Source organism: Sinohyriopsis cumingii, chromosome 18 (assembly GCF_028554795.1).
Source record: "Sinohyriopsis cumingii isolate HCF-2022 chromosome 18, ASM2855479v2, whole genome shotgun sequence".
Taxonomy (NCBI): domain Eukaryota; kingdom Metazoa; phylum Mollusca; class Bivalvia; order Unionida; family Unionidae; genus Sinohyriopsis; species Sinohyriopsis cumingii.
The window spans coordinates 33,357,733-33,429,821 of NC_142978.1; the positions used below are offsets into that span (position 1 = coordinate 33,357,733).

The following is a 72,089-nucleotide window of genomic DNA, read 5'->3' on the forward strand; positions in this document are numbered from 1 at the left end:
CTAGTCAAATGTTATAAATTTTACTTCAGGTTTTCGGTCTTTAGAGAATGTCAATGGAGCTAAACGTCTTCTCCCTATTAAGTTTTCACTTGTCTTTAGACCAAGCATTTTTGAAAAATAAATTCTGACAATGTGTAGTTATATTCATTATTAAACTTTTCATACGCTTTCTACTCAAAAACATATGTATATCACTGATCATTTATCTGACAAACACAAACCTTGAATACGGATTTGTTTCTCTCGACGTCTTGTTAAATGCATAGGTAAACTGTTAAGTTAACTATTAGTTTAGTTCAATATTTTAAATTTCTTTATGTCGCATTTAATTTCCTCACACGTTTTAATTGATATTCGTGCAACATCGGGGTCTTCATGATTGCAGCAAACATTTCTTAAATGATTTTCTCTGGGATTATTTACGAGGCTTGAAAAGATCCCTGATACACTCACTTTTGTTAAATTGACTTTTAACTAGCCAGCATAACAATATAGTGTTTCAGCATGCCTTTAAAACGTATGCTTGGTTTAATATTTTATTAATTTACCATATTTACAACTGAATCTGCAACTACACTTTACATAATGAGTAACCATGTGTTGTTCTATGAATGTTCAATAATTTGAAGAATACCAGTACTTCTGTCATGAATGTTAATGTTGTGTTAACCCTATATGTGATTTAAAGAGGCACACGTGGCTGGTCTTGCAACTGCATGCGTAAATTAGACAACAAGTAGCCTTTTGTCATTATTTATACTTCGTGTACAAATAGGCAACTTACAAGCGACATTGCTGCTGTGATACTAGTCTGCATCACCAAAAAGTCTGCATCACCGACAAAGCTAGTTGCACTGAACATGCATCGCCGTAGGTGGCTCATTCCATCTAGATAACGCAATTGAGTTGCGTAAGAGCTATAGATCATGTTTAAGGGTTTATTGTAATGTTTTATAGTGGCATTCATAAGTTGATTTTTGCATAAATAATCATAATCTCCATCATTTTCAATTGGCTTTGTAACTTTATTGGAGTCGTATCCCAAGAAATGTCGATACCACTTTATAAATTTAGTCATTTTGTCATTCTAGATCAGTTGGTGTGTATTAACATTAATACCCGCTTTAATGGGCATGTAAATAATACTTGTGTAATTATATCAACCGATCACTCAGCGGGTCATCGACTAGACAGCATTTTACTTTTTCTAGCTATATCGAAAAATTAATACAATTTATGCTGCATTCGTTAAAAGTAGACCAATGTTTCACTGTATAAATTCGCCAGAAAAAAATGATTCCAACATTCTTTTCAGATACTTTGTCTCGAAGAAAGATATGTATGTGTGTGTGTGTGTGTGTGTGTGTGTGTGTTTCTGTGTGTGGAGAGAGCATATGTAACGATGTTTGAATTTACTGCTGTTTTGTATGTTGTGCACAGGTTCCAATTATATATATATATATATATATATATATATATATATATATATATATATATATATATATATATATATATATATATATCGCTGGACAGACTTGAACCCTCAAGGTCAGTCTTTACTTCCCACTCATGCGTTACCATCATTGCACACACCTGACTGTGTAGGGGTCCTGTGAGCGTTTAAATTACGAATGGTAGTAATATCTCATATGGGATATTTTCTATTAATATATTTCATAATTCGCAAGCAGAGGGCATGGTTGAAAGGATTGGTGTTTGAATAAAGGTTCAAAAGATCAAAATATTTATCTAACTAGAGATAATTGCTTATGGTCTACCCCGCTATGACCTAGTTTACATATTGCGGCTGTTTTCCAAACTAAATTTGTCAAGGCTAATTTCCTATAACACTGAATGCTATGAAATTTGTTCTCTCCGAACAACATGTGGAAAATTATGCTTGGACAGAGTCTGGAGGATGGTCCAAAACAGATCAGCTCTGAATGTCGTGGCCTTGAGCTTAAATACAAGTAATATGATTTAATTTGTTTTGTGTTGTTTTCCCAATGTCTTTATTAACAGTCAGTTTGAAGAGGAAACTTAAGTTTTTATATCTGAAAGGCTATATCAACGATGATTTAATTTCATATCTGACCATAAACAACTTATGCCGAGGGGCACGTTAAGTGAAAGACAGAGGTCACTATTGTGTGATGAACACAAATTTAAACGTATCTCTAGCTCTCTCCATAAGGCGCCCAAGAAAACGGGTTCGTTTTGCTCAGAGGTGATGGGACCTTAGTAACGGACCATGTTACCAGCACCTGTTATCACTGCATATTCTGTGCAGTCTATTTGCAATATGCATTAATTAGATCGAAGACACAGCATTCTCCAAAGTATTAAACTCTACATTAATTATTAATTGTAACATACGTAAACTAAAATGAGATGATGGCCTGATAAATCAACGATACATGATAACGAGATAATCATGAGAAATCTCATTAGTTTATCAACGCATATAATATTTAAGGGGAAATCACAAATGCAGACGCAGAGGTAGTAAACAAAATAGTCAACACGTTAAATAACTATTTATTTATTTAGAGAGTGAAAAGAATTAAACTGGAACTTCTCCCGGAAAAGTTAAATTGAAACAAAAAGATATAGTGATTAAGTTTGGATAGAATCAATAAAGAAATCAAATAACTAGGCATTGGATATATTCAAGATGTGTTATTCTGTTTCATATACATGGTACCAATGGACCGACTGCCAGGGAAATAAACCTTCCGTTGTTTTGTACAACCCTAAAATGCAATTCAATCAAGTTATGACAATAAAGAAAGTATTGACTTTTCCTGATTGAATCATAATTTTAAAAACAAATTTAGTTTCTTTAAGTAACATTTATTATTGGTATTCAATACAAAGAGATATGTTCCTTAATCAACATCAGGTACCTATGTGGATTTTTCCAAACACAAATTTTGTATATGGTTGATATAATTGAACACGATCAGCCAGATAGGTAGTATGTAATATTTTCAAATCATTTAATATATAATAATTTTGGTAAAATGTATGATCACATTAACAAAACATATTTATTTTAAGAAATTGCATAAGTTCGACACATGGACAAATATTCATCAGACTACTACTGACTGTACCACTGATGCACCAAGGCAATGACAATTCTCAGTACAATTTAAATTGTTACAAATACCAACATCAGTGCAGCAGCTGTGATATTTCTCACTTTTCTTGTAACACATTAAATTAATTTCAAGCATAATCATGTAGATAAGAGCCAAAGGATCAAATATTAACACTAACGTTGGTAATAACCCATTCTTTAATATGGGGTTACTGTCCTTTGCCTTGCAGTCGTTGTTATGTAATACCTCAATGACAATTACAATAACATTGCAAATAGCAAAACCTGACCTGGCTATAAACTGTAGGATACTTCTGTGCTTGGATTTCTCGCATACTATCATTTTTTGATATTCGATGCATGAGTAAATGAGACGTAAAGATATCACTTGTAGATATAAGGTAAGTGCCACAGATTTAGAGGGTATTATCCAGTCTGGAATCTCTGGAATGTTTCCGTTACGGTTGTCGTTTATTCCAGTAATAACGTACACTAAATCTGGGATGATACATAGTACTCCAAACAAGAACTGAATAAGCAATGGAAACAGTCCACAGCATTTGTTGCAGCAATCGGCCCAGTCATCAACCGTTTCACTTAGAGTGTTTTCGGTACAGCAACCACATAAACATGGTACAAAGTCACGACAACATTTTATACTATCACAACTGTAGAGCTGGACAGGAGAGATGCCACATATGCGGAAAAGTTTTCGCTGACACTTCTTGCTGCATATGAGGAACAGTTCAAACATGATAATGTACAAGAGAGAAGTGACTGTTGTTGCAAGAACAATGTACTTGTATTTGTTATGATCTGAATCTGAGATAGTCTTATTTTCCATGAGTTTGTTATTATGACTAAAACAGTATATTATTTCAGAGAACATAATTGCAACAAAAATAAACCTACCGAATATTATCAGAAATTGTCTACATAAACAAGTCTTGCATCGCGTTCCTTTTTGAAACTTGAATAAGAAACAAAGGAACGGCACAGTTATAATATATAAATAAAAACAAAGTGATATACATTCAAGGATTAAGACCCATCCAGGGGTATGTCCTTTCAGCTTCGTATCACCCGAATCACTGTTGACAATGATATTGTCAGGCAAACTTGCACTCAAAATTAAAACGAGATGAATGATCTTCGTTACCACAGACGGAGTGGAGATGCAGCACCTTACTGCATAATTCACCTGTATGCTTGACTTTTCACCCATTACACACAACCTGCAAAAATGCTCGCAATTGGAGCGCAATAAATCGTATTTGGCTGGTTTTTTGAGTGCCTTATAAGCATTTGTAACAACTTCGTAACCATGATATTTTGGACGATTATATTCAACTTTGTACCAATCCTTCTCCTGGAAGTTGACTGAATTCTCCACTTGTCTAAAGCAGCCATCTTTATTGCAGTGAATTAAATTCAAATTCACCGTGCCATCACCGTTCTTTTCAACACTCTCGACTATCGCATGATGCGAGGGGATGGTTGTTTTAAATTTACATTTTGCGGACACATCCCTCGTGATGTGGTCTCCTGGCGTGAGTGTATCGTTGGTCTGTATCAGAATTTCCTTGTGACACGAACAGCTTCGTTTACGTTCTGTGCGTGCTTTGAACATAATATATATATATATATATATATATATATATATATATATATATATATATATATATATATATATATATATAACAACACACACGCTTATATATTTAAACGGATGACGTCTTTATATTTGAAAAATAATTAAGTAATTACGTCATTGACATTACGTCCTAATTAATTTTCAATTTCATATTAGTAACTGGATCAGAAACGTACACTAGTCTCTAGGGAAAACTGGCTCAGTGAAATTATAATACACACACACACATACTGAGAGAGAGAGAGAGATGCAAGAGACAAGGTTGTTTATTGCATACATTTTTATTAAAATCTCATTAGTTTACCATATACTGTTAACTTTCACTTTAAAATGAGCATACAAATGCAATATTTCTGTTTACTTTTGTTCCCATTAGCAGTCCTCCCAATCATCATAGGTTGTATGAAAGAGCTAAAATCTTCTGTTTTCTGATCATCCTTACATGAGACTACCGTCCGTAATTCGGTACGAAAGAGTACTGGTTACAGGCAAGACTGAATATTACTTATCAAACTATTTCATTTTCCCACTGATCCTCACTTTTGACAAGATTTGGAGGCTCTTCGCAGCAAAACATATCAAAATTAATAGGTACGCTACGAATATTACACTTACTGAATCAAAAGTAGTTTAGAAAACCATGTTTGGTGGCTATGTGTTCTTTCGCATCCAAGAAAATGCTGAGGCGTTTTTGACAAAATGGTACTAGCATGTCAAAGTGGATATCCTTGATAATTATTTTGTTTGACATCTTGCTGTTAAAGAAGAAAAGTTCTACAAAATACTGTGTCTTTGATCTGATGCCATTTCTGTTTCTGAAGGCGTTCTACGTTTATGCCATCAATAAATACAAATGTACGATATCAAAGGATATTACTATGTGCCTAGGTTCTTTATGATTTTAAACATGTAATAGTTAATTTCTCCAACATCTTTGTATACAAGTTTACTGATCAGTGGTGTGCCCAGTGATAATATTTCTTTTTAACTCTTTCTTATCTCAGCTTGTTTTGTGGAATAATATTAAATGATATGTTAGAGTGATTGTGTATTTCCGTTCCTACTTATCAGTATTATATAGGTTATGGATATATTCTTCTCCAAATTATAGCAATTAATATTGCAGAGATATTGCAAGGTAAGATATTGTGTTGAAAGGTTTCTGGTGGGATATATCATAAGGTAGAACTTAGGAGAGGCAAGATTCGAAAAACTTATTCATTGCGAACCTGTATATTGCACTTGATTGTTGCGTGTTTTATATGCAATATTAATGATTTTGATACTGTCAACAACCTTTGTTCTTCGCAGATGTCATAGTCAAACATGCTATTTCATTGGAAATGTTAAAAATTGCAAACACTATTTAAGCAGATATCTGTAAACAACTATTGCACTATAGTAACTGTAAGAATAACGGCAATATAATCTTTGTATTGTTCAAATGTTTCTCAGAGTAACCCTGAACAGACTTGAACCATCGGGGTTGATTAATACATCACACACATATTTAACCAACACCGCACACATCTAACTGCGTATAACTCCTGTGATGATGGCGCATAGATCTTAATCACGACTGATATTACTATCGTATAATGGATATTTTCTATTAACATATTTTATAATTCGTAAGCATGAGGCGTGGTTGAAAGAACCTTTTTTCGAATAAAGTTTCATAACATCGAAGTATTTTATCTGATTTGGGACATTAGACTATGTCTTATAAAGATAGGGCATAGTACTACATTTTGTTTGTTATCCAAACTAAATGTGTCAGGAAGACATTTTTATAACACATGATAGTACCCAAAAAACATTCTTGCCGAATAACATGGGCAAAATTATATTTGAACTGAGTCTGGAGGTTTTGACAGAACTGATCAATACTGAAACCAGTGTTTTTGTTTAAACACATATAGCAGACATTTATTTGCTTTGTGCTGTTTCACAAGGCATTGTTCTACAATTAGTCAAAAAGGAAGTTTGAATTCATAAACTCGAACGGCCGCAACTATGTAAAGATATCTTATCTTTCTATCTGACCCTAAACGACATCCGATGGCGATTGTCTTGTGTAGCATACGAGAATCAAAAGATGGCACAATTTCTACACCCTTTCATGCTAAGATAAGGAAACGGATAAAGGATTTAATGCTCGCTTGAGTTGGACAATGGCCATGGAAGCTTAAATCATCGAGTCTACAAGGTAATTGTTAAACTGGATAACGCGAAGAAAAGAAACTTGGCCAAAATATCATAAACAGTTTTCCTAGACTCCGTTCTGTACACCAAAGATATAAAGTATAACTTGTAGAGTTAAAGAGTGAAATAGCGTCGACATAGACAGAACTTCACAACTGCTGTCCACGCCAACTCAGCAGTAGTACACACACACACACACACAGACATTGAAAACATTTGGGTAATGCCATAGGTTCGAGACACAAGCAAAATATACAAAATGTGATGAAACTATTTTCACTCTGTGCTGTCCTTGAGCTGCATATGGAAAAAAAAATAATAATAATAATAATAATAATAATAATAATAATAATAATAATGAGGACTTTGTGTAGCGCCTAATCTTTAGAAGCTCTAAGCACTTAACAACATTAGACAACACCTATAAGATAAAAAAAATATTATTATTATTACACAGACAAACACCACGAAGTTAGAAAAACATTAAAAAATAAAAAAACATGCTGAGAATATTTCAGGAAGGAAACATTATTAGGTCTTTAAGTTTGTTCTTGTATTCGAAATAAGTGAATTTTTAGAGCCCTCTTCAATGTAATCACTATTTCTTTGTCTCTAAGTTCAGTGGGCAATTCATTCCACGTTGCTGGGCTCTGGTATGCAAAAGAACGCTGTCCATATGACTTTGTTTTTATAGTGGGAATAATGAATATACGATTGTCAGAAGAGCGTAAGTATCTTGCTGATGTGTACACATGGGTGAGGTCAGATAGTATGCTAGACTAGAGTCCGACAGTGAAAAATGACGGGAATTCCCCAGATGAGAGAGAGGTATTAATAACATCAGTTAGTGAAGGCAATACTGAATCTAAGCACTCAAGCAGCAGTGATGTTGGAATAGGATCAAGTTCACATGACTTTTGAGCACTCTTCGTCACGATTGTACGTACGAAATCCAATGAGACAGGTTCAAATGTTGCTAATGGTTGCCGCTCAAATTCTGTATCCCAACTGTATGGTGACGACGAGTCAATTGAAATTGTGATGTCAAGCTTATCTCTAATGGTTTGTACTTTGTCACGGAAGAAATTTGCAAACATGTCCGGAAGGTCGAATGGAGAGAAGGTAGTTGGAAGTGGTGTTGATTTGTTCCTTGACATTAGCTTGTTAGTAATCTCGAAGAGCTCTTTGCAACTGGAACTTTCCATGATCTTAGTAGTGTAGTGGGCTGATTTCGCTGCATGGACTATATTTGTGACATTCTTCTTAGCGGCTTCATAGATTTGCTTATGAATAGTGAGTCTGGTGGAAAGCCAGAGACTCTCAGCTTTACGGCAGTCTCTTTTAGCAGTACACGTTTGAATTGATACTCTGCAATTGGTAGCTGTTGCATGTTTGTCAAGTAATGAACGCAGACGGTTATCGAGTTGTTCTGCGGTAGGAGGTAAGCATGTTGTTAGGTTAGCTTGGATGTCATACATTAGTTTGGTTATATTTATCATACGGAGGTTTCTCTTAGTAGCAGATTAAGGTGGAGAGTTAGGGACTGATACATCAAGATGACATATAATGCAGAGGTGATCTGATGCAAGGTCATGGAATACCAGGGAGGTCCGTAGAATGTTATCATCAGGTCTATGAAGAATCCAGTCTAAAATGTGACCATGTTTAGGGGTGGGCTGGTTAACTGACTGTTTGAGGTTGAAAACATTAATGGAATCTATGAGTTTTGATGTATTTGAGCTTCCGGGACAAAGTGAAAGTTGAAATCTCCAAGAATAATCAGGTTGCCACCTATCGAATTTCAATAGTCCAGGAGATTCGGAAACTTCTCCAAAAAGAGAGAGCTAGCCTGCTTCTTTTTTCTACTTGGAGGAGGGCGGTATAGGCAGAAAAAACGGACTGACTTTTGGTCCAGTGTGAGTGTTGTTTGGACTAGTTCAAACCATGTGTGGTCGAAATTGAATGTTGTGGTGTAGTTAAGATGTTTTATCATGTGGTTCTTTGTGATGACAGCAATTCCATCTGGCCGAGAATCACGGGGGAACGACTTGATGGAGTAACCAGTGGGTGTTAGATCCGCACACTTGGGCTCATCGCCTGATGATTTTAGCCATGTGTCTGTCAAGATAAATTTGTCAACAGTCTGGTCGTTGATACAATTAACTATTTCTGTACGCTTTTCCGGTGGTGATACTGATTGCGCATTGAATAATGCAATGCGCAGAGGTATTTCTTGGATAGTTGACACAAAAGTTGACGAATTAATTGCGATTTGAATTAGGTTATCTAAGCTAACGGTCGAAATTTTTTTTAATGGTTGTGCCGAAATAAGGGAGATAACTGGAATTCTTCTTCCTGTTCTACGCCGGGGAGCTTTGAAACAACGTTTCTTTTTTCGCTTCGGTTTACATTTAGGCAATGATGAATGTTGTCCCAGTTCGTTTACTCTAGAGCACAGTGCAGAGCCAAGGAGTGATCATTTAAAGCTATTAATGAGGGACCACCGTAGCATAAACGGGTTGACTGGCGAGTGTTACGTGATGGCAGTTTGTTCAAAAACAGTGGAGCAAGACAGCTGAGAAAAAGTCTAATTATTCTCGTTTCCAAAACAAGGAGATGAAGAAACACATACGAATTTAACAGCCAATAAATAATGAACACAATAACGAAGATGAAAACAGGCAACAAGCACAAATATCATGAAAACGGAACTAAAAAACGGAACATCTACTTCAAGCCGGTTAAGCGATTGCGGCCATCTTGTAATTTTGTTCAAAAAATGGTGATGATATTTGATATTACTCTGATACGTTTCAGGAAATTTGATAATTGAACATCTATATATATATATATATATATATATATATATATATATATATATATATATATATATATATATATATATATATATATATATAATAGGTTTACAATACAAGGTTTACAATATATACCTTGTGTTCTTATATAATATAAGTAATGTCAATGATGAGAAAAACTCAAAACTGCAGTCAGCATCATTAATATCAAACACACACAAACACATCCACGCACGCTCCACTCCAACATACGTTGACATGATGTAGAAATTGCATTTGGGACATAGGCTCTAATTAAAAGAAAAATATCATATACCTGATGAAACTCTTTCTTGATTCTCATGAACTGCAACATAGCAGATATATATATATATATATATATATATATATATATATATATATATATATATATATATATATATATATATATATATATATCTGCTATGTTGCAGTTCATGAGAATCAACGAATTAACCAAATAGCGAATTACAGTATTATATATATATATATATATATATATATATATATATATATATATATATATATATATATATATATATATATCTGCTATGTTGCAGTTCATGAGAATCAACGAATTAACCAAATAGCGAATTACAGTATTAATTCTTTACATAAACATTGATTATATCTAACTTGAAGATATTTCCCTTGTGTACTAGCAAAGGTAAATAAGTTTGATGAAAAGAATTCCTTACTTTAGTCATGACCATTAAAATCAAACACACATATCATATATAAATATATCTGATATGTGTGCATAATGCTATAGGTTCTAAGGGTTTGTGACAGTCCCTTGACGTGAGTATAATTTGTGGGAATTCAATAATGAATCATTCACTGCAGTTGATGGTCTCTAAATGCAGAGATAAATATTATATACCTTCTGAAACTATTTCTGGATTCTCCTCGACATGATCAGAATCTGAAAAAACGATATATATATATATATATATATATATATATATATATATATATATATATATATATATATATATATATATGCCTGGTAAATGTTTAGATCTCGCTACATATATCTGGGTACCACACAACAAACTAAAGACCAAACTTGAAGATATTTCCCTTGTGTACTAGCAAAGGTAAATAAGTTTGATGAAAAGAATTCCTTACTTTAGTCATGACCATTAAAATCAAACACACATATCATGTATAAATATATCTGATATGTGTGCATAATGCTATAGGTTCTAAGGGTTTGTGACAGTCCCTTGACGTGAGTATAAGTTGTGCAGTAAGTACACTTCATTACTAGAATCATTAGTACGTAGAATTACTATTTGTAGGATTTTATTCATTTGTAGTGTTTGATCTACATGCATATTTTGAGATATAATCAATGTTTATGTAAAGAATTAATACTGTAATTCGCTATTTGGTTAATTCGTAGTAACCTCGTGCATTTATTCATGTACTATTCTAGATTTGCAAATGTTGAATTGAATTATAACTTTGTATAATGGTTGCAGTGTGCAACATTAGTTAATAGGGGTATTTGACTATTTGTGTATACTTTGTAGAAGTGTAATGTGTAGAAATGTGTCTGATTATGTGATAATTTTCTGTATAAAAAAATTGAGAATCTATATACACCGATGTGATGAAATCTATTGATATATGCATGATAAGCAGTTGATACGGTGTATACCATACCAAAAAGTATGTGTATTTCGATGTGCACGAATGCGTGACCAAAGAAGGTAATGGCTTCTCTGATGATAGATTGTTGTTTAGTGTCAGACTAGATAGCTAGAGGAATATACTAATGTCCTTGTGTGTGTTCGGACAGGAATCTTTTAGGGACCTGAGGAGCTGTAGGAGACAGAGAAAGGAAATTCCCTGGTACAGTTAGTCCCGAGTCTCTGGGAGACAAGAGAAGGAGAGAACGGAAGTGGAGTAAGTGGAAGGGCAAAGAACGTGGTTGTTGGACTGAAGGGGTACTGGGTACCAGTCAAGAAATACTACAGATAAGTAGAAACACAGGACAGGAGGAAATCTATCACACTAAGTCAGATGATGAAATAGGCCGTCACATGGTCGAGTGAAAGACGAGTGATAGGGGTTTGAATATTGAATTGCGTTTGAGGAAGGACTATCTGTAATAGAATGGTATTAAATTTGTTGTTTAATTGAATTTCACCTTTTGTGTATTCAGTAATTTAACTGTCGGCATCGCTGACTGGGGGCTCGCAGCGTTGCATCTCTGTCACTACTTGACTTTCTAACAAACACGAGACAGGGTCGGTCTTCTGTAATAATTAGTCTACGGGATCTTTACAGCGTAAATGATATCAATGATGAGAGTAATTCACAGCTGCAGTATGTATCATCAATAACAAACACAAACTGATATATATATATATATATATATATATATATATATATATATATATATATATATATATATATATATATATATATATATAACCCTTGTTTATGTATTGCCCTAACTTCTAAGATTTTGTTACGATATCCAGACATGAGCATAAATTATCGGAAATTCAGACAGTAAATCTTGATGTGAACAGTTGTGAAGCAGTATGTTAGCCTGTACACAATGGACTAAAAATGAATGGGTATTTCATTTCCTAGCTCTAGCCTATGTCATATTAATGTTCATCGTGTGCACTGTCGTGAAATAGGTAAACCCAACCCGAATGTCAGAACTTGAAAACAGGAGTGAGGCTTTGAGTTTGTCAGTTACGACGGGAACATCATTTATAATACCAACTCTAAGTGCCTATGCTGTACTTCCAGAAATGCCATGGTCTCACAGATCTCTGCATACAAAATTCGCACAAATTGTCTCATTTTCACTAACTCGTTGTTTTCACCATAGCTAGGTATTTCACTAAAGTTCCGAATTCTCTTTGTGATCAAACAAATCAAACTAACCCCAAAAACTGGAGTGATATTTCTTGTTTATATTTAACAATGTTAAAATGCAGCTTAGGGATTAAATACTAAAAGTCCTCTTTCCAAGCGAAAAAGAATAGATATGAAATTAAGTCACGCAATTGAGGATTTACCTGAATGTAATTATGGAATCCAATACATTATTTTCTCTTATCGTCTGATAGACAGTGATTGGTCCTAATGATATTCCTGTGAATTCGATCAAAATCAGAAGAACCTTATTTCATTTTTGCAGTGTTTAGTATGATATCTTTCCTGAATGCACGAAATTTAGTATAACGAACTTTAACAAGAAAGAAAGATAGAAGCGAATATAGGTACTTAATTCAGTGAAGATATCTGCTGTTATATGCATATTCCCTGTATTTATCAGGTGATATACCTGGCGAAATCAGAATGAAATATATGTTTAGATCAATAAAATCTACAAATCAAACTTGTTTATGTGAGACAGGGATTTGTTTGCCCAGGAGAGGAGGTAATTTTCATTCGCATGGCATCTGTGCTTTTGTATGCTCTTTTTCGCTGTACAGTATTAAAATATCAACATACATTTTTTAAATACAGATTAAAACTAGTATATATCGTTCAGCAGCGTCAAACAATCAAAGAAACAAATATGTTGTCGAACATATACATGAGGGGTTGGAATATTAATAGTTATACAATATATCTGAATTTCAATACTAAGTTTAATTAGTATGACGAAAAGGTTTCTTTGATGCCGACCTGGAATACTTACCTCCTGAATTATTGTCAGTCATGTTTCAAATACTGACGTATATGTAAAAATTGTATTTCTTCCTGATATTTAGATTTCTGAAAATGAAAAAAAAGTTTGGAAACACAAATATTAGAAAATGATATCGACTTGAAGAGACATTCGAGTATAACTGCTAAGAAACTGATGATGGTGAAATCAGTCATTCTTCCTGCATCATCTCGTTTTTGCACTCCCCAAAGTCATCCTCAAGAAGTACTTCCTGCAAGAACTTATTATTTTAATTATCCTTTATTTTAGTGTATTATATGTTAATACGTTATTCCGTGAATTGTAATTTCTGTACAAACTGACAGGCAAGAAAACATCACTATTGTTTTCAGTTTCATATGAACACAATTTGGGTTGCCTTTGATGAAAAATTAAACGTGTGCTTTTTCTAAGGAAAAAGAAAATATTCTCAGATATGGAAAATTAATATTAATTAAATGCGTGATGCGAGAAATGTTAACCGAGTACCACAAGATATCAATTCTTGACCATTTGATTGTAATTATTGAAAGCCTTTCGGTTTTGTTTTACATTTTCAACTCTTAGACTTCTAGCAAGTTATAATAATTTGAAAAGCACGAGCAAGGCTGACAACGAAGATATAAATTGAAGCTGAAAATCAGAGATCAGCAATTGCATGGCAGTATAAGTTTAAATTTGTCTTTATGTGGGTTTAAGAGCTAGGTTTCAATATAAATTCAATGCATCATTTCACCAAACGAAAATTGAACAAAAGCAATAATTAAAGGTACAAGACTTGATGGATGGTGGATAATGTATATCATGCATGGTAAGTTTCCTTTGTTGTTTTAATTTTAATGGTCTACTTCATATCGATACAGATGCTGACTGTACATTCATTAACGCAATGGCTACAATCATTTGCAACGTTTTCTTTCTTTCATGTCCTATTATGCGCTCAAAGGTGTATATTGGGACCTATACGCTGTCCCGTGAGTCTTAAAGGTGTATTAATGGAGGCAACGCCTTTACCCTGCGATAATCTCTTGACGATAATCGAACTGTGAACGTCTTTGGGTATTATATAGCTTAAGGAGCGCGGTTTAAATAAAACTTGACCGTTAAGGATTTTACCATATGTTTCTCTGGTCTTTATATAGTATCGCTTTTTGTGAAAAATACATTTTATCAGCACTTAAAACCAGGTTTGTGTTAATGTGCTTTTTAATACATACATACATACATACATACATACATACATACATACATACATACATACATACCACGTCTTCATTGCCTAATTATCCACTTCTTAAACACATAACTGATACAACCCTCACTGTACATTTTCAACAAAAATATAGGAAAATGGCGACGTCCCATTATCGCCGAGAGAAGAAACAGAAATACCAAAACTTGGGAAAAACTTTTCCAACAATCGTCCCATACCTCTAACACGTAAAAGTGAACAAATGATAAATATCAGACTCCACCGGCGTCTTGAGCTCACAAATTACTATCGCACTTTGAATGTGGTTTCTGTTACCAAAATAATACAACGGACCACCTAGGCAGACTTGAAGCATTTCTGAGAGAATTCTTTTTAAAAGAAAAACATACAACAACCATTTATTTGTCTTCGAGAATGCTTATGGAAGAACGGCATAATAATGGCATATTCTACTTAGGTCTAAAAGGGCTGCCTACCGATCATTCTATCCAATGTTTCCAAAAATACAAATTTCAGGGTGAATATAGGTATCAAAATACAATCAATTAGAGATTAGCTACGTTATAGAATAATGACACAAAATTACGATCTGTCGATCTTATGGCAAGCATGTGTGATCAAGAGATTTTCTATGTTCATCCGAAATATAATGGATAAGCTGGACATATGTTCAGTCCTGTAATAAACCTAAAAACCGGTGCCTCGTTTGGTGTTAAAACTTCCGCGGGATATAAGATAAAAGTAAAATAAGAAAATGATACCGAATGCACGGAAATGTTTGTAAACGATTTCATTTATACTTGATTTTGTGAAGATATTCCAGAAGGAATGCGTGTCTACCACGTTAATGGTGAAGTTACCGACAATACCGTCGCAAATTTGAGTTCTAAAAACCAATTTCAAAGACATCTTGTATATGATTTTGTATGAGGCATCTGACAGAGGTATGATCATATAAATCTTAAAAAGAAAAGAAAAATTGGTGGTACTATTAATACTGGCTACTTACTTCTAAATATTTCGAGGAAATAGTAATAATCAAGTTAAGTGTCTCTCACACAGGGTGTTATTTGAGATATTTCATGGTCTTTATTCAGAAGGTTTAGTAGTAGATCTTTTGAATGTTATTCGAACCGACAATAGAATCTTGATCTTATCACTTCAAAAGAGAATTGTCTAACGTGGTAATGCTGGTAAACCTAAACACTTGAAAAATCGCAGACGTGTAGTATCATTTAACGCTGAATCTGGTGAAGATATATAATATAAATCGACCTCATATGCAGCAAAATATTTTGATATTTCCTCATAATCCGGTAATGATGTTGCTAATGGTAAAAGTTAATCAGCTTTATCAAAGAGGTATAACGTCAGAATTAACTTCAGATGTAGTTAAAATATATTGTTTTCCCAATATTCTACCTAATTCCTGCACATTTATAAGGGAATGACTCCAGAGCATGATAGCATCTCTATCGTAATTGAACCAAAGTGTTCTTGTAGTAATTTTCTTTCTTCTACCGTTAGCGGTTGTTTGTCATTATTTCCTTGCTGAAGAATTACATTAAAACAACTGGATTAGTAACTTCCGTTGTAAAACATTGTCTGACAGCATCTTTCAGCTCATCCAAATTTAAAATATTTGCTCTCGCGTGATATCTGATAATATCCATTTTATTACTCATTTTAGACAAAAGTTAGTTGTATATGTTATCTCTTGCAAAAAGATTGACTGATCTTTACAGCGAATTTGATACGCTGTTCCATATCATTCTGCAATAGCACACAAAATTAGAGCCAAATATCTCCAATCTTTAAACATATCCTTTATTTGCATCAGAAGCAGAACAGGAAGAAGTTGAAGTTGTTGATATCATTGAAACAACTGTCTCTGATAGATAAAGTTACAGTATATCAACATCTAGTAGATATAATGTTAAATGCGAAAAACTATAAAACATTTGATTTTACTGTTTCCTAATATCAAATCTTTTGGAGTATGTTAAGACCTTTCATGAATATCAAGATACCCGACAGACAAATAAATATAAAATTTAATTTTATATTCACTAAAAGTTTGAATTTGAACAAAAACCAACATCTGTTTTCGCTATCGAAACTTATCAAATATAAATTTGTTTTAATAAAACATGAAAATATTTATTCTAATCTAATCGGTTAATACTACTAGTTTAAATCCAACTAATAAACTATCTCTGTAACCGCGCCAGCTAACTAAACTTATATTTTGTTGCTATCACTTTCTCCATTACAAATGTATCTTGCTCGGTCTTTTGCATTTCTTGTTCGTAAAAGATACCAATAACATCTTCTCGTGCTAAATCTCTCAGCTGATATATCACAATCATTGTTGTCAATCCTTTGTCAGCAACGAATACTTCTTCCGACCAATTCGGAGTGAGACTTTCCCAAACAAGTTTTTGTATTAGTGAAATTCTAACTCGATCTCCTACGCTAAGCCTATATCTACGGTACATATTTCCATTTGAATGTGATGCATGTTTAATAGTTTCGCTGAGCAACATTTCTAAAGTTTTGTCTTTTGTGTTATTGTAATCTAATACAAACATTGGCAGATCATCAACGTATCTATTTGTATTTTAAGTTGTGGAGTGCTTGTAGATCTTTTCTTTTATCGTACGATATTCGACAATAACATTTTTACCTCCGTTTCCAGTCATATACGTATTTGTATTTCTTTGCTCTAGAAATATCTCGAATTGTTTATTAAAAAATTCCGATCCGTGCTCAGTCCAGATTTTATTAGATTTCCTTGGTGTATCTCCAGAACGCGAGCTGTCAGCAATGATATCTCTTTGCGCATGTGTTACAGTTGTTCCAGTTTTATCTGCGACAGGTACACTATTTACAAAAATATAAATTACGTTCATAAGCTATATTGTGCAACGTATGACATATCAGCAAAATCTATAGCCCAAATGTCATCATCTGCGTTGGCAAAAACCTTTCGTCGAAGAAACGTTTTCTTAGGTTTGTGATTCATGTGCCAATGTGTCGAAAAAGTATGTTTTCGACGCGTCCCAACTTATACTTTGCACCTAAAAGACCCTGAACAAATTCACGATCAATTCGCTCTCGTATTCCGTTCGGTCGCATGTCTCTCAACGCGTCAAGCATAACACGATCGCAGCCTGGAGATTGTTTTCATATATCATGTCGCATTGCGATTGCGTCAACCTGATTATAAAGTTATTTTCCTCTCAGTGATCAACTGGATTATAAGGTCTAGTGCGCTTATGACCTGAAAGTGCCCAACCACCGCCGAGTTTCGGTAATTTACCAATTAACTTGTGAATATCTAAGCCGGACCCGATTACAGCTCGTTGATAACAACACTGAGAGTAAGTTGCTATGCTCTTCTGCTCTAGACAGAGATCGTGATCTGTGCCGCATTTACAGCTCATTTTATTACTAGTATTCGACTTAAATAGCCTTGGGAATGTCTTGGATACCATGATTCCAGGTAGTGGAATCATATTGCAACCACTGGTAACTCCATCGACCGTGACGGATTCACACAGATTAGCTTTTATAAACTATTTTTTCTGCCACAAACAGCACAAATACCTTTCAGTATTAGTCTGTTGTTTTGGGGTGTTTTCGTTGTCTCGTTTGTATTTTCCGTTTTAAATCTGCACTTGAGGTAACACGTACTGCTATGTTAGATACAATTTGTTTTGCAGCGGTAACAGCTTTATTATCGTTTTCTGCCCTAGATCGTTGGGTAAATTGTAACTTAAATTTGAGAAAATCACCGTTTGTTGTGGACATTTGTTTGATAAACATTACGAAATAATATGCACAAGCTGCAGTGCCAACAGGCTGAAGTTAATTAAATGAGTAATGTTATGTTTGTTAACATCACTTGGGTGAATACCTAACGAAACAAAATAGTTGTCTTTTATATGCCGGCTCCACCGTTAAAAGTCCTCAACATTTATTACACAACTTTGATCAATTGTCGGCGGTTGAGGTGCAAGTTCATCTTTAGAAAATCGTCCGGCAAAATTTCTGACATCTTTCAGTTTATCTGGTATCCCAAAGTCGCTTAACAGCGCATCTCTGGTAGCATCCGGCCCTTTACTCTAATTTGTTTTGTTTTTGATTCCCTCGTCATATCCCAAACAGATATGGAAGTAGACTTCCTGTTATTTCCGCTTGCACCAGACCTATAATTCCTTTTTGTACCCCTCTGCATCTTGCCGTTGTCGGACCGCATTGCGGTCTCATTTTTTAGTTGCTTTACGTTTTGCTGACATTTTTTAAATATTGTTCTTAGGCACAATCGCAGAGTGATTTAACATTAAATATCCCACAGTTTGGTTCTGTCGCAGGATACTACCTTTTTAGCTGCACCAGATATCGCGCCTTCTGCTGCAGCAATACCTAACGTTCCAAGTACTGGCAATAATTTTAGTAGTATTGTCTTAGCCATGGTCGCTAATGCACGATCTAGAAATCCTCCTATTATTTCTTTACTTCGTGACATCGCAGTTGCTTATGCAGTTGACATATTTAGTACAGAAGATTTTGTTTTGTTGTATTTTGTTGAACTGCAGATGAGTTAGAAAAGGTTTTGCTACAGTTGTTCAAGTAAAATACTGATTGTCGTTTGGCAATTTCAGATGCTAGGTTTTTTAATGGTCCTGGCGATAGGTTGTTTTCGTGAGTAATGTAATTCATTTGTTATACATTTTGTGTAATAAAATTAAACATAAACTGTCATTCGTTCCTTTGTCGAATATATTGTAATAAACCTATCAGATACGCATTATACGCAACAGCTGGAACTGCTCCTGTTGGCCACGTTACTTCAAGATCTGATGTCGAGTTGATAGCTCTTTCGGAGGGTTTTGATACGTCAAAGCAAATATCGGATAAAGTGTTCTAAATTCTTCTATGGATATCTTGCTATTTTTGCATAACTTTCATCAGGTACATTTAAGCACAAGACACGATTTTATTAGAATTATCTTTAAAATTGCACTCGATATCTCTTTGTGGATATTGCGAAGAGTTTATTCTAACAAATATTTAGGGGACATCAGCATTATCAAAAACAATTGTTTTACAGTCGACTATTAAGTCGATCTTGTCGTTGAAACACAATAAATATATGTCTTAGTAACTGCTCGCTAGGTGCTGTTGTTATTCTCCACGTTTTATTGACATAAATGTTTAACGCTATATGATAACCTTTGTTCTGCATAAAATGCACCTTTTTGGCATACGAAATAAGCACCGATTCATGTTCGATTGACTTGTCTATCGATAGAACGACTCGTGGCATGCACAAGACACGTCGTGAAACAACAAATTGTACATATACACCACCAACCCGCAGAAGACAGTTGTTGTTATCAACTCGGCCATGTATAAGTGCATGTTTGCTTCCATGAAAATCTTTGATGTGGTCTTGGCAAAAATCAAAATATTGTGCTTAGCGCATGCACCATCGTTATTTGTCTAGAGCACTTGTTAAACATTCTTGCTTAGCATAACATTCGCTGTACGATATATTTCTGATCATTATTAGTCTGTTTACGATCACCAACATGGCAGTTCCATTACCTGCTGCACCGGGTGCAGTAATTCCAAGAATATAATAAGCGACTGTCAGTGAAGCTCTTACAGCAGCTTCATCTGTAGCTGTATCTGGTGCCACAATTCTGAAATAGTCAGCGTTCTCTACAAGAAAATTTCTAACTAAAATTAGATCGGCAGCTGCATCAGCTCCATTTAACATTACACAAAAATAATTAAACTCACTTACGACACAGGCTCCAGTTCGACTATCTTTAAGCCACATCACAATTGTTGCGACAAATCGTGAGTAATCTTCACTAAAAGATACTACGACAAGAATACTACTTGCTACTGCCAAGTGCATTGAAATATCTTCTACTGTCTGATTAGCTAGTTGATATCGTGCGCTATGAACTAAATTCCAAGCGCTATTCACGAGTGTTACTTGAGTACCGGCTGCAGTATCACAAACAGTGGGCGGTAGAGCTTTTATACTTACTCGTACTTCAAGTACTGCCTTGTGCGGCAGCATAAATGTCTTCATCACGTGTATTACACTTTCGTGTGCCCGTCGTGCTAGCATCATTCGAATCTTCATCGAAATAGTCAACATACTCAAATTCTGTTGTTTTTGAGTTATCGAGTTCCTAAACGTGCTTTTGTTCTTGTTATCAATTATCTGACGATTTGTTCACCCGATGGAGACAAAAGTTTTTTTGGTGTCGTTATAATAGCACATGCAGTTTTTGATGTTGGTACTATTTCAAAAATACCTTGATTTTTATATGATGATGTTGGTACAGATCACCCTTTGATCTTATCAGATATATTTAGCTGTACGTTCCGCAAAATCAGCTCCTGTGCAAATGCTTTTGATACATATGTCGCGATTGGTGTTACTTTTGTTTGCTATTCCAATTATATTGTCAACTATTTTAAAGAATACGTGTCCGAAGAATCCATCCTACGATTTTTCTACGATAAATTTGTTTCTATTTGTTATACAAAAATGTCCGATAAAATTATTAACCGACCATAGTAGGTTTTAATCTCGTTGTTGAGATCGATTTGCCGCCCAGATCAATCCGTTAAAGTCATTGTGATAGAAGCTATTTTATTATCCATGTTAACAGAGTAGTATATTATTTCTAGTGGATTTACTTGCATCAACGAGCCAGGTGGAACATCCGGACTAAAGCTGTAGATAGTTTGTTTTCGACTTCCACCTGCCGTATAGGACTAACTGACGATCGAACGGTTTATTATCATCGTATTTACCTCCGTTATATTGACTGGTAGCTCACCATCATACGAAATTGACGCAGCAGCAACCGAACCGTATTGTAGACGGGCAAATCCTAACAACGATCCAATGCTACTTGCCTTGCCGAAGTCGCCAAGCAAATTGGCGTCTTTTTGTGTTATTTTGGCTAACGCGTGTTGTGGTTCGGAGCGAGTTCAAAATTATCTGTTACACTGCCGCTTGACTTTATCAGAGATTTTATTGTTTTATTAAGATCTGTCACGTTATAAGCTCCTTGCGGTATCTTAACCGAAATCCACGCACTTGATTGAAACGAAAAATCATCGGTAATATTGGTTTTTACGTTGGCCATCGCGTACGAGGCAATAAGTAAAGTTGTTGATAGCATTATGTTTAGCGTCATATAAAACTGCCGATATTTAGCGTAGCAAATCGCTGGGCAGTTCATAATATTCGTCTAGTGTTCGGTAACCGTTTGATCTGAAATTATCAAGTATTGCGACAATTTCTTTGTCGATTTCTGTGCTAACAGTTCCAGCTTATTTTGGTGAAATTAGTAACATTAACGGATTGACTATTTCATCTTGGGAGTTTAAGATCTTGACAAAGGAACCGACTCTTGGCGGCTTTTCTGGTATTATTGCTTCTATTTTATATTCTTTAACAATCGTAATTGTCACGTTTGCCTGCCCGCGATTACGTAAGTCAGGAACAAAGGAATGGGTTACCGCAATGAGTATGTCAACCCTGCACTGTTACGGCGATTTTGTTTGTACAAGAACCCTTCGTTAGGTGTTAACACTAGCATATAGATGTTAGAAGCTTTGTTCTAAGAACAAAGGACCCTCAACGCTATTGTAAATCTCCCCGCTTTGACAGATGGCCTGAGGCTAGACTGTTAATCTAAACCGATTGGGGGTAGAATTGATATCCAGTCAGAACTGAAGAAGGGTGGGGCCGTCAATTCGAACCAGAACTTAACAGTCATTTGAACTGATAACGAGTTAGTGATTTGTAAGCCGTCGTACTGGTAAAGCAGAATATACTCACTCCGAGGGAGCCACTCGTGATTTGGTCGAGAGGAAGCAGATTGGTTGAAAACTTAATATTGTTTAATTTGTATAAAATTGTTATTCTTTTGGATTTCACCTTTGTGTTTTTAATAATTTAATTGTCGGTATTGCTGACTGGGGGCTCTCTATCACTAATTTCACTTCCCACAAAAACGAGCCAGGGTGGGAATTCCACAGTAATTCAAATAAATATTGGGAGCACCTCACCCCAACGCATAACAGGGAGTCACATAGAACTTCACAGCAATCAACTTGGTATTCCACGAGTTTTTAATGGTGCGTATCTTATTTTTTTATGATATCAATATACACAGCAGCAGCCATATCTTCTTTGCCATGAAGCGCTTCCATACAATTTTTGGAATTGTAGATATTATCTTGATATTCAGATTCATTAAAATTGTTTATATTTGTTAGTGCTTCAATATATCGATCAATTTTATCATCATCCATATTTCTAATATCTCCTACACTGCAACTTTTTCAGATTGAAAGACATCATTTTCTAGATCCACTATTTCACTATTTAACAAATCATTATTTGCGCCTTGTATTGCTTTTTCAATATAATGTCTTCGAATTTGTTGTTTTGTGATGTCAAGTTCTTGTGGTTTTCACTGCTTTTTATCCCTCTCTATTTTAAATCTTTCTTCTGCTGATCGATCCACCTTGTGAAGTTCTCGTAAAACTTCAGTTTGTCGTGCAGCACGATCTCCAATGTTTATAATAACTTGTTATGTAGCTTTCTTCTGTCCTTCTTCAACATTACCTAGCAAGCCTCTATCAATTAGTTTGTGTGATCTTTTGCTGACAACGCAGAACTATGAGGTTGCTTACCAAGTACAGCTTGGGTAACAGGTCTAAAAAAGTCGTGCGGTTTCTTCTGCTGTTTGCTGTTGTCTTTGGTGTTCTTGCTCGACCTTTTTCCTAACTGCGGCTCTCGTCGCAACAAATCTTTATAAAACTTATATTCGCTTAGCGTGCATTTTTATAGATATATGTTAGACTATTTTCCACAATCCAAAAACGTGTCGATTCTCCATCTGAACATAGAAACAACATATCATCCGTCAATGTAAATAACACACAAACTGTACGTTATTCTCAGCTTGAAAAGGTCTATGATTAAAAGTTATCACTGTTCTCGTTGATTGGTGGAACTACGACTAGTAACATCAATATGTCCGGCAGAAAAATAATAAATTTAGAAACTGATTATCTACCAGCAAATCAAAATATATCTCAAGCCGCAAGTTTTAATAAACTTAATCTAGTTTAACAAACAAAAGTAAATAAAACCGGAGATACATTAAACTGTACACTTGTGTTTACTAACCACGACAAGGTAAATGGACTACCACCAAACTTCACAATAGCTGCAACAGATGCAGTTTCTTACGATCACCTTAACATCGCGTTAACAAATTATTTACCACTTGGTGGTGGAACTATGACTGGATTGTTAAATATGGGCAGAAAACTAATAATCGATCATCATCTTCATAAAATATCACTGACCGACAACACTTGTGTAGCAAACGTATAGTTTGTTAAAGATAACTCCGTGATAAAATCCGGCGACACTATTGGTGGGGAATCTGAATATGGTCTCGTCCGCGAGAACAACATATGTACTGTCAATGGTCATGACCTGACAAATAAGCTATACGTCGACGAATCTAAAACAAGTGCTATTACTGCTGCAAGCGCAGCTGCATATGCTGCTTATCTCCAAAAAATAGGTAGTACAATGACAGGTGCGATTGGCATGGTTGCCAACAAGATAACTTCTGCATATGTACATATTGCTGCATCTGATCCTGACTCAGTTGCTGCAGGTACTGGCAGCACAAAATGAGCTAAACATAGTGTCGGTCACATCCCACATCTCTTAGACGCAACCGATAATCGTTGGGGTTTTATTGCATCTGCATCAAAACAGTATCTGGGAAATAATCCGAATTATGCATTTGCTTTTCAGAGCGCGATATCAGAAGGGCTAGAGTGGACACCTAGCGGAGAAACGTCTAACTTCTGGATCAAAATACAGTGTCCAGCAGCTGTAGCAATATGGAAATTTCAGTTACGAGGTCGATTGAATGTTATTGTCGGACGCATTTACAACTGGAGATTAGGGGGATCTACGGCGATACAATATGAGCTACGTTGTATACGGCAACTGGTGTTTATATTAGTACTTCTGAGAAATATACACTTGATACTGCAGTTACTGTCAACAAATACTCGTATTTCCGGATTTATGTTGTCAACGCTGATAGTCCTTATTCAGGTTTGACTGTGTTTCAAATATATACTTGACAATTTAATGTGGTTGTTATATATAAAGATGACGACAACAGGCCCACCCCATCAAAAGTCGTTGCCAAGGAATTATTATAATTATATTTTTAATCCAAAAACAGATATCACAATAGCTGATGTTGATCAGCTAGACCCAGTATGTGCTGAAGAGGCAAGAGCGGTAAAAATAATTGCTCGAATGAAACAATTAACTTTCGATTCACCCGGTTTAAAAGAGAACAATGACAGCTTTGTTAGAGTAATGGGAATGAGAGGTCCTCAACTAAAATACGCTATCGGAAACTTTGATACAATTAGTAAAAACTGTCGTCCTAGCGATTGTGAGGAACAACGATTAAAAATCGAAAAGTTGATGTCAAATACGTTGCATGAGCATAACAAAGAAAATTCACTGATAATTAGCAGATATTATCAAAGGAAAATCTTATGGCGGTAAGAAACCTAAACAAGGGCGAATCAGAAAAATATACGACAAACTTTACAAACTAGCTGAAGCAAAAAAAAAGTAGACAGGCAAAAAATCGAAAACTAAGAGATACCTTCGCCAAACGTCGTATATTTCGTGAATTTTGGTACGGATTAACCTCAAATCCTAATTATCTAGCAACATCACATCTTAAACTAGTAGATTATCTGACAAACATAAATTATATTCTCTAGCACAAATTGAACTCGCATTAGCAACAATTTCGGATATTAAATCAAGGTTAGGTCGTATTGGGATACAGAAAAAGCTTCGTTTAACCAAGCACTCGACGATATTACTGAAATATCACCAATTGGTGACATTAAAGTTTATGATATTTTGAGAGGAAATCTTTTAGATGAAAAAACAAAAAAGCTTAAAAATAGAAACTATAAACAAGAAGCTGACAAAAATATTAACAGAACCAGGGTACAAAAATATCATATATTGCCAAGTACCTAAACCTATCTCTCAATTAATTATGGTTTGTTAACTTTTGCTACAACCTATGCAATTTTCAGACAGCACCTATCACTTAAAAGTTTAGAATAGAGATTCAAGTTTTGTGATTTCGATTCTCGATAACAATGAAGAATTTTATAGCGACGACGTAAATGATGTAACAGAAATACCGGCAGTATTTATACCGCCATATATATTTACATCAGGTATATCATTATTTGACGCTAGACACAATAAAATATCTTCTGAAGTTTGTGACAAATACAGAGATTGTATTGCTGATAATAGACATCAACTATTTCCGAATACTGCTTGATAATGTTGCCGCTGAAAATACATTTACTCTAGAGATATTTTCATAATGAAAGGCCAAGTGATTGATTTCAACCACGTATCAGAGGTTCTTCCATATATCGAAAAAGAGCTTATGCAATACTACAAGTATTATCACAAAATGGACGGTACATTGTTTTAAAATAATATGTTATATACCAGTTATTCTGACATTTTCAGGTATCGTATCAAGTGAGCAGCAATAAATTCATTTTTGCTGATAATATCTGGCGTTTGTATTACACTAACAGTGATATTACACTAACAGCCGCATGTAAAAAGACTGAACCACGTTTTGAAACCAAGAAAAGCGCTTGTAAAACCGCAACTTGCACTTATTAAACTACTCGATCAAATAGAATCTTATCTCCGCGGAGTGAAAAACGATATGGACGAACTTGTTAGAGAGTTTCGTATTATTAACACTATGCTGACTAACATTTTTTCGCTGAGAGTCAGCAAGGACGAAAAACAGTACCTGAATAAAATATCAAGTTGGCTGTGTTTTAAGTGCAAGGACAGTATCGCTGGCCAAACAAATACGAAATATTATCTAAAGTTTTATGCAAATTGTTAGCAAAAACAAATATAAATTTTGTCTAAAAATATGTATAACGCTTGACCCACTAACCATAACCGAAAGCAATAAAAATGAAACAAAGCAAATAATCGTGAACAATACTCCTCGTACCGTTACATTTACCCATGAAGTATCAGGTGTCTGCTTGTAAGGCGGATTTAACAAACTAAATCTTTCTCTTGTCCGAACCAATGATAGTCAGTATTTCAAGTTGCGTGACGATCTAACAAATATATTATCTGGAAAGTCAATAATTTTCATGATCCGATCAGTCAAGAAAAATGTACACAAATAACTATAGACCTCGACCGATTAAAAATGTACTCAATTTATAGCAAGTACATGTTCATCAAGATTAGGATGAAAGAGTTGTTCGAGAGTAGCAAAAAAAAAGTGGAAAAGTGAAGCTGTATTTGTATCAACAATCTTTCTGATAGCAGCTGTCGATACACTAACGATTAGAGAAGAAGTTTAAAGTTTTATCTAACATTTTTAGTCTGACATTGTATCATAAGCCACAGCAGTAAGGTAAAAGGCGTGTTTCTGGATCAAAGACCCTATTTTTCGCGACAAGTTCATTGTTCACAACAGAGGTTCCCAGTAGATCGATGGGTAGGGGCGTCAGGGATATGGGAACCGTGAAAGTTTGTACTTGTTATGTGAAAAATAGGGTCTTTGAGCCAGAAACCGCCTTTCACTTTGCTACCTATATAATCTGAACTTAAACTTCAGTAAATCGTCTCACAGCCACACGGTTGATTCAGGTTCGAATTTCGGCATAACATTTTTTACCTTGTTTATTGTTTACCAATCTTTTCAATGTGACACGTACTAGATAATAGTAATAAATGTAATTTTGTTGGGGGCGATGGACTTTTGAAGACTCTTTTTGCATGTTATTTGCTAAATCGAACCCACGATACCGGCCTAAACCAACCTCTCTGTGTCTATGGTAAAGACATTTAGCTCCCTTTTTCCCTTTATGATTAAGCCAATAATGTTTAAAAGATGCTGTTGAAAGCAACAACTCAAAAAATAACCCAAACTTTATTACAACGCGAATCCTTTACCTGGCATGACACCATTCTATTTAAAAGGGGATATATTTCTCACTCATGCGACAGAGAAATCTACCTGTTTCGTTACCTGGCTTTTTCTGTCTCAGTCCAGTTATATCAGACCGGTCGTCTCAGTCATGGTGAACTACATTTAACAAGAAAGTTGTAATAAAATCCAATAACAACGACAACAAAAGATATATAACAAAAGGTTTCTCCAATTTTAATAAAACCATAAAAAACATTTTTAGGTAAACACACACCCCCTAACACACACACAAGTCGAGCGTTTTGATAGAGCTTCAGACATACAGACAATACACATCACTAGCCACACTAAACAAAACATTTTCAAGTGCTACTTCAGAAATGTGTTATGTCAAACTGGTTTCTTCTTACTTTGTTGAACACCCACAATGAACCCCAGTTAAATAGAAACCTTTTGTTATATATCTTTTGTTGTCGTTGTTGGATTTTATTACAACTCCATCAGGGACAGCAGAATACATCAAGAGTGATAGCAACACCTGCCATATGTCCAGGACAGTAAATATAAATTTCTAAGAAAGTCATTAATTAGAAATTTCCTGAAGTCACTACACAGTTAGTTAGATATGTATCCTGTAGGCATATTGTACTGCACAGTATCGTATCCTCTGCCTGCCATAGAACGTTTTCCAAATTAGAATTGACGAAAGTTAAAACTTAATCATATAAAATAAATGAATTATATATTGTTAATTTCATATAACATCCATTGATTATATGTGATAATATAGTAATAATATCAAATGATTTTATGTTTCTATTATCTTATGCGTAGAACATTTGTACCTGGGGTCGACAGGTCACCCCATTGCCCTCATTAACATATTCATCTTAATAAGCAGTACAAAGAAAAGCACGTGGCTCGAAACGCTCATTGCGCAATACTTCCAACCTACAAAAATTAAAAACTTTTCTTACTTTTTATGTAGAATCTGAAGACTGGACAAGTTCTAAAGTTTCTTCCTCATGATTAAGAATGTTTGATAGCGTCTACATCATAACATGGGTATCGGGTTGGATACTGCTAAAGGTAATTACTCTGCACATTAGAATGGAGGTTTTGATATGTGCTGTATTTATCTCTTATAGATATTTGAACTGTCTTGTTGTTCTATCGCATGGAAAATATGTCAACACAGGCTTGATAAAACTACAAGAATTCTGATACTACAACTTGTTTAATTTTATTTTATCAATCAGACTAAGAGTTGTTGTAATGTTCCACATAAATCCTAAATCAAAATGGATTATTTGATAAGATGAAGATTACATCGAATTTACCCTGCTTTCCTCGCCTGTTAAGCAAGAGACTTGAGAATTTGCTCCCCAATAAAACTCAGATGTTATACGCGGTTGAAATCATCGTATAAGCGGAATCAAAGTTGAGAAGATCCTGAAAGTTCTGCTAATCAAACTTCGTTTTAATCTTTAATCAAAGTTATAATACAGCTAAAGTTTATGATTTTGAGCTTGAGTTTGAGTTTTTCTTAAAACATTTCAGTCATACGGGGCGAGGAAGTTAGGCAAACAATATCTGCAATCAACTTTTAGCAAACTAATATCCAAGAGTATTTCCTAGTATTTCCAGTTTAAATAGCTGCAAAATTGCATTACAATTTGTTGATAATTCTCATCACATTATTCCAATAGAAATCATTTAACTACTTTTGATACGTTCCTCCAATCCCACAAAATTTCCAGTTTTAAGTGAAACCAAAGAATTCATTTCAACACTAACTCTCAGACTAAATGACGCATGAGCTAAAAAGTGTGTGCTATATTCTCTTCAAGTTCAATACATTAACATGTGGAATGCCTGACTGTTCCACTAAATAAAACTTTTTGAGATACCATTTGTATCAGTATAAATTACTGTGACCCTATCTCTTCTCCATGAGATAACATTCCTTTGTGAACAAAGAAACTTATTTAATCGATAAATAGGTGTTTTTAGACAAGGAAGACAAATAAAATCCACATGACTCAACCCGGTTTTGAATTGTTCAAAGGCTGAGGTCTTGCGTGTGTGTGTGTGTGTGTGTGTGTGTGAGAGAGAGAGAGAGAGAGAGAGAGAGAGAGAGCATGAGTGTTACCACTAAATTGAGGAAAACCATTGCAAAATTATTATATTTTTCCAGGAAGAAGAGGACGAATATTTAATAAGAGAAGTTAGAATCTTATATGCCTCCTCCTAATCAGTCAAAATCTGCCATCAATACTAAACAAAGTTCCAGGTGCATGTTTTAAGGGATTTTACAACGGTAGCTGCATATTGACTTGCAGGTTAGGATTCTTCCTCATACGTAAATCCGGTTTATGTCTGGTCATTTCTTAACGACTTAAACCCTTGTTTCATTTCAAATAGTCAAACATAATAATGTTATTTTAAATATAGAAAACAGTTTATCTATAGACCGAATCAAGGAGAAATACGTGGAAAATATGAAAAATGTGTATATTATCTTTGATATTTTCTTAACACTGGTTTCCCATAGAAACAGTTATGTCAGAAATAAATCAAACCACCTAATATTTATTTTGCACAACATAGTTTCGTTTTGACTTGACATCGTTTTAAAATTTATTAGTTAATTAATTGATTCCAAAAAATCACGTTTCGAATAAGGTATTAGTTTAGTTTGCTATAATTACACCAGTTAACTTTCTGAGCAGTGGTTTTGAAAATGTAAACAGTTATTGCTTCATCGCTTACAGATTCATCTATAAAGAAATCAGCTCTCCACCAACAACCACCCGACCCCCGACCCCTCTCTCTCTCTCTCATTGTGACTATACTAGATATCATGGAGGTCGCAATATGTGAACACTCTGAAATTTTTGATGTACTTTAATAGTGTATCTAAAGCCGTCTTCGTAAACAAGCAACTGCGTCTACAGAACATGCATCATTAAACTTGCATATACCAAGTTATATGTTATACAAAATTCAAGTTACATAAATTCTGGTTTTAAAGCTGTTTAATTTGGAAGACCACGGTTTCAATCACCTGTCATATCCACAATATGCAATCCTTGTCAATTATTCAATGTCTGTGCTTAGATAATACATATATTTAACATTTTTATTTGTCTTAAGACTTACCTTCTTAAGCGCCACAAGATCATCTACCTTGTTTGAAAGAAACGTTATAGCACAGTGGAGGGCATATCTTTGCAATCATATATATGAATGTGCTTATATGAATATGCATGAGTCAGCTGGTCTATATGATGTCGTAAATAAACCATTCAGATATGTACATTGAGTGCCATTTAAGATAGGGCTTTCCACTAGGTCGATTAGTAATACAATATTACACTACCCATTGGTTGAACATTAACAGTACTACAGCGCCTTTGGATACATGCTAACCACGCTTTTGCTGCTTAAGTTTAATAAACATTTCACACGTTTTAATCACTATTCTGTTTAATAATAAATATTGATGGTGTTTTTCGTATTTTGTTTTCATAGCTTTGTTCATAATTTCCGTTTGAAGAAAGTTATATACTGGAAATCTTCAAGTTTAGTTTAAATACGTATCATGTGAATCTTGTAGTGCTTTTAGGACATTATTAAACTCAAAATAATGTAATTATCTACATACCTTTTAGGACATTATTAAACTCAAAATAATGTAATTATCTACATACCTTTTAGGACATTATTAAACTCAAAATAATGTAATTATCTACATACCTTTTAGGACATTATTAAACTCAAAATAATGTAATTATCTACATACCTTTTAGGACATTATTAAACTCAAAATAATGTAATTATCTACATACCTTTTAGGACATTATTAAACTCAAAATAATGTAATTATCTACATACCTTTTAGGACATTATTAAACTCAAAATAATGTAATTATCTACATACCCTTTAGGACATTATTAAACTCAAAATAATGTAATTATCTACATACCCTTTAGGACATTATTAAACTCAAAATAATGTAATTATCTACATACCCTTTAGGACATTATTAAACTCAAAATAATGTAATTATCTACATACCCTTTAGGACATTATTAAACTCAAAATAATGTAATTATCTACATACCCTTTAGGACATTATTAAACTCAAAATAATGTAATTATCTACATACCCTTTAGGACATTATTAAACTCAAAATAATGTAATTATCTACATACCCTTTAGGACATTATTAAACTCAAAATAATGTAATTATCTACATACCCTTTAGGACATTATTAAACTCAAAATAATGTAATTATCTACATACCCTTTAGGACATTATTAAACTCAAAATAATGTAATTATCTACATACCTTTTAGGACATTATTAAACTCAAAATAATGTAATTATCTACATACCTTTTAGGACATTATTAAACTCAAAATAATGTAATTATCTACATACCCTTTAGGACATTATTAAACTCAAAATAATGTAATTATCTACATACCCTTTAGGACATTATTAAACTCAAAATAATGTAATTATCTACATACCCTTTAGGACATTATTAAACTCAAAATAATGTAATTATCTACATACCCTTTAGGACATTATTAAACTCAAAATAATGTAATTATCTACATACCTTTTAGGACATTATTAAACTCAAAATAATGTAATTATCTACATACCTTTTAGGACATTATTAAACTCAAAATAATGTAATTATCTACATACCTTTTAGGACATTATTAAACTCAAAATAATGTAATTATCTACATACCTTTTAGGACATTATTAAACTCAAAATAATGTAATTATCTACATACCTTTTATTTCTGAAGAAAAATATGTACATAAATGAAGAGAGAAATGCAGTTATATTAGGCTGCTTTGACGAAGAGAAATGAAGAAACTATTGGTTTTATTTTCAACAGACTTATTTCATTGAATTCGCCCCGTACGCAACGTAGAAAATAATGACAAGAAAAGAAGAAGAAAAAACTTAAGAAAAAAGTTATATATGTGTGTGTGTGTGTGTGTTTATCGTCATTACGAGTAAGAATAACAGTTTACTCAACGTGCAATAGTGTTGTCCTTCCATAATTTAGTTTACAGGCCTACGTTTTAAAATTACATGGATTTTGAATGATATTTTGTCCTTTATAATATAGACAAAAATAAAGGGATTTAATGGAGAAATCATGACACGAAACAAATGGATAACAATGTGCTAATATAAACAACTGAGTACCACGGTTTCAATATATGAACATAAAAATTAGCTAATACTAAAATATACTGTAATTAAATACTACTTTAAACCTGTTTAATACGGTACATCTACTTCTTTTATTGTCTTGAGTACATCTATCGTGCAGAATCTAGCCATCATAAACTATGGTGGCATGGCCCTCTCCCACAAATATCATTCGGATTTGGAGAGAAACAATAAAGGAAAAATATACTGGATGTATTGGTATTTTTTTATATAAAATATATAGATGGGTGAAGGATCTGATTTTTATCAGTTAAATGCTATATTCCTGCCCTTTGCTTGGAAGAAAATGCAAAAGGTTGCGTACTTCTAGGGCTCGTTATATTAGCTGTACGAAACTAACATGAGATTTAGCATAAATACTTTCCTCCATAGTCAAATGCACACTTGACAACCAAGAGTCCAGAAACTCAACTCCAATACAATCGCCTTATTAATTGCCACCTTAGTCATTGCATAAAGAGTATTCAGCATTATCATGTCCGGAGACTGAGGCTCTGAATGCACTTATTGCTAAAAGGAAATGCATTTGTAAAGTACTTGATCTGCACAGGAAAATAAAAATTGGTCCACACAAAACAGAGAGAGGGAGAGAGAGAGAGAGTTTTGCAGAAACATCCACAGAATCAGTGAACGCCACTAATTATCAAAATATATCCAACTATTGATCAAATTGTGAATCGTACAATCATCTTCACATCATTTCCACTGAAGTTAAACAACTGGTATTCAGAAATAAAAAAAACCTTTAAGAGTTAAATTGAAGCACGCTGCAGACTTTTGCACCAGTTAATAGTTTAAGACAAGTATGAACATTTGACATTTTTCAAGTATTTCAATATCTTTGCTAAGCCTTGTGATTATTTATTTAGCATCGCCTTGATAACCCAACATAGATAGATAAAGAAAGGTCAAGAAGCCGAATGATTATGAGACATGTTGGTAAATTGGAGATAAATATTAAAGGAAAATTGCACAGGCAGCCTACTTAGAATGAGACCGGTACATTGATAGTTACTACTCTACGGTTATAGACTATGCAACAAACATAAACCAAAAGCAACATGTTTTGTAAAACATAAGTAAATTAATGAACAAAAAGTTATCACCGAAAATGTGAATTTAATGAATTGAAAAAAATAATCATGTAAAGATTCTATTAAAGTCTAAAGGAATGAAAAGTTCCATATAAATTTCAGAACCGGAAACATACTGGTCCGTCAAGAATCGTGACGTCAAAATGGCTTTCTCAAAAACTCCATTGAATAATTCACAATAGATCCGAATTAATATTACAGTCCGACAAGCACTTACCATTTCAATGAAAAGTCGAAACAAATGTTGTTTTCCTCTCAAATAATATCTGAGGTGAACATAAAACACGTAAGAGTCTATTGCGATTATATGTAGCAATAGACCCCACTTGACAAATCTTCCTACTAAATCTAATATTTCAAAATACCTATTTATGTGACCTAAATTATCCGATAGGAATTAATTCTTCTCAGATACCACCTGCTCGATCCGATCATTTTGAAATCAATGTATTAATAGTAACTGTCAATACTTACGTAAGCATTTATTTATAGATCCTATGCAAATTTTGTTCCATAATATCTTAAAATAGACCGTATGCACGTACAAAATCCAGCAAAAGACAGTCACTAGAATGTACGGTCTTGAATAAAAATTACAATATTAGACAAAGTCATGCACCAGCAGTTACCAAAAAATATAGATATGCATAACAATAGAGAGAGACATACGCTAATATAATTATTCTCCTAGGGAATTCCTTAAATGAGAAATAAATAAATAGTATAGAAAATATGCAATGACCGCCAATACGTAATCAATCTGCAAACTGCACACCACCAAAGAAAATGACAAAATATTATACAAATAAATAGAAGAGAACAAAAATAAAGCTTGCTACTGTGTAATAGTTCCATCAAACTCGTGAGCTGAAAAGAACACTAGTATATCGATATGTCGTTGAAGGATAAAATAATAAATTTTTGAGCTACAAAAAAACAGAAGGATAAAATAATTAATTTTTGAGCTACAAAAAAAAACAAACAAAAAAAAACAATCCGCTTTTATTAGGAAGACTGATCTCCAAAATATTATTTTCTCTCACGGGTTTAATGCAACTTTGACTTAGATCCAAGGTATTGTTCTGAAAGGACTTTAACGATGAATAATAGTTTGACAGTATTTCCTCATATATTAATTAATAATTCCAGCCGTAATATTGTGTTAACAAAATGATGTCACCATACAATATCAACATGCAAACATAATTAGTTCCTCTTGCTCAGAACGGATTTGGACAGCTTGTACTTCCATTTTCAATATGCTAGAGTGTACTTTGAAACGTGTAATCCGAAAAATAGCTGGTGGAGTCACTATTTTGAATATATGGCTGCTGACTCAGGCATCGTGATTGGATCGATATTTTAACATATCATATTTCGCCATTTTAACTTTTTTATTTATATACGATGGGCAATGGATACACACAAGTCTCAGAAACAGTTTTCAATATATCTTAATTTATGCAAATTCCACTTATGCTTATTTTCGAATTAACGTAAAAATATTTTGAAGAAACAAAAAAAGAAAAGAATGCAGAACAACGTCCAGAAATGAATTCATGTCCAATACCAAAATTAAACCTTTTTCATACTTTCCAGTTTTAATCCTTGCAACTAGTCATAAGCGATGACATAATCCACAACTAGTTATAAGCGATGACATAATCCACAACTAGTTATAAGCGATGACATAATCCACAACTAGTCAGAAGCGATGACATAATCCACAACTAGTCAGAAGCGATGACATAATTCACAACTAGTCAGAAGTGATGGCATAATCCACAACTAGTTATAAGCGATGACATAATCCACAACTAGTCAGAAGTGATGGCATAATCCACAACTTAATTCAATAATGTGATCACTAAAAGTTATTTGCAAATCTGCTATTTTGGTTTCTTCATTAACCTATCAATATCTTAATATTGGAAATTTCAACTCAACATAGTAGTACGCTTTTAGTAGCACACAACCCCTATTTTAAGTCATACCGTACCTGATTTACAACTTTGGCTCGATGTAGCATGGGTCTGACAAACCTCGTCGACGCAAATGTTTAATTGAAGATCATGAGTACTGTCAGCGATATGCTTACCCCACCCCCATGAAAAATCAAGCATGTTAGCGCTTAAGATAACGTTGGTGTCATTGGCGAATCGCTTATAATCTACTACTTAATATATACCTTTCTGCGATCGGCACATTAACTTTGTTTTTGTTAGATAAAATGTATGCTTAACATCTCGACCGTGTACCACCGATGACGTACTTGCGTCTTCATTATCATCAATGATATCACCGATCAGCAATGTTTCATCTTTGGCGATTAAAAAGATCTAATACTAATACTCTTATAAAGAAAGCCTAACGTTTCCGACTTCACGAGGAGTAAGAATCAGCTTTATTTTAATTTTGTTTAAGGTCTCTCTGTAAAAGCTATGAAAAAACCTTCGACTCGTAAATGAAAATCAAGTTGTTATCTTAGCGTAAATATCATTGTTGATCGAATCGTTGAAATTATCAATCGTATCACCAGTGATATATTTCAATACAAAAAGTAGTTTAAAATAGTGACTTTCTTTAGTTCGAACTAATGATAGATCTAACCTATCCAATCTGACTTGAAGCAGGTCCAGAAACTTCGTCGACAAGTCTAAATTTCTTATTTTGTGATTTCCTTGATAAGTTCGCTAATATTCATTTTCGGTGTTCGCGGATTATATATCTTTGTTGCACAAAATTACCTACTTTAATTAAGCCACCTGCAAATGTTTTGTAAACACGGCGCATTAATAAGTATATGTTAATGAGGGCAGTGGTGTGACCTGTCCATTCGAAGTACACAAATTTGTACGCATGAAAAAATAACAACATAACCGCCTTTGATATTATTGAGATATTACCACATTTTATATATTCATGCCATATGAATTTAAAAATAAATAATTAATATTTATAACATGGATTTTATCCCATTTTCATAACTTCTGCTTTAGAAACGTTGTATGGCAAATAAGGATGCAATACTGGGTGCATAGCTTTAATGAAGAGTAAAAAGGAGCACGAGTGATCATACGTTGGATTATGGGTAATTAGAGATCTGTGTCGCTATCGTTCATAACTCTCTTTGGAGGACGTGAAACTCATTGTGACATATCGGTGCTGTAATTTACATTGATTGTAAAATTACTCACGTGTACTAAAGACCCTGCAAACATAGTCTCTGCGCGGAACTTTCAAGTTCAAGTTTCTTGGAAAATTCATATTTTATGTCTTGGATATATAGCACGTGTTGCTATTAGTAGTGCAAGGATATGCTAAAGAGAAATATGGCTGTGGAATAACTTGTGGATATTTCCTGTGATTCGAAAGTGAACGATTTGTCATTTCTCATTGCATGCGCATCTTTGATTCAACAGGGGCAAACGGGGACGTTTAACAAAGTTAGAAAAGAACAAGTTAGACATAACACATTACTGGTTGTCACTAACCTTTAAGAAGTTTTGAGTTAGGACTTTGCTGGCCAATGATGTATACTGTTTGTGTCTGGAATATTTTCTCATGATTGAGTTTGTAATACTTTTAGAATCCCCTTCTGGCAAGTTTGATTTGATAGCCATTTTTCATTAGGGTGTTAAGCTTTCTTGCCCCAACTGGTGCCCGTTAAAATTTTTTTATTTGGTCCCGGTTCATGCATGTGAGTTACTGGGGCAAGGTCGAATGGACTTTCGGAGTCACAAAACTCACTTGAAAGTTTGTGTATATACGATTTGTAGATTGTGCAAGGCATTCTTAAACCAAAAAGTGTTTAGCAAACTTGACGGTGTGCTGGGACCCAAAAGCCAAGATTCAAACAGAGTATTGATGTCATTATTACTAACTACCTCAGCAGACATGTTATGTTTCCTGTTTCTTTCTTCTTAAGATCTTTCTGTTTACTTTTTGGGGTCTCTCTTGCCTCGTAAAATTCAGGGCCATAAGCTATGCTGCAATTGTATGTGTCGTTCTAGATAACGTTCAAAATTACCATCATTCTTATAACAAATAATAACTTTAAAAGCAAGGTATCGAAAGGTGCAAAATAGCTCTTTCTCTCTCTCTCAGGTTTTGTCAGATTTGTTGTACACGTTGATTTTATTTCTTTTTTAAGAGTGGCAGATATAGATAAATTATATTAATATTGCTTTGCCAACATAGATATTTACATGCGTTTGGAATAATCATAATGTAATCTGTTAAATTAGTCTCTTTATCGAGCCAATCCAACTCTGGCATGAAAAAAGTTTTGAAGTCACTTCCAACGAGGTCTCAACAGCAACCGTTGTCTACTGGAAATTCTAATAACGCACCCAGAGCATACATATTTTTCCTTTAATCACAGAATGACCACACATATCACAAATTGACAATCGCATGCCATTCTCACAACTGCATGGTTTTTCATTATTAGCTTTCCGTACCTTAGCACCATTACTGTACACCGTGAAAATATAAATACAACGCAAACACCAAATACAGGGAACTATGTTCCTACTCCATCCATAGGTCAGTCAAATCAGGACTGCAAGCCTCAGTTTGCATGTAACACCATATTTATTTATCATGTCAACAATTAAAGTCGTCCTCAGATAATAGAATAATCCGTTCTCAATTATTCCATTGTACAAAATATCAGCCCCTATCACAAATAGTTCACGTGGAGATACACAATCAATCAACACAATTAGATTTTAATAGTAACTACTTGGCTACATGTCCCCTTATGCGGCTCTGACATGAACTCTCGACGAAACTAAACCATGCCACCATGAAATCTCAATATTTCCCCAAGACAGACTTCCTATAATCAAACAACTAGTCACAAAAGTCTAATAAATCTATAAAAATGCAGACGCAAATTATTACCTGTTTAGGCTCGAATAAACAGCAACACAAGAAAGAGTGAAAACAACAAGCTTTGAAAAATATAACAAAAGATTTATTTCCCTAGAAAAATACTGTAAAAATAAAAAAGTATGAGATCTTACGGGTTCCAGAATCAAATCAAAAAATAATACCAGAATAATCAACGAATACAATTTTTGAAGTGCTAATATTGAAATGTTCTAATGATTCCAAGCTCGAGTCCCCACGTTTACAGTTCCTTGTACAAACACAATAATTTATCCTCCGGTCTTGGAAATCCAAACAGAAATTTCAATTAATGTCCTTGTTCAAGAATTTTTATGAATACAATAATATTTCCAGAGAAACTAATTAATCTTTAAGAGTCGAAATAATTTGAAGAAAAATTAACTAATAACTCAAAAACTCAGAGCTTCATTTCTGGTTACAACAGAAGAAGACAACTTGACATCATGTGTTTAAAAGCCCTGGACTGTGATCTCTCTCTCTCTCTCTCTCTCTCTCTCTCTCTCTCTCTCTCCAAACATCACTATTAATACTAAGTATTTCGCAATTTAGGAAATAGAGGATGAAGTGTTCATGTTTACATGTAAAAGTCACACATCTCCTGTGTGTCCTTGTTCCTAGCAAATGTTGTTTACTTCACCCTCAATCAAGGCCAGGAACGAAGCCAAAAATAGAAACAAGTGTTTCTATTATTAGGTATCTAAGGAAAAACTCAGGTCAAAATGATTTTTCTGGAAAATATCAAAATTCCTATTAAACAAAATTAGATTACATTGACATGTAAAATAAATTAAAAGATTCCAAAACCCACAAACAATCAAATCAAATCAAACACAAATTAAATCAAATATAAATTAAATCAAATATATGTAACAAAATACAAATGGCAATACTCTAGATTTATTACAATACTTTTGTGATCAATAAATTTAGCATGAAATTATAATGATAGTACAAAGTATCTATGATTTTTAATAGGAACCAAATATATAGACGCTTTTTAAATTATTATAGGACAAATTGATCATGGTTGGGAATTTCTCAAGTGCTCATGTTTACCAAATCACTCACAAAGTAAAGAAAGTCCGAAGGAGCAAACATGTAGTAATTTATTTATTAATGGAGTGTGATTCTTAAAGACTGCCAGACTCTTTCTTTAGCAATAAAAAAGAATTAAGAGTGCATGAAGGAATGTTTGAACTTATGATCAGTGATCTTAGTTGTTACAAATTTTTATGTCACGGAGTTTGAAAACATGCTTATGTTGTTAGTACTATGATGTCAGGAGTAGGTAGAGACTACGTTTCACGTAAAGCTTACTGGAAGATAGTTCTCAGAACGTACCTATTTGTAAAATATTTCCAGATAAGTACCACATGGCTATACATATCAAATCACAAAACTCCAAAAAGTCATAACAGTTGGAATTATAAATTAGTAAATTGTTCCTTAAAGACAGCGTTGTTTTTGTGTGTACACTTATGTACGGAAAGTAATACAATGTATACATTGCTAGTCAGAAACGGAAACATAGTCAAATGTGTCGAGTCCAGGTATCGATCTAGGTACCTCTTACATGAGCGAGTGTTCTATCATGTGAGCTAATTCTCGAATTCTTTTTTTATGGCGGCCAGACTCTTTCTTTGGCAACTGAAAAGATTTAAAGTGCATGAAGGAATGTGCGATTGCAATGTTTCAGCTTCTAATCAGGGATCTTATCTTTAGTTGCAAAGTTTTTGATGTCACGGAGGTTGGAAGCATGTTTATGTTGTTAGTACTATGCCAGGAGTTGGTATAGACTATAGACTAAGCTTCACGTAAAGCTCACTGGAAAATAGTAATCAGAATGTACGTATGTGTTCAATATTTTCAGATAAGCACCACACGGCTATTTATATCAATTTACACTGCACAAAACTCCAAAAAAGTCATAACAGTTGGAATGATAAATTTGTAAATTGTTCCTTACAAACATCATTGTTTTTGTGTGTAAACTGATGTAATGAAAGTAATACAACGTATAAATTGCTAGTCAAAAATAGAAAGATAGTTAACTGTGTCGAGTCCAGGTATCGACATCGGTACCTCTCACATGAGTTAGTGTTCTATCATGTGAGCTAATTCCCGAATTCTTTTTTATGGCGGCATCAATGTGATATCCTCGAGACGGCAAGGATGAATTTTAATTTTATCACACATAAAAACGTTTGGAGAAGTACTTTATTATAAGGTAGGGGTGGGTAAAATACGATACGTGGGCGGAATACTGCCACTGACCTGGTTTTATTCGTTAATTTACATCATAGGTTTGGACTTTAAAAGTCATTTATCAGGCCCGCACAATGGAGAAAATAGTCTGTGACAGGTATAAGGTTATTGGTCCATATACGAGATTATACAATAAAGACAATTAATAATTAATATAATGTAAACAAGTTTGGATTTACCGAAAATATCTTTGACGAAAACGAACATTCATTATGTCACCTCTCAAATGTCAAAATACAATTTTAAATATGATGATCCAATTATGTCAATGTGTTCAAAGTACATCAGGATAAACAAAAGTCAAATTTAGTAGACTAAAACCAATAGAAACAATATGTAATTGATTAGACCAAATAAAAACAATATGTAATTGATTAGATCAAATTAAAACACTATGTATTTGATTAGATCAAATTAAAACAAAATGAAGTTGATTAGATCAAAATTAAAACAAGATGAAGTTGATTGATCAAATTAAAACAATATGTAGTTGATTGGATTAAATTAAAACAAGATGTAGTTGATTAGGTCAAATTGAAATAAAATGTAGTTAGTTGATTAGATCAAATTAAAACAATATGTAGTTGATTGGATCAAATTAAAACAATATGTAGTTAGTTGATTAGACCAAATTAGAACAAAATGTAGTTTATTAGATCAAATTAAGACAAGATGTAGTTGATTAAATCAAATTAAAACAATATGTAGTTGATTGGATCAAACTAAAACATAATGTAGTTGATTAGATTAAATTGAAACAAGATATTGTTGATTAAATCGAATTAAAACAATATCTAGTTGATTAGACCAAATTAAAACAATATCTAGTTGATTAGACCAAAATAAAACAATATGTAGTTGATTAGATCAAATTAAAACAAGATGTAGTTGATTAGATCAAATTAAAATGGATGTAATTGATTAGATCAAATTAAAGCAAGATATAGTTAATTAAATCAAATCAAAACAATATGTAGTTGACTGAATCTAATAAAAACGCAAACGCCTTTTTTCCAAAGAACCCACCACCTCAGATGCTGAATAATTTCATCTAGAATCATTGCGAGAACTTAATTCAACAAAACCTGTAACTCTAACTCCTTGCGAAATTATAGTTCATGGTTCTAGTTATACTGATGAGCACGATATTACAAACCAACTGAACCTCTTTCCTGCTACTATATACCAAGCACCTGATAGGTCTAATTTTACAGACTCGAATATTGACCAACTTACTGCCGTCGTGAATGAAAAGGTACCAGATCATAATAGTTTCATCATCCCCTTAAGTACAAGAACTAATAATACTGATATTATCAATAAAATATACATTACCATATCAGTGGCTCTAGATGGAATTTATCCCCAAACTTCTGAAAATGTTGGCTGTAACAATATATTACTCACCGAAAGAAGTAATTAACTGTATTATCACTCCAGGTAAATTTCATTGAAATTAGCAGAAGTATAAGGTATTCAGAACGGAAATGAAAATATCGACCCATCGACACATATCAGCTCTGCTGTACTTTCAAAACGTACTAGACAAAATGTCAGAAGGCATCTTTTGGAATATATTAACAAGTACAACTCCCTAGAAATCACAATCTGGTCTTCGACAGACACATTCGTGTGAAACTGCAGTGACAAAACATATAGACAGTGGCTACTAGCAATCAAATAAGTAAACTTAACTGGCGCAATCTTCACTGATTTAAAAAAATAATGCATTCGATTGAGTTGACCATTCGGTGTTCATTTTACAGCTATCAGCCTAAACGTTCTCTTTAAAGTAAATTGCTTGGTTCATGTCGTATCCCAGTAGCAGACCCCAGTTTGATTGCACTGATAAATATGTTTCCGAAACAAGTCATATTTGAAGTGGTGTTCCTTAAGGATCTATATTAGGGTCTCTTCTTTCTATAATCTATATCAATGATATAGCCTTGTATTCAGTTGACTCTAACAAATATTTTTTCGCTGACGACTCTACACTGCATTCAGTTCCGGAGGAACTGGCGTCCTATAATCTACTTAATGTTGTATACAAAATTAGCATCCGGATGTATTGCCAACATAATTAATTCATTACTGAATGAAATAATATATGGCGATCAGACTGGTTTTATACAAACATGCTGCATTGTTGAAAATACAAGAGTCGTATATAATAGTATGCACATTACAGAAGAGTTAAAAATTCTAGGTGTACTATTATTAATCGATTTTGAAAAAGCATTTGATTTTATTTCATGTAAATTTATTCATAATATTCTTACTTTTCTTTCAATTTCGGACCTAGTATAAGGTACTAGACCAAACAATTTTATTGTAACATCTCATTGGGAGTTTTACAAATGACTTTCTTAAGAGTTTTTCAAAATTTGCAGAGGTTGTCGACAGGATGATCCAATATCCCCATATCTCTTATTATATGTAGAAATATTGTCCATACTATTCAAGAGTAATACAAATATGAAAGGTATCAAACTAATGGAAACATAATTTTTAATTTAACTGTATGCAGATGATACTACTTTAATTCTTAATGGCACTTTTGCACCCTTTGAATCCTGTATTGAAGTATTAAACATCTTTGCAAGAATTTCTCTCCTGAAAGGTAACATTCGCCATCACAAGAGAGGTTTCGATATGAAGCAAGAAGTACAGTGTAGCAATAGTTTATTATAGTGGGTGACTGAATTTACACCATTGGGCATAATGTGTTCAAGCGAATATGGACAAAATTGTAAAGATGCATTTTGAAAATACATTACAAATGATTTTAGATTTTATAAACATTGGCAAACTATCCCTAAAGTCAGTTGGTGAAACAACAGTTCTGCAGATCTTAATTATTTCAAATCTTAATTATCTGTTCATCTCTTTACTCGGGGGCCCCGAGTGGCCGAGTAGTCTAAAGCCCTCACCGTTACGTATCACTGACATACCATCTCTGTCTGTGTGGGTTCGAGTCTCGGGTTCGGCCATTGTGGGTATGTGAGACACCTTGTCAGTAGCTTCTCGTGGGTCGGTACTTCTTTCCGGGGATTTCCCGGGTTCTTTAACCACCTTTAATACTGTATAGCCTATCTTGTGCTAAAAATGGCGTTAAACCCTGCAACAAGAACATCTCGTTACCAAATCTTCAGCAAAATTTTATAAGAGAATTAAATGAACTATTTTTCACCTTTATATAGATGTCAAATGTGGATAAAGACAACAGAGAGGTCATGATTAAAACATTTTCTAAAGGATGATAGATACTGATCAATGTATATTAGCTTTGAAATTAACATGATTTCAAAGAGTAAATCCAGCACCAAAAAATTGGTCAGTTTGATTGGATATAAAATATGTAAGATTAAGTATCTGCTCTTTTAAGAAATGAAAATGTGATGACATTATCCATAATTTTTTTACTTGCTTAAAAACTGTTAACAGATATAAAATATACCCGGAACAGGAGACAGTCCTTTGAAAACATGTTAATGGATGAACTTCCTCTAAAATGGGAAAACAACCTACTCATTTTCTACAGTAAATGGTTTGAACATAATATATTCTATATCGATGATATGCCTTTAGAACGGGGCACTATTATTGGTATTCATAGCTTTAAAGTTAAATATGGTCTCAACATGAATATCCTCGACGTGCAAGGCATAATTCAATGTGTAAATTCCTTATGTAAAAAGTAACAGTTATGTATAAAAGCACCGGTCTGACCATTTATTCCTTTCTATTTAGAAATTGTAATTTATAACAATAAATATGTTAAGAATTTTGAGAATCATTTTTTTAAAAAAAAAATGAATGTTAAACCAAGTAGTTAAAATATATAAAACGACATTTTGAATTTGAATAGGGATATATGGCCTAACATATATATTTCAGATTTTAAAATTACAAGAAACTCAAAATTACAAGGGTTTAAATTTCGTGATACTCATATAATTTTACAAATGAATTTCTTTCTGTATAAATTAAAATTGTTTTATACCGATAAATGTGACTTTTGTAAAATTTGCCGTGCATTTAATATTTTTTGGGTCTGATTTGATGATATACAAGAACAAAAGACGACAATATCACAAAATCTATGTCGTCTAGACGCTGTATATCTGTATTTGTCTACCTAAGGAGGCGCTCACCAGCTATTATGCACTTTTTAGAGGGTGACGTATGTAAGGTAAAGTTGCTTGCAATGAAAACATGCACAGTGGAGAGAATAGTGTGTGTGTGTGTGTGTGTGTTTTGGATTTTTGACAAAGCTTTAACAATTTTTCAGCCATATCACTACCATGTCTGCAGTGTGGCAGTTTGTAGTGATGTCTAGCACTGGGGCATCATGCCGCAGACAAGTAGCATGATGTCCCACCCATTCACATCTTGACACAAGGCCGACCAGTTATAACACTAACCTCTTGATGCTGAGCGCCAAGCGAAGCAGCTGTGATTTCCATTTTTATACGTATTTGGTATGACTCGGCCGGGGATCAAACCCACGACCTAACACATTCGAGGCGGACACTCTAACCTCTAGGCCACCGGAGCGGTCGAGAAAATGTTAGCATACCTCTATGCTACTTTGATGTAATGTGGCTGACATTTATTTAGATAATATACTTGTGAAAACTGGACATGATCTAAGCGCACTACGAACTTAAATGACTGATTCCATGTGTTTGAAAATTCAGCCTGAATTAATCTAAGGTGCACTATCTTTAGCAGCTATTAAAATAGGGAAAATGATTTTTTCCAGACTATACAATACCGGAATCTGAAAGTGCAATGAATGAATTCCCAAATACTTAAAATGTAAAATAACTAGTTATTAATTTTTTTTATACAATTCACCTCTGAAATTCAGGAAGTGAACATGATCAAGTGGAGCTAGCAGTTTTTTTTTAAACATGCACATCTGAACTAAGGCCAAGTTGTATAATCTATAACTCATATAACACCCATCAATCATACACCAAGAAAGGAGAATTAAATGTTCTTTGAACAGTACCAAAGATATACAAGGTCTTTTTAAGTAGGTGGTATTACAAGTGAGAAAACCCAGGGAAATGATTATTCTTTAACTTCTAACTGATGCAAAATACGAAACTGTTGAGCGCCACCTAAATTGCGTATGAAGAAACAGACTGCGTACTATATGCCTCTTTGTGTGTCGTTTTTTGTGTGTGACTTATTTCTACAGGGTATTTATATGTCTCTGTTATATTGTAAGGTAACCTTGGGATGGTCAACAAATAATCAATCTATGACGGTGAAACTGTATAGAAAAAAGACCCCATAAAACAAAATTAAAGCGGTGGTGGCAGAAAAAATTGCTGTATTTGATTTTGTTTTGAGGGAAATATATACTAATTTTTGTCTTTAGTTTTTCGTAAATGCTGCATTTTTAAAACAGTGAATGAAACAAGTTTAACTATCCGCATATGATAGGCAAATTCAACTACAACAAGGGTTGTCCACACATGTGCATATAACGGACATGTTTGCAAATTTCTTCCGTGACAAAGTACAAACCATTTGAGAAAGGCTTGACACCACAATTTCAATTCACTCGTTGTCACCATACTATTGGGATACAGAATTTGAGCGGCAACCGTTAGCAGCATTTGACCCTTTCTCTATGAATCTCGTATGTACAACCCTGACGAAGAGTGCACCAAAGTCAATCTAGCCACCCAACTGAAGTTGATGCTACCATCGAAGGTGTAGCGAGGTGCATTTCTGATGTGAAATCATGGATGACTTGTAACAAGCTGCAGATGAATGATGATAAAACTGAGGCCATTCTGATCACAACACAAAGACTTTCTCATTCACATCCTTCACCTCAAACAATAAATATCAGCAACGCCAACATTAAATTCACACAATCAGTACGAAACCTAGGTGTTACTCTGGACAGTACTCTCACATTGCACCAACATGTCATGAACATATGCAAGGCTGCATATCTTTAGCTGAGACGCATCAGTTCAGTTCGCAAATATCTTTCAGTTGATGTCACTAAAACACTTGTGTGTTCATTAGTACTTTTAAGACTTGACTATTGTAACTCAATTCTGTCTGGTTCATGTCAATATCTACTCCAGAAACTTCAAAAAGTTCAAAACAGAGCTGCTCGGATCATACTTAGAGTACTACGATCAGAGCACACCTCCCCACTGCTTTGTACCCTACACTGGCTATCCATTCAATCCAGAATCAAACACAAAATGTGTTCTCTGTGCTACATTTCACTGTCGGACTCTAGTATGAAAACAAAGTTAAATGGACAGCATTCTTTTGCATACCAGGGCCCACCAACGTGGAATGAATTGCTCACTTAACTTAGACACAAAGACACAGTGGTCACATTCAAGAGGGCTCTCAAAACTCACTTATTTCGGTTGCAAGAACAAACTTAAAGACCTAATAATGTTTCCTACCTTAAATATTCTCAGCATGTTTATTAATGTTTTCTAATTTCACTGTGTTTGTTTTTGTAATCCTATCATTATATGTTTTTTATCTTACAGGTGTTGTCTAATGTTGTAAAGCGCTTAGAGCTTCTAAAGATTATGCGCTATACAAAGTCCTCAATATTATTATTATTATTATTATTATTATATAACAGGCAAAGTCTACGTTAACAAGTGTTGTCAACACGTGTGTATATAATGGGCAAATTATATGTCAACAAGGGTTGTCAACACGTGTATATAATGGGCAAATTATACGTCAGCAAAGGCTGTCCGCACATGTGTATATCAGGGGCCAAGTCTACGAAAGCAAGGGATGCTCCCACATGTGTATATAAGAGGCCAAGTCTACGGAAGTAAAGGTTGACCACACGTGTATATCAGGGGTCAAGTCTACGGAAGCAAGGGTTGTTCACACATGTGTATATAAGGGGCCAAGTCTATGGAGTCAAGGATTGTCGACACATGTGTATAAAAGGGGCTAAGTCTACGGAAGCAAGGATTGGCCACACATGTGTAAAAAAGGGGCTAAGTCTACCGAAGCAAGGGTTGTCCACACATGTGTATATAAGGGATCAAGTCTATGGAATTAAGGGTTATCCACACATTTGCATATAAGGGGCCAAGTCTATGGAAGCAATGGTTGTACACACATGTGTATTTAAGGGGATAAGTCTACGGAAGTTGTGTACATAAAGGGTCAAGTATAAGGAAATTAAGCGTCTCTGTATCTGTATATAAGGAGGTAAGGAAACAATAATTCACGCATATTCGTCATATTAAACTATTCCAAAATTATCTTTAAGGAAAAACACAAGGCTATAGAGATCAAATACATCGGACGGGTGTTGAGAGAGAGAGAGAGATTCAGCTATTCATCTTCTGCAAAACTTGTCTCCACATTATCGACAGTCCTTTTCTTCACAGCTATAATAACTATACCAGCAAGAGAAAGCGTGTTTTGCTTGCAACAAATACCACCTAATGCACACAGTCCAGTTACTAATAGATTATCGAGTTTGACGGATTTATGAGGATCAACCCGGAAGGTACGAACAGCAAAGCGAGCATTTTAGTAATCCCATTGTCTGAGTACCTCAGAGTACACAGTCGATGCATCAAATCTCAGTAAAGTGTACTAAAAATGACATTGCATATGTGTATTAGTAACCAGAATAAAGGCAATGATATGTGTGTGTGTGTGTGTGTCTGTGTGTGTGCGCGCGCGTGTGCATTAGTGATTGCGTGTGTGTGTGTCTGTGTGTGAACGAGAGAGAGAGAGAGAGAGAGAGAGAGAGAAGTGAGAGAGAAACAGTGTTGTGTTTTCGATTGGGCTAGTGGATTAATAGGTTACACTTTATTTTGCCCATAGATAACATCTTGTTTTAATGTATTCATTTCCACATTCGATCACTAGCTGATGTACTTGACTGTAGAAAAAGTAGGTGTTTTCGAGGCATCGGTTCCCCCATTGAAATCTAAATAACAAAGGTTAAATTTATCAAAAAGGTAGAAATCGCTTATAAAATAGAATTATGATAGGACAGCTATATTAATTAATTATAAGTGGAATTGTTTACGTTTTTGGGATAATGTTCACAATAACGATTACATATTGTATATAGAACTTTCCGATACGATTTTTTAATTTAACTCAAAAAGCGCCATAATGCAACGAATTAAGATTAAGACGAAACATAAATTTCTATTTGTTTCCTCATAAATAATAATAATAATGATAATAATAATAATAATATTATTATTATTATTATCATTATTATTATTATTTGGAGAATATAATAACACAAATCATGTTCCTCCACATATAGATGAACATGAAAATCTTTTCCAACTACTATTGCTACTACTACTGCTAATGCTGTTACTACTACTACTAACAATAATAATAATAAATAAAAGAAGAAGAAGAGTCAATCATTTCTATTACTTGCTTAGTTCAAAGTGTTTTATATGAAGTGTGCTGTGTTTCTGTTTTCAAAATACACACATTTTCTTCAAGACTAAAGTTTCAAACAGTTTTAAATTGCTGTTGTAAAAATCAATTTGAAATGAAGTATAAAAAATCCTTTATATATTAATACTGGGCTTTTAGTACAGGATACAAATAAGTATAGTATAATCGTACCTCCTAAAGGTGGCAACAAGTTGTTCATCTCCGTGTATTTTAAGATATCGCGCCTTTTCTGTTAAAGATCATAGACCCCTATTTGAATGCATGAAAACAAACACGTCCTTTAAGACTTGCTGTTGTAACTATGGTCAATACTGTATCCCAGTATACTAGGAAATGAAACTACCTACACAATAATTACTTTATTTTTCATTACATAAATTACACCAATCAAATATAGATTTCTTTTCGTACTTGTCTCAATAAAATACAACAAATATGTCTAACAAGGAACTTATCGTTAATTTCATATTTTAATTTATCACATAGTAAGTATAGCAAAAGCTGAACATTATTAAACTAGTTTCATAAATTCAATATTAAATCGTTACTCATTTGAGATCCTCTATATATTTAACGTCAGACAATCATCCGAATAGATTCAGTTTCTTGTAGCAACGTGACGTCAACAATAAACGTGCAATGAGATAACGTAACGTAGAAGGATAGTAACCAAAAGAGTTCGTGAAGTTGCTTTAATGTAACTCTGGATTATATTTGATCGTTTGAAAGAAATAATATATTTGTAGTCATGAAATCGAAATCGATGAGATTCCGATGGATGTCGAATTTAAAAAGGTGGGTCGTAAATAACCTGTGCTGTGTTGTAAGAAAGAAGAATAGAAAAAAGCAGAGATGTCAGGATTTGGAAAATGACACTATGGTAAGTATGAAAAAACGTGCAGAGTCGCGTTCGCCTGGAGAGAGAGAGAGAGAGAGAGAGAGAGAGAGAGAGAGAATAGTACATATGCACAAAAAAAATCATTGGCGTTGGCATCCGTTTCTATACAATTCATCACTTGTATTGCAAAGGCAGACGTTAAGCATGCACTTTATTTAAATTAATTTTCCTGTTTTAAACGATTGCGCTTCTTTATCTATTCAAAACTAATTATTTACATCGGCAGTTTTTGATTGATTGATCGATTGATTGCAGCATAGTCATATTCAACTGGGCAAACATAGTGGGTTGTGAGATCTGGCCTAATATATATATATATATATATATATATATATATATATATATATATATATATATATATATATATATATATGTGTGTGTGTGTGTGTGTGTGTGTGTGTGTGTGTGTGTTGTGTGTGTGTGTGTGTGTGTTTTTGTGTGTGTGTGTGTGCCTGTGTCTGTGCATTGATAAAATGTATAATTGTATTGAGACAAATAGGATATATGTATATGTCACAGTCACAGCGATACGATTCTGTCTTAGAAGGAAAGTGTGGTGGGGGAGAGTAGAAAATGTATAGCAGAAACGACAGTAAATAGAGATCTATGGATTCATTGGTTAAATGGTGCTAAACACCACATCATCACATCAAGGGCTATCAGAGTTATGTACAGTGCAAATATATATATATGAGCACGAAAACACCACCTTGGTCGAAGCGGTTTTCAGGACCTCAACTCAATGAAATTTCAAAACATTTGTATGATATTTCCACCAAAATTGAAATACCACATGTTTTACTTGAAAAATTTAAAATAAAAAGGAAGATTGTACATAACCAACAGTAAATAGTAGTGAAAGTATTAAAAATGTCTTAGTTTCAACGAAGTGCACACGTTCCCTGCATTATATGTATGTTCCATTAATTGCGATTGTTATTTCAGGATACATGTAAAATCAAGACATCAGTATTGGCGAACCTGGATGCAGTTACCCATGCGGGTCCTCAGTCTCCCCGTCTTTCTGGGTAAGTTAGGGAATGCTGGGTTGGATCTCGGTGGTGGTGGCGGTGGGGTCCGGGGTTTCCGAAAACTCAGTCCAGACAAAAACAGTAGCGTACACACACACACACGTAAAGTCATTTGCCACCTGAAATTTGACCATCACTCTATACAACAACAGCATTGAGTAACATCGATCACCAGATATATTAATGGTATAGATCAAATGCATGTAATAAAAGGAAATGCGTATATTTACAACACTAATTATTAAAAATTACATATCCAAATACTGATGTTTGGCAGGGCCGGATTGGGGGTGTAGGGTTATGTCCAGGTCCTGGAGTAGTACCTCCTTTTGCCCTTTTGAGGAAAGTCAGGAACCTTTTGAAATTGTAAAACCCATCCCACCCCACCACACCCAAACAGAAACCGTGACCTGATCCAGCCTTGGAAGGCCCATGCCAATAGCAATATTCATGTCGACGAACTCCCCAACCAAAAGCATATCCCTTAAATGTATCAGTCAACTGCTGTATATTCGAAATTCGTGTTATTTTGTCAACTGCTGTATATTAGAAATTCGTGTTATTTTGGCGAGTAATTAGAGTTAGCCTGCGTTTTAGCTAAAATAAATCTTGCGAGCTTACGTTTCACATGAATACAGAGAAAAAAAAGGATTGAATTTATAACCACACCAGTTAGAACTATATATATATATATATATATATATATATATATATATATATATATATATATATATATTGAGGTTGTGGAAAAAATAGTTTTCCTGACCGAAATCCTTAGGGACTGATTTCACCTATTCTTGAAAGCATGCGGCGAATATTTGGAGACACTCTCGTTTGCACACATCTTTGTACATTTTATACACTTACCGGTAGTTCTTTTCGTGATTAGGTACATAATATTCCCAGATCAAATAGTTTGTTTGACGACTTGTATATCCAGAATATATACCACAACCCAATGTCCATTGGCCATTTTAAATTACGTGAAAGATTTGCATTCAGCCAAAACAGCACATTTTAATGATCAGTTTACATTATCATTATCAGTATTAACACATATTTGGGGGTTTGACATATCGGACTAGTTGCTAAGTGTTAATGTTCTTTTTCAAAACCAATCGGAATTCTGAGTTTTTGTCCAAGGTCAAGTCGTTTTTATAAATATACAAAACACCTTGTTTTGCCATAGATTCTGAAGACAGACAGTTTAAAATGTTACTGCCAATACCCAAATTAATATTTTCTGGTAAACTTGTAATTTTTAAAAAAAATCACGGGTCTAGTTTCAGTCGCTCTCTTTTATTTCACATCAGGATATATTTGCTTTGCCAACCTAAATATAGAGTCTAACATGTAACATTTTACGTCACTTAATGATATATTATTTCACGAGAAGGGGATGGGGTTGGCTTAACATGGAGCAGAGAGACAGAGGTAGGTTTATGGTCAATTGATAAGCAGATATGTCACGCTTCATATATATATATATATATATATATATATATATATATATATATATATATATATATATATATATATATATAAGAGAGAGAGATAGAGAGACTGATTTGGCTCTTAATGTAGCTTTAACAATTGTTCAGGCATATCACTACTGCAATGTGACAGTTTATAGTGATGTCTAGCACTGGGGCATCATGCCGCAGACATGTAGCATGATGTCCCACCCAGTCCTATTATCCTGAAACCAGGCCGACCAGTCTAACACTGACCTCTTCATCCTGAGAGCCTAACGAGGCAGCCGTTAGTGCCAGTTTGGTTTGAATCGGCCAGGGTTCGAATCCGCGACCGAGGCAGACCACTAGGCCATCTGATCGGTCGGTCGGTCGGTCGAGAGAGAGATTATAAATTTTGTGCTTGTGCATATCATACTCATATGATGCGGGGAGGGGGGGATAACAAAGAAAACCAATCCATACAGAGATATTGACCTATTTTTGGTATATATTCAAGTAAATAACAGTTACAAAGAAATTGCAAACCACATTGCAATGTGTTTGTTTTTTATGTGTGTGTAAAGTATCTGTAATTATATTCTCACTCATTCAGGAAAATTAAGACATTTACAATGCTGCAAATATAATATTCCATTAACCTGATTGTTGTTAAGCCATATATAGAGTGCATCACTGGAAGTGTACCATGGAATTTCCCGGACTTAAATATCATTGTATATTTATTGGATTTAGTTATTAATATATATATATATATATATATATATATATATATATATATATATATATATATATATATATATATATATATATATATATATAGTTATTATTTTATGTTTATTGAATTAAAATATCAATTTAAATATCGTATGTGAAATTTTCATTAATTAACAGCATACTAATTTAAATATTTGCAAATTTTGTTCACAATGGAACTTGAGAATATAAAAATATTAAATTAGCACTTTTGTTTAAACGAAATAATGAACTATAGTTTTAAGTAAAACTGGTGTCAGCTTACGGTCTGATTTATTAATTGTTTAGAAACTGTATTGTCATACAAATATAGTTGCCACTAACTATCAATACAATTGTCACTTACTTTGCTTTTATCATCACTATTTGCCATTTCAATGCATCGATTGCTTCATTTTCCACATTTGCATTCGTTATATCAAGGTAATTCGTTCGATAGTTAGATTTAAAAGTTAAGAAGTAAATTAAATTTAGAATATATACATATATATATATATATATATATATATATATATATATATATATATATATATATATATATATATATAAGACAAATGTCTATTATTTAGACGTAGACACACAAAATAAAGATTGAGAGTGAAATCAAACAAGGAAATTAAATCATTTTTCATGTTTCATTGTGGTCAGTAACTCTTAAGCCTAATTTCACATTGCAAAATCAACATTCCTCATGTCTCTCGTTCCATTAATGAACGTTCCCTATTTGTTCCTCTAGTTCGGAAACAGAAATGGCCAAATTGAAGCTAGAAGATCTTCACAGAGTAACCCGCTTGGATCTGGAGGTTTCGGAAGGGTAATATTGGTATGTACTATAATCTCCAATGTTTGTTCCTTGTCTTTTTTCTCTCGATGCACTCTCTGCGTGTTGTAAGAAACGACTAATGAAGGCTGCAGACACTGTGGTCTATTGGTCAGTGTTGACTCCTACCATATCACCAAACCGGGTCAGGTAACGTGGTGTATCCTTGGGCAAGGCCCTTTAATCCAGTTCCTTCGTCACTTAAAAACTTACTTGCGTTGCTGTGATGTATGACATCCGACGCAACTCAACACTTGTCTTTACCTAGAAAAGAGTAGGACATAAACCTCGTTCCTTCGTATGTCCTACGTTGACACGTCCTACTGATTTGTATCTTGAAAGGCGTTGACACTAGTAGAAGCTGATACTCTCGTATTTCATTGTTAAGTGATGTGTTGTTACACTTGGGTCCGGACTTCTCTGTGAAGTCAATCAATAGTTTTGTCATTACACCTTCCTGTTTACCTAGGAGTTTCTAGACTCGTACTAATAAAATACATTTATAAGACTTTGTACATAATTGTAGCATTATTATTTACAACACCACAATGACACGCCTTCAACACCCTGCGAAATATTTTATTTGGTAACCACAGAGAGGGGTCGTGTTTGGGAACGATTTTTTATGTCAGTGCTTGAACTTGTAATCTAAAGCTATGTCTACCGCTGACAAATTTGATCTAAAGTCATAACACCCATCTCTCCTTATGACTTTAGATCAAATGTGGCAGCGCAAACACAGCTTTAGATTAGAAGTTCATGCTTTGAAATAAACTATCCTTCTTAGACACGAACCCTCTCTGGCTACCAAACTAAAGAATTTCGCATGCTTTTAAAAGCAAACGTGCCTTAACCCATTAATGCTTTGTTTTCCTTCCACATTACTTTTCAATAAGCCGTTTTTTAGAATCATGATCATGTAACGTGATAGCAGCTGATCTCACTAAAATGAATGTGATCCATTAGGAGAAATATTGAACAGAATATAAAGCAGGAATAACGAGTGTCAAACACATGAAGTGTTTTTCTCGATAAACAAATTATGGTGACTCTCATTAACTATTGTCTTTTGATTTAATAAGAGGTATGTCATTTCCGTGTGCAATGAGTACTTGTTACAATTAGTTCCACATCGTGTGTCAACGACTTGGATCAACGACCTTTGACTAGTAAGGATGGGCTAGGTATTTTAGCACACTGTGGAGACGCTAAGTTTTTGAAAATATTACATGCTACTTAAAATCAAATGTTTTGTTGATGCAATCCGTTATTTCTTGACAGAAAGGGCAAAAACTGCAATTATAAGAACTGAGTGATAATTTTAGCATTTATCGAAGTGTACATTGTACCTAATAAAACACAATTTAAGCATAAAATCCTTGAAACCTTTATAGATTCTGTGAATACTTAGGTACAATTTGCACTTTGATAATTGCAAAACCGATATCATTTAATCCAATGTGTATTCTTGAAATCCATAGAGATAATGAGCTTGGTCACCAAGTACAATGAATGTGAGTGACACGAGTGTTGTAAATGTCATCATATATAGGTGAGAAAAGATAATACAATATATTGAACTTGCAAAACACAGATATAAGTCTTTAAGAAAGAAGTAAACACAAAGCCTTAAATTTGTATGATACAAGTACAAGCCTTGAACAAAGAAAATACCTTGAAATTGCAGACACAAATACAAGTTTGGAGAAAGGCAATATCTCCAAAGTGTACGAATGATATAAAAGTCATAATAAATTATAGCTTCAAAGTGTACAACTAAGATAAAAGTCATGATAAAAAGCAATGCATTGAAATTGTACGACTGAGGTAAAAGTCATGAAAAATACATCGAAGTTATACGATACAAATACAAATGTTGGGGAAAGAAAATGCATTGAAATTGTCCGAAGCAAATGCATATCTAGATCAAAGAAATACGTTTAAATTGTACGACACAAATTGAAAACATCACGAAGGATAACATTTGGCACCATACGACACAAATGCAAGTCTTGACGAAACAATACTTCGCAATTGTATCAAACGAATATAGCAGTCCTTGGGAAAGATCGCTTCGGTACGATTTTGAATCATTTTCAGGTACAAGATAAGAATAACAGCAGTTAAACCTATGCCCTAAAGATCCTCAGCAAGCAGCGCATTGTAACCATTGGTTACCAAGAACGGGTCCTGAATGAGAAGAACATTATGGCGGAATTGAAATCAGATTTTATTGTAAGGTAGGATTGTGATTTTTACTTTTATAATCCATCTGTTTGCAGCCGGAGTCCGGGGAAAAAAGGGGTGATGTCCTTCTCCCTTATGTATAGCCATCTCGATTTATGTTCTCTTTACCACGAATGCGTGGAGAGAACACAAAACAATTGCAGGAGAGACATACAATATATCAGGCATACTTATATTTATGTTCAGATTGATATACCAATATGTCCATTCTGAGCCTTTCCTTGACCAAGCCATCATAGTACATGAGGTAAACACCTCTTGGGGCAGACAAAAAAGTGGGTAGCAGGTTAGCTCGATTAAGAAAACCCCACTTGAGGTAGAAACTTTAAACCTTGGTATCTCGCTACCTTGTTAGCACAATTAGTTGAAAACAACTTGACGTAGACCCATTAATTTTGACTGTTATGTTACCTTGTTATTGTGATTCATAAAATACCTCCTGAATTAGAGAAATGAAATTGTATTGGCGTGATAGCTTGTTCGAACAATTAAACACAATCCACTTACAATAAACAAATGAATTGTGGTGTGCGTGTTACCGTGTTAGCACGATCAATCGAAATACACTTGAGGTAGAAAAATGGATTTTCATTGGTTTGATATGTTGACAGCACGATTAGGCAGAAACCACACGAGGCAGAAACATTAATGCATTTGTATTTTTCCATGTACGATTACTGACCTGCCTAATGATATGGTTCATTATATCATTTTTTTAAATTATTAAACTTTGTGGATGTTTATATGTTTGGGACTGTGGTTGAGGCATAAATAGGGCGACACTATCATTTCATCTTTTTTGGTTGAATATAATTTGACATATTTTCTGTTTCTTTTCCTGGTATGCGCTGAATTTTAATTCATGATGTTTGATAAAACAGTGACGAAGTAGACGTCAAATGATTAAGACATTGCAGTTTGGATTAAAAAAAAATCAACATCTCTTTTGTTTCCTTTATCGTCAAAAGAACTTTGAAAATTGCTTGTAGGTCGGTCTATTAGAATTTATATACGTTTTCACCAGTAAATTGTCAGCACAGGGAGTTCATTATGTTTTAATAATGATGTTTTCTTTCATCCAGGGCCCCGTTTGAAGACGAGGATGAGAATGACATACAGACATATCACAACGTCTTGAAGGGAATCGATAATGTTGTCTTCCCAGACGATATAGGAAATATCGCTGAAGATCTCATACGCAAGCTATGCAGGTAAAAAGTGAATCGCTGTTGTCTTTCCAAGAAATACAAAGATAATCACTGAAGATATAATTTAAAAACTAGGCAGGAAAGAAGGGTCAAGTCTGTTGTATTCTGAAATGATCTAAGGTCACTGAAGATTTACTATGGATACCATGCCGCAAAGAAGGATTTGTAATTTCAAGTGACACAAAATCAGAACTTATTCATATTTAAATCAAAAGAGCTAAATGGCAGAGCTTCATAGAGTATCATCTGATTATGATAAAATATAATCAATAATAGGAACAAATTCACATTAAGTAATAATTCGAAATGGAAATTTTAAGCCAATTAGTGCCCTGACTCTAATGATGCTGAATCTAGTTATGCAGCATAGAATCAGTTGTAGGATACGTAATACTGTTTTTCAATATTTCTAACTGTTTTCTAGAAAATGTTAAAAAAAATGTGACCAATACAAAAAAATATGTTGTAGCTAGAGTTCCTATTTTCTAAACTGCAAGCTATTCCGTCGTGTTGGTTTACATGCATATAGAAAATGTATCATATTTTTTCCACTTGAGTTTGCTCTGATCAACAGCTAGGTTGAAAGCGTACAACTAAACCCGTTCGTACGACGGCATAATGAACGCACATCTTTTTTTTAAAACCTTAATAACTTTGTAATTTTTATTATCCTGTTACCTATCTCTCTCCCCCCTCACTATATATATATATATATATATATATATATATATATATATATATATATATATATATATATATATATATATATATATATATATCCATATCCATTTATCACTTAGAGCAATATTATATTGGTGTAAAGATTATATACTTTATTTTCTTAATCTACTGAGACTCGAACTCAGATCAATGGGTTAGGGCATCGATTGATTTGTATGCAAGCACCAACCTTATACTTCCTAAGACATGTATACATCCCAAAAATAATACTTCAAGGTCTGCTGTTGTAGGCATTCATATAACCATTTATTGACCCAGTGCATGTAGGGAAGGTGATGGGTGCCTTTAGTCGCGGACCCGGGTTTAGATCTCATTGTAGTACGAATTGAAAATTCTCTAACCTATTTAAGAATATATATTCATCGTTACTTGCAGGAATCCTATACTTGTTTCCGTTATATGACACTGAAATGACGTACGGGCTTTATTGATTGGGTCTCTATTAGAAGACTTTTCTTTTGAACAAAATGCCTAAAACTGAAAACCAAGAGAGACATGTGCATAGTACCCGTCCGCGAAATTTGATTGCTGAAGTTTTTATCAATTTTAGTCATCTAAATTTTGAAGAGAAGACCGTGCCGAACGCCTCTGAGCACTGGAAATACCAACACATGGATGGTTTAATGACTTTCACTAGGAGAACTTAAGAAACAGAACAATGAAGCCACCTTTCATTCCAAAGGTTAGAATCTCTCTCTCTCTCTCTCTCTCATTATAATAACTTTTTCCACATTAAGTCCAAACACACCCACCAAAGTAAATCCCCACAATGCCCTAATCCCCTCACCCCCACAGAAAAAGAACAGTAAACAAGCTAACGGAAATATAATATAATTCCGCTCCTGAGATAATATCTTCTACGTGCTTGCTTTGAACGACTGGTTCAAAGATCCAGTTAACAAAGACCCATCTAGAAAGACAGAAGAACCCTCATCGCCATATATCATGTACAGTCAATTTATTATCGTCTAATAAAAGCACATAACTTGGTACCATTAAAATGATCGAGTTGGCAATACTTTTTCTTTCTGTCTCCCATTAAATGAATTAAAATACGGAATTAAGATACTAACTGTATATGAATCGTGTTACCAGCTATAGTCGTAAGATTTTCTACTTCTACTGAAATACCTGCCTTTGCATTTTAATTCTTCTACTTTTGTTATTTTGTTAATTATTTATTTACCCAAGGCATATGTGCTTGGTTTATTCAGATCACATCACCAGTTGATACCAGGAACTTCGATGTTGAAGACGTCTCAGAAGAGGCAAATCACCCAGGCTTGGATGACGGTTCAAGCTGGCATCCAGATTTTTAGCTCAATCCCACCATTCTCACCATCCAGCTTTCACCCTTGATTTTGTTCCCAGTCAGCATGAATTTACAAGTGACACACTAATGTCGATAATTCAGCGAGAGTTATTCCTGATCCGGATCACTGCCAAGAACACTTATCAAGCACAAACCAACTTCAGCAATGAAAATCAAGTGCAGAGTGATGGGATGATAATTTTAACAATTTATAGAAATGTATGTGAACAAATATCTGCTTGACATCCAAGGTCGTTAGTATATGTGAGTTTGAAACATTTAAATTTTGATATCGACGATATGCGCATTTTAGGTACTTTTAATTATCGGGTGATACTCATGTTAGTATATCATTAACGTACGGAAATTAATTGCTTGCCACTCGTGGAACCAAATTAGCATCTAATGAACAACTACAACGAAAAATAGGATGGAAAAGGTTTTAATCAACAACGACAATCAGCCGTACCTATCTCACATCTCGGATTTCACCATGTTTTAGTCTATTACTCACCATGACTAACGTAAATGTAAAAACCATTTCTAGTTTCTAGAGGCTGGAGCAAGTCTTTAATGCGATTTGTTTCTTCCTTTAACAATTCGAGAATGCAATACATTATACCTAATCGTCCAACAGAGCATTAACAACTTGTAAAGAACATTACATATTCACGACACTTATGTTTCTAGACTCTTTTGCGGTAGGAGGAAATTTCAAATTCTTCACAACCGACTTAAAACGAATTGCTTGCTGTTCATGTAATGAACATTTATCTACAAATAATACAATAGCGTCACCACTTTGTATACGTGGATTGGTATAAAGTGCACAACGCTACTACCTATCTTGCGTTTATTACCAAGAACACAAGTCGAACTGCTTCAGACTCTCACTCTATGTTATAATTTAAATTTAAACAACTAGCTCATGAAGGAAACACTGTACACTTCAAATTCGTTTGCTTTTCTGTTCCTTTTCACTTATCAAGTTTTTGTTTTCCAATTGTGCCACTCCCCTTTCTGTAATTCCTATAATTTCCACTTTATAAAACAAATTGACACATTTTACTTGGACATTTCTCGTTTAAACTTCCGTCTTTCTTTATATTCGTCCTTCACCTACTCCCTAGTTCTTTTATTCTTCTGCTTGATATATATTTTGGCTGAATGATAATGTTTATCCAAAGAGACCCTTTTTTATTTTTGGTCATAGGAACTGAATATAATCTACCATATGTTCATCTTCATATTAATTTACACTCTTTGCACTGTAAATTGGAAATACTTTACAAGCCACTTTCTTTTGATCTAATCCATTAACGTTTATATTTTACCTCTTGTAATCTTAAATTACAAATTTATTAAATAGAACATGTCTAAATTAAACTAAAATCATCGTTTTGTAATGTTACAAAAGTTATTTTTTTATATAATAAAAAACCCAAACAACTTAACATTTTATTGAATATCTTATGTATTGATCATCTTGCGAAAGAAACCTGATCACTGAGCAGTAATACACGATACTTTCCTAATCTGAAAGCACGCGCGTAAGCACGATGATACTTTTACAACCGTGAACAAAACTACGTTTACTAATGAGGACGGAATGAATGTTACTAAATAAAAACACTAAATAGAGATATTATGAAGAAAAGGAGTGCCTTCGGCAAATTATACAATACAAAACTTATTATACAATAATGAAAATATGTTCCATAGAAGATCACTCGGCCGGGTGTTCGTTGTGAGACGCTTGGTCCTTGTTGGATTTTGTTGTCTTACTAGAAGCTCTTAATGAGGTGGGTATGTCTAGAACAGCTTGACGATTTAATAAGATGAATTATGTTCCTTTTCACTTAATTATGAGTCGCCCGCTGTAATTCAGGAGACAGTTACTTACATTGTGACCTGGGCGACTCGGGCTTTAAAGAGTTTCGTAATTGTTTTATTCAGGTTGGTCAATTACACTATTTTATGTCGCATTATTCATCAGCGAACCCTGGGCATTGTGGCTCTTTTTTCTTGGATAATACCTGAAAATAATAATGTAAATTTCGATTTGGAATCATTTTCCAATTTTCAGGCATTGCTCAAGAAAGTAATGGATCCCACTACCTTTAGTTAACTGATGAAGGCTACATATGAAAATGTACACCTTCAAAGTAGAATTATCAATCACGTCATCCACAAGCCGAAGGTGTAACAATCTTTGAATCTGTAGTCCCTATCATGCTTTCGGCTTGGCTTTGTTTATTTTGTTATTGCGTTTTTGTGTATCTTTGGTGATTTGTGTTTTTTCTTATTCTTTATTTGCCCTTAGATGCGACAAGCGGGCGTGCATTTGTTTAGAAAGATACTTGATTAAACGGACTATAATATCTCTGAGTCTATCAGCTAATTCTCTTTTATTCAGCATAATAAAACAAGTATAGACCTTGTTCTAGGTCTGTATGATATGTGCATCCTCGGGATATGTTATGTTACCCTCAGGCAAAATGACATATTCTTTGGGGAAGGGACAATTAGCCCAATAACCACAACATAAGGTCACTAATTATGCGAGTGACATATTCTGACTCTTCAGCCCACTTCAATGAAGTAGAAGAGAGCTATTATACTTCCAATACGATTAGGCGTCAGTGAAAACGTCCATGTAAACAAAAAAAAAGATATTATTTTTATATTGTCCAGGTTGGCACACAACACCAATTCAAAATAACCTCCAATTATCTTTTTACCGGCATTAAAGCATCCAATGATGTACAACCTTCTCTCTATCTCTATTTCTCAATTTAGTTTACTTTTTGTGGTTTTACCTTATTTCGCAATCGATTTTCATGGTCAGAATCATCAAGCTAGATGTCGCAAATCGTATAAATCTCTGTTAGTCACTACACGTTTTGCATATTTAACAGCAATAACATCCTCATAACAAACGTAGCACACTGTAGCCCATATTTCGCATGCACTGACTTTAGTTTCTAACATAGGAAGGAAATATATAACTTCACTAATGCGGCTTGACCAACAGTCATTACACTGGGTTAAAATTAGTACAGTGCCAATAAACCAAAAGTCTGCTAAAAGAAAATTAATATGACGTGAAATACTAACGTATTGAAAAACTAGTATACACTTTGTCCATTCGATACCACTTCCAGATGGAATACACATGGACAGATTAGTGGGGGAAACTGTTAACAAAACAGTACGTGGAATATTGTACTGAAAGGATGTTTTGATATTGCTTGCGATTGTGATAATAAATTCGCTGGAAGGGTGACTAAAAATGTTTGCCTAGACTATTATCCAAGCAATTTGTAACAGAATTTTCATATATAGCTTTAACTCAGACTATGTCCTAGACAACGCCTTATATACCTGTATCATCCAAATTATCTGGCAAGTACGAAAAGTTTAAATGTATGCACTGTGAGAAAGAGGAATTGGTAACAAATAATAGACTACATAAAAAATTTCCGGCATTTGTACTAGTGGTAATAATGGAAATTTTAAGCCACTTAGTGCCCTGACTCTAATGATGCTGAATCTAGTTATGCCAACTATAGTAATCCTGACTCTAATGATGCTGAATCCAGTTATGCCAACTATAGTAATCCTGACTCTAATGATGCTGAATCCAATTATGCCAACTATAGTAATCCTGACTCTAATGATGCTGAATCCAATTATGCCAACTATAGTAATCCCGACTTTAATGATGCTGAATGCGGTGATATCGATTCTAATGATCCTAACTCTAATGATGCTGAATCCAGTTATGCCAACTATAGTAATCCTGACTCTAATGATGCTGAATCCAATTATGCCAACTATAGTAATCCTGACTCTAATGATGCTGAATCTAGTTATGCCAACTATAGTAATCCTGACTCTAATGATGCTGAATCCAGTTATGCCAACTATAGTAATCCTGACTCTAATGATGCTGAATCCAATTATGCCAACTATAGTAATCCCGACTTTAATGATGCTGAATGCGGTGATATCGATTCTAATGATCCTAACTCTAATGATGCTGCATCCAGTTATGCCAACTATAGTAATCCTGACTCTAGTGATGCTGAATCCAGTTATGCCACTATAGTAATCCTGACTCTAATGATGCTGCATCCAGTTATGCCAACTATAGTAATCCTACCTCTAATGATGCTGAATCCAGTTATGCCAACTATAGTAATCCTGATTCTAATGATGCTGACTCCAGTTATGCCAACTATAGTAATCTTGACTTTAATGATGCTGAATCCAATTATGCCAACTATAGTAATCCTGACTCTAATGATGCTGAATCTAGTTATGCCAACTATAGTAATCCTGACTCTAATGATGCTGAATCCAGTTATGCCAACTATAGTAATCCTGACTCTAATGATGCTGAATCCAATTATGCCAACTATAGTAATCCTGACTCTAATGATGCTGAATCCAATTATGCCAACTATAGTAATCCAGACTTTAATGATGCTGAATGCGGTGATATCGATTCTAATGATCCTGACTCTAATGATGCTGCATCCAGTTATGCCAACTATAGTAATCCTGACTCTAGTGATGCTGAATCCAGTTATGCCACTATAGTAATCCTGACTCTAATGATGCTGCATCCAGTTATGCCAACTATAGTAATCCTACCTCTAATGATGCTGAATCCAGTTATGCCAACTATAGTAATCCTGATTCTAATGATGCTGAATCCAGTTATGCCAATTATAGTAATCTTGACTTTAATGATGCTGAATCCAATTATGCCAACTATAATAATCCTGACTCTAATGATGCTGAATCCAGTTATGCCAACTAAAGTAATCCTGACTCTAATGAGGCTGAATCCAGTTATGCCAACTATAGTAATCCTAACTCTAATGATGCTGAATCCAGTTATGTCAACTATTGCAATCCTAACTTTAATGATGCTGAATCCAGTTATGCCAACTATAGTAATCCTGACTCTAATGATGCTGAATTCAGTTATGCCAACTATAGTAATCCTGACTCTAATGATGCTGAATGTAGTGATGTCGACTCTAATTTTCCTGACTCTAATGATGTCGACTCTAATTATCCTAACTCTAATGATGCCGACTCGAATGGTCATGACTCTAATAATGCTGATTCGTATAATCCTGACTCTGATGATCTTGAATGCATTGATTTCGACTCTATTCATCCTGACTCTAATAATGCTGATTCTAATAACCTGGATTCGATCCTATGATGCTGACTCGAATGATCTTGACTCTAGGGATTCTGACACTGATGATGCTAAATGCAGTGATGCCGACTCTAAAGATGGTGAATTGGAATTGATCTTTAATCTAGTGATAATGACTCTAAAAGCGCTGAAAGCAGTGATGTCAACTCTAGATCCTGACACTGACAACGATGTTGATACTATGTTTTTCCCTCAGGATGAACTAGAGTATTCAAACAAAGGATAATTCATATCTACTGATATTGAGGAATACATTTATTGAATAATTTACAGGGTATCTCATCAACATACACCTTTTACATATGTATATGGCAGAATTGTTTCCCTTTCTACCTCACATGAATGTCGATGATGTAATTGAAGTCACTTACTTTCTTTTTATCTGTATAGGGACCATAATACCATGCCCGAAGAGGATATGGCGGTATGGATACGATATCTAGAACCTTATCACAAGGCTTAAAAGGTCTTTCCACTTTCTTGTTTTGTCATATCTTACTTTCGTTTTTGATTGGATAAACTTATGATTTCGACTTCGACCATTTGTTGTTAAACCCAGAGACATTACCAATTAAATTAATCTATGATTCATCTGTTATAAGTGTCTCTCTCTCTCTTTCAACATCTTTAATGGTCTACCAGCCGTGTGTCCAAAACAAATTCAAATGGGCTAAAACAAAGGGAGTCTTGAAGGGACTCCGTAACAGGATATAACACTAAATGCACACCATCGCATCAGTCTTTTCTGGTATCAAAGTAACATTACCGTATCATGTTTTGAAAGTCAAACGCGCCCTTTCTTTCTGCGTGATATTCAGAAGACCTAAACTGTTGGATACCTAGTTCATACATAACTTGTTTTTTTTTTAAAAAAATACAACACCAGCATTTAATTGCATAATCAAGAGTTATATGTTTTTATTCATCAGAGTAGAACTTTAATGACTTAATGTAGAATTGTCTAACATATAAATAATGAAACGATTTTGACACAAGAATTGATCTCACAGTAAATATAATCTTGATGAGACTTTCTAATCTTATGATTTAGCTAATTTTTAAATTTTCGAAACTAAATATATTTTAAAGGTCAAATTGCTTAACGTTTCATATTATTAATTAAGACAGTTAACGGTAATATTAGTCTCTCCTTTGTTCTAAACTATAGGAAAACAAAAAGAATTTTCAGATACACTGTAGATGGTTATATTAGATGATGCAGGTTTAAGATTCAGTCATTTTTTCTTTTATGATATTATCAATTCTAACCTCCACAAGATACAGAGGATCTGAGATCACTTCAGGCTTCATCTACTTTGCCTCGGTCTGCAAATAAACGTATTGACCTGACACCAATGTCCTAAGCAGGATGAAATATTGGGCATTAACTAAACTTATTTTACTGTTTTATGCTTGGTAATCTTAAGGTCTTCTACTAACGTTAATCATCGACAGACTGCATACATAGAGGTATTCCAATACTCAAACGCTCATCCGCATTTTCAATTGAGTGACAGATTCCAATTAAATCGTCCTTTGGATTAAAGTGGAACAAAATAAAAATTATATTCTTATGAACAGATATTTTTATTTTGATTTTCCTTGCTCTTTATTTTCCAATCAAATTTTTGTACCAGTAATGTGGCATGCTTTATTACTTCTAATATCTGTTCTGTTATTCTTCATGCGACGTAATGCAGGAAACATTATATTACGCCTGAAGCAGTCACAATCACTGTATGAAGAGTTTGTATTTTCATTACCTAAGGTCACCTGTGCAAATAAAGGGACACAGGTTGAATTTTGTCAACAGTTTACAAAGATCGGAAAAGAAAATGATGCGGTAACCAAACATTGAGCGTCATTCTTTAAAATGCCATTTCAGTGACACAGATGCTGGTTTCTTATTCGAATCCAGTTTTACAAAACGGAGCATTTTAATCTAATTCATGCGAATAGATGTAAAAGGTATTTTGAATATTTTTTGGCGGGTCAAAATGGACTTACGATATATATTCAAGCGCACACGCTATGCATAGCAGTGTTTGGAACATTCTTACATTCAGACATGTATAGTGCCAGATAACTACACTCCAAAATGTTTGTTGAATGGTTTCGTCTTGTTCTTTACTAAACCTGCACATATCATCTTGGATTACAACTGTCATGTTTAAATAATCCATTACAGGGAATATTCTGTGACGTATTTCTATATTGGAGTAATTACATCTGATTATTGTCGGTGCTTTTGAATACAATTTTGTAAATCAATCTCCCATCGCTGTCTTCCATTTTGGAATAGACTTGTATAGTTAAGAGCTTTATTTACCCATATATGCTCCTTTTGTACTATTAAACAATATCCTAAGATGAGTCGATACACGCGGGTGAAGTATCTGAATTGGAACGGATTGCTTTTCTTCGGGATCTATTGCTTTTTAAACTTATACAAAGATATAGATAAAGTAGTTGATTTCATATGTTCCCAAACTTATGTTAATTTAATCCGTCTTCTGATTAGAGTTTGTACAATTGTATCCTTTCTGTATTCTGATGTGATAACATCGCATATTAAATGTAAAAGCCCTTTTACTAAACTGGTCTAAAATATTTTCAAGTCAGGTGGGTACAGTCAACTACAAATGATTAAGTTCGGAGAGAGAACTAACGTTATTAGTTTTATTACTGCTGTTAGAGAGGTGCATTTCTGATGTGAAATCATGGATGACATGTAACAAAGCTGCAAATGAATGATGATAAAACTGAGGCCATTCTGATCACAACACATAGACTTTCCCATTCACATCCTTTACCTCAAACAATAAATATCAGCAACACCAACATTAAAATCACACAATCAGTACGAAACCTAGGTGTTACTCTGGACAGTACTCTCACATTGCGCCAACATGTCATGAACATATGCAAGGCTGCATATCTTGAGCGAGACGCATCAGCTCCATTCGCAAATATCTTTCAGTTGATGCCACTAAAACACTTGTGTGTTCATTAGTACTTTTCAAGACTGGACTATTGTAACTCAGTTCCGTCTGGTTCATCTCAATATCTACACCAGAAACTTCAAAACGTTGAAAACAGAGCTGCTCTGATCATACTTAGAGTACCACGATCAGAGCACACCTCCCCACTGCTCTGTACCCTACACTAGCTATCCATTCGATCCAGAATCAAACACAAAATGTGTTCTCTGTGCTACGTTTCACTGTCTGAATCTAGTCAAACATATCTACCCGACCTAACCCATGTGTATACACCAGCAAGATACGTACGCTCCTCTTCTGACAATCTTACACTCATTAGTCCCACTATGAAAACAAAGTCATATGGACAGCGTTCTTTTGCATACCAGGACCCAGCAACGTGGAATGAATTGCCCACTGAACTTAGACACAAAGACACAGTGATCCCATTCAAGAGTGCCCTCAAAACTCACTTATTTCGACTGCAAGAACAAACTTAAAGACCTAATAATGTTTCCTACCTTATATATTCTCAGCATGTTCTTTTAATTTTTCTAATTTCATTGTGTTTGTTTTTGTAATCATATCATTATATATATTTTTTATCTTACAGGTGTTGTCTAATGTTGTAAAGCGCTTAGAGCTTCCAAAGATTAGGCACCATACAAAGCCCTCATTATTATTATTATCATTATTATTATTATTATTATTATTATTACGTTATTAGTACTGATATTTTTTCAATATTAGTCAATATTCTTTAAATTATTTACTTGCATGTGGTTGCATCACGTGAATGTATATTTGATACTTAATATATATCGTTTCGTCTTGGTTCACAGAAAACTATATCTAAAAGACTAAATTGCGATCCCCCAAACATACATCAGTGAACGTGATGATATACATCATTACTGAACTATTTAGTAGTCTTTATTCATTTTGCTTTGAAACCTGATGTTGAATCAAAAACTTTGTCACATATTCATAGCAGAATAGAAATGTATCTTGGAACAGTCAGGGCAAAGTCTTGTATCATCCTCAAACTGTATCGCTTTTTTAAGTACTCTAGTAACTGTGATCAAAATTTACAATATTTCTGCAAATAGAATAAACATGTATGATCCCATGTCTACCACACCTTCTTTCTGCATAAAAAAATTCTATGCAAAAGAGTTTTGAAGATATGTTTAGCATCAGTGTCTTGGTTCATTTTGCATACAATCCACCAAATTAACCTACTTCATAATTTATCCAGAAAAATCCATGATAATGCATAATATATATTTCGGAATTCAGTAAGCAAAATAATTTACCAGGAATAGTGTAGCTTTCTGAACAGTGTATGTGATATTATATTATTCCAAAATGATAAATGTTTAGGTCATATCGCATGTGTAAAACATGATATACGTAGATATTTTTATCTTGCTTTGATTTACATAGATATCTTCATCTTTAGACTTGATTGTAATTACACAGAGTTAGTAAGTCCATCGACTATACTGGTATTCAGCTGATCATAACAACCACAAGTATCGCTCCACTTCAGGAATATCTGCACTCCAAATTAAATGAACATTCTATTCCAAAGCATCGTTTTGATAATTAAATTGAAAGAGTTCATATTTTTCCTGCATTAGAATTCCAAACATTCAACGACAGAACAGAAACACACTTGCAGATAAGTCAAGACGCTGCTCCATCGCCGGACTTCATGTAGAATTGACACAGGAAGATCCAGTACATAATCACACAATCTAGTAGAATCGAAGCAAATATTAAATCTTTTTTTTTATACAGACCAAATGGAAAAGTTGTTGCAATGCGCATTTATTCACAATATGACTCTAAATTTCAAGTAGACCAAAACAACAATTTCCTTTGAAAGTCATGTCGACCGCGTGACTGAATTCCAATTTCGCTGGGCGGAGTTAAGTGCGCAATAATATCGTTGTTGTGTACTGATGAATCTGTAATTTTGTGTTTAGTTTAGAATACAGCATAAAATTAGTTACTTTCTTTCTTGTAGAGTATTTTTGCCTTAGGTGGAATAAGAAATTGAGCATATAATTAAAAAGAAATTACTGCATTTCTATGGGAAAATACGAACTCGGATTTTCGGATGGATATACTGCACGACCTTGGAAGTGCATTATACCCATCCGAAAAAATCTCGTTTATATTTTCCTTTAATTCTCTGATGTGCATATGTTTCTTAAGTATTTAGCAAACAATCTCTCAATATACTGGTGGCTGCATGTTGTTTCTAAGTCAATTGTTTTCAAAACAGCTTTCAGCTGCGTTATTCATCGTAAAATTTCAATGAAAAGTCTTATAGTTAGATCATTTGCTTCATAGAAATCAATCATTAGACAAATTTCCTTCGTATTCATCAATAGCTAATCTTTCCATGTTCTAGTTTTTATATTGGTGACCTTGTACTGTTTGCAGCTAATATACATTACATTCTTGGGCGATCCATTTTCAAGAAATACATCTCTAAACTGTCTAGCCCTTTCATGTGTCCCATGTACATCAGGTGGACAATATGTCTGGATAAAATGTATTTTGTAAGCAGAGTATATTTCTCAGATTATTATTTAGCTCTTCAGGTTTTCAGAGCTATTGTAATGGAATAATTCGTTTAGCACTTTTACAACCTCTAGTTGGTACTATGCAATCTTTCCTGTGTCAGCTGTGTGCTATGTACAAGAAGGGGATGATACGGAGAGAGGATCGTCATGCCTTATGACGTGACAGAGATACTGCTGTAAAATACGTGGTAATATGACCCCAAGCATGTATTTTGATTTGCAAAGACCTTGCAGTCACTTTCGTATTGAAGCAAAATTTTACCAAAGAGAGATAAGCATAGAGATAATATCACAGGCTCAAATGTGTATCCCATTTTTTTGCATACGTTTGATTTGCTCAGGGCCATTAAGTTATTTTTTTTCTCATTAAGTTATTTTTTTTTCTCAATAAATTCTCTCAGTATTAGCAAACACTGCATTAACTATATATATATATATATATATATATATATATATATATATATATATATATATATATATATATATATCCGTATGCAGCTTGATTTTAATTATTTCCCATTGTTCAATGAAATGTTATCTTGCGGGAAAAAATTATATCCTTTTCTTACAAATAATTAAAACATCCCTTTTTAAGACCTACTGAAGTCTACGGTAAATTAAGATACCAAATAATGGCTCAAAAAAGAAATGAATCATTTATTTTTTAGTTTTCTATAGCAACTGCTTCTATACAGTACAATTATACCATGTAATCTAACATGACAAAGGAATCCCATGAACATATGGTCCTTTGGTGTGCAAACATTATGAAACGTTCGCAAAAGGTGTTAAAGAATAAAGCCACAACAAGAGAATAATTGCCTTTTTAGTAAAGAAAAGCCATTAAAATAATCAACAGCGGAAATAGCAACAAATGAACAAAGACAAAACCATACGTTAGTGATACACTAATGGAGAAATACTTCCTGACAAAATGTAAAGCACTGATCATCTTGCTTTAAAGCAACTCAAT

General features: G+C 34.1%; 1 protein-coding gene and 1 long non-coding RNA gene across 3 annotated transcripts; one reads left to right on the plus strand and one right to left on the minus strand.

Moving 5' to 3' along the window:
- Window positions 1-2,576: 2,576 nt before the first annotated feature.
- Window positions 2,577-31,065, minus strand: LOC149776346 (uncharacterized). Of its 2 annotated transcripts, XM_089942338.1 has the most exons (5): window positions 30,972-31,065; window positions 13,473-13,549; window positions 10,680-10,721; window positions 10,095-10,124; window positions 2,577-4,723 (listed from the first exon to the last, which is right to left on the minus strand). In XM_089942338.1, exons 2-5 carry the CDS (start codon window positions 13,492-13,494, stop codon window positions 3,096-3,098), a joined length of 1,722 nt encoding a protein of 573 aa, XP_089798464.1. In that variant the 5' UTR covers window positions 13,495-13,549; window positions 30,972-31,065; the 3' UTR covers window positions 2,577-3,095. The 2 variants fall into 2 exon arrangements, with proteins under 2 accessions (XP_089798464.1, XP_089798465.1); XM_089942339.1 differs by lacking the exon at window positions 10,095-10,124.
- Window positions 31,066-50,501: 19,436 nt separating this feature from the next.
- LOC149776347 (uncharacterized) lies at window positions 50,502-54,796 on the plus strand. The gene is made up of 3 exons (XR_016416202.1): window positions 50,502-50,694; window positions 51,658-51,740; window positions 54,708-54,796. It is a non-coding gene; the product is annotated as an uncharacterized LOC149776347 (long non-coding RNA).
- The last annotated feature ends 17,293 nt before the right edge of the window (window positions 54,797-72,089 follow it).

What these genes read in the sequence shown, in the direction of transcription:
- LOC149776346 (XM_089942338.1), bottom strand. Translation starts at nt 13,494, where the DNA reads ATGACTGACAATAATTCAGGAG. An exon ending in TCCAGAAATAGTTTCAGAAG is followed by an intron (nt 10,125 to 10,679) that starts GTATATAATATT and finishes GCTATGTTGCAG; the next exon opens with TTCATGAGAATCAAGAAAGA. An exon ending in TCAAGAAAGAGTTTCATCAG is followed by an intron (nt 4,724 to 10,094) that starts GTATATGATATT and finishes TTATGTTCAAAG; the next exon opens with CACGCACAGAACGTAAACGA.